This window comes from Citrus sinensis, chromosome 9 (assembly GCF_022201045.2).
Source record: "Citrus sinensis cultivar Valencia sweet orange chromosome 9, DVS_A1.0, whole genome shotgun sequence".
Lineage (NCBI taxonomy): Eukaryota > Viridiplantae > Streptophyta > Magnoliopsida > Sapindales > Rutaceae > Citrus > Citrus sinensis.
In genome coordinates, this window is record NC_068564.1 from 3,152,133 (window position 1) to 3,224,221 (window position 72,089).

General features: G+C 33.6%; 7 protein-coding genes across 9 annotated transcripts in view; all 7 read right to left on the reverse strand.

Annotated features, from left to right (window-relative positions):
* Positions 1-3,610, reverse strand: part of LOC102629528 (transcription factor bHLH120-like) — a 5,277-nt gene extending 1,667 nt beyond the window's left edge. The window contains exons 1-3 of one of the 2 annotated variants that reach the window (XR_003061987.2): positions 3,025-3,610; positions 2,570-2,908; positions 2,362-2,484 (exon numbers count right to left, since the gene is read on the reverse strand). Coding sequence is in view for 1 of the 2 variants with exons in the window: in XM_025092267.2 (XP_024948035.2) it covers positions 2,419-2,484; positions 2,570-2,908; positions 3,025-3,153 (534 nt within the window). In the remaining variant the exon portion in view is untranslated. Of the gene's footprint in view, positions 1-2,127; positions 2,485-2,569; positions 2,909-3,024 lie in introns of those variants that run through there. The other variant, XM_025092267.2, reaches the window with a different exon arrangement.
* Positions 3,611-10,883: 7,273 nt separating this feature from the next.
* LOC102631004 (transcription factor bHLH36) lies at positions 10,884-12,257 on the reverse strand. Its single transcript, XM_006490216.4, has 3 exons — positions 11,816-12,257; positions 11,211-11,561; positions 10,884-11,100 (listed from the first exon to the last, which is right to left on the reverse strand). The coding sequence occupies exons 1-3, from the start codon at positions 12,137-12,139 to the stop codon at positions 11,038-11,040; spliced, it is 738 nt and encodes a 245-aa protein (XP_006490279.2). The 5' UTR covers positions 12,140-12,257; the 3' UTR covers positions 10,884-11,037.
* Positions 12,258-17,213: 4,956 nt separating this feature from the next.
* On the reverse strand, positions 17,214-19,648 carry LOC102630707 (receptor-like serine/threonine-protein kinase At4g25390). Its single transcript, XM_006490215.4, has one exon. It carries the CDS (start codon positions 19,393-19,395, stop codon positions 17,482-17,484), a length of 1,914 nt encoding a protein of 637 aa, XP_006490278.2. The 5' UTR covers positions 19,396-19,648; the 3' UTR covers positions 17,214-17,481.
* A 4,026-nt stretch (positions 19,649-23,674) lies between these two features.
* On the reverse strand, positions 23,675-26,030 carry LOC102629241 (probable protein phosphatase 2C 75). 2 transcript variants are annotated; one of them, XM_052433195.1, is made up of 4 exons: positions 25,275-26,030; positions 24,713-25,096; positions 24,517-24,622; positions 23,675-24,171 (listed from the first exon to the last, which is right to left on the reverse strand). In XM_052433195.1, exons 1-4 carry the CDS (start codon positions 25,629-25,631, stop codon positions 23,819-23,821), a joined length of 1,200 nt encoding a protein of 399 aa, XP_052289155.1. In that variant the 5' UTR covers positions 25,632-26,030; the 3' UTR covers positions 23,675-23,818. The 2 variants fall into 2 exon arrangements, with proteins under 2 accessions (XP_052289155.1, XP_024958350.2); XM_025102582.2 differs by having other exon boundaries at positions 24,713-25,105; positions 25,275-26,027.
* A 374-nt stretch (positions 26,031-26,404) lies between these two features.
* LOC102630401 (probable protein phosphatase 2C 75) lies at positions 26,405-31,202 on the reverse strand. Its single transcript, XM_006490214.4, has 4 exons — positions 30,572-31,202; positions 30,038-30,436; positions 28,350-28,455; positions 26,405-27,124 (listed from the first exon to the last, which is right to left on the reverse strand). Exons 1-4 carry the CDS (start codon positions 31,040-31,042, stop codon positions 26,778-26,780), a joined length of 1,323 nt encoding a protein of 440 aa, XP_006490277.1. The 5' UTR covers positions 31,043-31,202; the 3' UTR covers positions 26,405-26,777.
* Positions 31,203-41,431: 10,229 nt separating this feature from the next.
* On the reverse strand, positions 41,432-44,092 carry LOC102630100 (subtilisin-like protease SBT1.3). Its single transcript, XM_006490213.4, has one exon. The coding sequence runs from the start codon at positions 43,900-43,902 to the stop codon at positions 41,593-41,595; it is 2,310 nt and encodes a 769-aa protein (XP_006490276.2). The 5' UTR covers positions 43,903-44,092; the 3' UTR covers positions 41,432-41,592.
* A 1,663-nt stretch (positions 44,093-45,755) lies between these two features.
* LOC127899671 (coumaroyl-CoA:anthocyanidin 3-O-glucoside-6''-O-coumaroyltransferase 1-like) lies at positions 45,756-49,022 on the reverse strand. Its single transcript, XM_052433200.1, has 2 exons — positions 48,186-49,022; positions 45,756-46,482 (listed from the first exon to the last, which is right to left on the reverse strand). Exons 1-2 carry the CDS (start codon positions 48,808-48,810, stop codon positions 46,433-46,435), a joined length of 675 nt encoding a protein of 224 aa, XP_052289160.1. The 5' UTR covers positions 48,811-49,022; the 3' UTR covers positions 45,756-46,432.
* Positions 49,023-72,089: the final 23,067 nt, after the last annotated feature.

Here is a 72,089-nt window from a genome sequence, read left to right on the forward strand (position 1 = left end):
TAGTTTTTACGCGAGAGACTGACCAATGGCGACAAAAAATAATTTGTTGCCAAATCTATGTAGTTAAAATTCTGAATTTAAAGATTTAACTTCTTGACTTTTTGTGACAAAATTTGAGTTTTGTTGCTAAATGTGTATTTTTAGCAACAAATTCTAATTTTGTCACTAAAAGTCAAGATTAAAGATTTAAATCATTTTATTTCCGCCAAAATTTTTGATTTTTTGAGACAAAAGATAAAGTTTGTCACGAATGTATACTTTTAGCAACAAATGTAGAATTTTGTCACACAACAAATTGAAAAATTTTAAAGTAAAGGCGGGTGGTTTTCCACCAAAATAAGTTTTCCGACAAAATTTCACTCAATTTTGTCGCTAAAAACTCCATATCCCTATTTATATCTCACACTTTTCACTCTTTTATTCTTTCATTCTTTCATTCTCTAACTTTTATTCTAAATTCTCTCATCTGTAAGTTTCTTTAACTTTCATTCTCTCATCTCTAATGTATAATTCTTATTCTTTCATTCTCTAACTCAATCTCTATCTTCTTATCTCTTCTATTTTTCTTCAATATGGTGTAATTTTTTTATTTATCTTTTTTTATTACTATATTACATTATTATTGCATTTACAAGTTAACTAATTATTGTTTGTGTTTTTTGTAGGAAATATTGAAGTTCAATCACACCACGAGATGAAGAAAATCAGTAAAGTTATATTCATTTGTAATTTTAAAAAATAGATATTACATCTTGTAATAATATTTATGTATTTGTCATCAATAATAATAATTCTTTTGAATTAATTAATTTCTTTTTTCCTATAATGGTTTTAATCATCATTGTATTTAATTTAAAAAATTGATATAATAATTTTGTTGAAAAAATTTATTTCTGCACAATTGTTTTGTAGTAAAATTATTTATTCTATTTCTTAGCAACAAAATAATATTGTTGTAAAAAACCTTTAGTGCAAGGGCAACAAAAGAGTTTGTTGCAAAACAATTTCGTAAACTAGCTGGATACTACGAATCTATTTTGTTGCAAAAAGATGTTTAAGGCAACAAAACTTTTGTTTCGTTGCTGAATATATAGAGTGTGACAGTGCTAGGCCGACGACCTTAACGGCAAACGTATTTTTGTTGCAACAATCTAAGGCAACAAAATTTATACTTTGAGCAACAAACCCTTGTTGCAAAAGGTCATTATTGTTGTAGTGTGCATTCTCAAGTCTCGAACCGAGGATCTTACTTAAGTTTGAACAATCTCATGCCAATTGATCTACGCACTTGTTGGTATTACAATCAATCGTCATTTCTTAACCAAGGAAAAAAAGAAGAAGTAACTAGCTCTTGATTTCTTCAGATATTTGTGTAAAAATATCACTCATTAAAATGATATTTGGAACTGAAAGAGCCTAATGACGTTTATTCATGTGCATACATTCAATAAGAGAAACACATTCAATTAGATAATTATATGAACTAAGCAATCTGAATTTCTTTAGATTACACCTGGCGCACTCAAGGCACTCATCCTAAGTGAAATAGCCTTTGGTGGCCTATGGCCTTTTAACAAGGAAGAATTCAAGATCTAAGAATCAAATAAAGGTTTCGCTCATTATTATTATGAACTTCAAACACCCGTTAAAACTTGAACACAGGATTTGATCTTTAAGAAGGTAGCTCGTCACCATTGAAGTTATTGACTTTAAAAAATCAAATAAATATCTTAAATATCAATAAGAATTAGATAAAGATTCTTCTCAGTCAAACAGATTTGAATGAAATAAAGATCATTATGACATTCATACATGACAAGTATAGATGGCAAAAATTGTGATGATTATGAAATGAAAAATGTGGAAGAATCCCTAAATTATTGTGTACTCAAATATTTTCTTTTTAGGTTATTCAAATATTTGTATAAATAAGGATGGGACCAAAAATTCTACTTTTTTTTTATCTTCGTTCACCTTGATATTAACTTGTACAATATATCAAAATTCAAAGTTACATATGCATATATTCACCTACTAATTTGGTGATTTATGTGCCTTTGCACTTTCAACTATTTGGAACAGCACTTTGTGAAAAGAAACTCATAACTGAGGGGATAAGATATTCGTCATACAAAGGAAAGACCGCTTGTACATAAGAACCTCTAGCAAATGCATGCGATAAAACAAGGCACCATCTTGTGCTCAAGAAAATACTCGTCTGAAAATGGTTATCGAAGTATGTCTAAAGTCAATCCTTTCGGAAACACACAGATAGCAATTACACATTCTACTACCAAAGGTTCTCAAACAAACATGATGTACTAAATTTATCAATCATATCGGAATCAGAATGTAGCTTACCAAGGAAAATCGACATACAAGGTTGGCCACCCACTGGTACTTAGAAATTTTAGATGATCATGGAATAACTTCAGTGAGTTTCTGTTGCAGGCCAGGTAGGTCAATACACGTCGTGTCACTTACCTGTAAAGTTAAACATTGTTCTTTTTACTACACAAACAAGTACAAATTTAAGCATATATTGACAATACTGATCAACTAACCGTACCTCGGTATGGATAGTGAAAAGTAACACTTGATTTACTTTCGTGGACACACAGTTAACAACATCTAGTCCTTGTTCAATTAGTACTTCAAGAACTCTTGATACTGGAAAACCTTGCTCTCTACAGCCGCTGCTGATCATAACCACGAGGCCACCTAAACATGAATGGATCACAACACGGCTAGGCGTACAGTTATTACTTGAGCTTCCAGAATCAGAAACTCTCGAAGCCAACTCCTTTTGGAGCTCATCTCGCCTAGAACTAAGTTCATTGATCTTATTCTTGAGGTCTTTCACATAATTCACAGCTTCATTCATGTGATCCGACATCGAACGCTTTCCCTGAAACCGCAATTATCAGCACAACCCTTATGTTAATTAAAGGGGGAGATTTCTTTTTCATTCTTTTTTTTTTCATTTTTAATCTAATTTTTCAAAAAAAGATTACAGTTAAGTACCTTGATATATTCAAGAGGGAGTAGAGATCTAAGAGATGCGTGAAGAACAGACATTTCTTGCCTTCTTAGCTTTTCGATGTCTCTATGAGTCATCTTCTTCTTTTGACTATCATTTGTACTGCCATCCATGGAACAAATTGTTATGAGCAAAGATTCTGTTAATTCTGTGGGATTATATTTAGTTCGCTGGGATTAGAGGAAACATAAACTAAGGAGAAGTTCATTGCTTTGGTCGGAAGGCAATATGCAAGAAAAGTTTTGAATTGAAAAAAAGGTTTCTCTTCTCTATTCTTGGCCAGGGTCGACAAAGGTTATATTAGTCAAGATTCGTCTCAACGTGATAACGGAGGGAAAAAGAAGAAGATACGTTTGTTGGGGTGTGAGATCCTCGATGGGCCTAAGATGCCTCTCTTCCCTTCTCTTCCCATTATACAAGTACAAGTAGAGATGATGAGCTTTACCTCACCAGACATAGTCAAACTTGCTAGTTGGTAATGATTTCTTTTCTTCTTTTTTTTTAATTTTTTTTTGTTTTCTAATGTGATGGTTACGATTTTTTTTTTCCTTTTCTTCCCAAAATTTGAACTTGGATGACCATAAAATCGTAATATCTTTATAATCATATTTTATAGGAATTTTGAAGTTCATTACATTTTCATTAGGATTCTTTTCAATTTCTATAAATTTTAGTGTTATAAAAAAATAGCTGGAAAATGTAAGGATAATCTTAATTAATCTCCTTAATTTTAATTTATCAATAACATGTTTTATACTTTTGAAACTCACAATCATTCTCAATTGTTAGATTTACCAAAAGCCATTTTTCAAAAACACTTTATAAACGCAACAAGCCAAACTACCAAGTAAAATGCAGAAAACAAGCATCTGATACATTTAAAGTGAAAATTATTTGATCTTACAAGACTAATGGGAAGAGTTCCCCAGCATAATATCTACACAACCAAGGATAAGAAACTTGTGAATGAACTTCATATACTTGAAAGAATAAATACTATTCTTTTAGTACTTTTTTTTAAAAATTTTTTTTCAAAAAAGAAAAGGCGGGGGTGGAAAGGTTTTGTTAATAATCCAATTTTTTTTTTCCTTATGTTTGTAGATCTAATTATTTTTGCGTCGGAAAGAAAGTTTTAAAAAGCAATAATAAGGATATATATTACTCTACAGTGTAATATCAATACTATAATAATTTTTTAATAATCAATATGAACAAGTTGCATTAATTCAAGGCTTGTCACAGTAAGTTTGACCATGACTGATTATATTATTGGATCAATAAAATCTGAAAAGGACATTCTGGAGTACAAGAGCTCTTGTCATTATTATAATTAGCATGGATCGCATGGTGTTCTAAATAATTTTTTAATCACAGTATTCTACCTTATCATATTATATAAAAGCACTGTCTCATCAATTAATCAACACCCGCCTCCTTTAATAAATTAAAGAACAAACAAATGGTCTCCTTTGTCATATTTTTCTTAATTTGTTTCAGTTTTCTCAAACATAGTTTTAGCTTTATATGTTTTGCGAAATAAACGCCAAACAAGCATTTGATTAGTCTTTAATTGTGTGATTTGAAAGTTGTAGATGCAGTTATAATCAATCTATATGAAGCATCTTATCATGTCCATATAAAAGAAAAGGTCATTATTTCATAGTTTGTTTTTTTCCCAATTCACATATTTAGGGTACTAAAACTATTTGTAATATAATCTAAAACAGGACTTTCCGTTGCAATCTACTATATTACGATAAAAAAAATTTTCAGGACTGCTCTTAATGTGTACAACAGAAATTAATATAACCTAAAATCTTCCGATATTGCAACCAATTGTTACTGAATCCCCATCTCGTTATCACACTTAGCCTTTCTATTTCAACATACTTCTTCAGACTTGTTTCTTCCACATAACCTTTTTTTGAAACCATCAAATAGCGAGATTGTTGTTTTTCTTCTTATTATTTTTACTTTCACTATTTATCCTTAGTTTTCATAATACTTCATTACCACTTTGACATAAATTTTCTTGCAAAATCTCACTCCAGCCACAAAATAAAATTTTGACATCAATGGGTAACACCGTAACAATGTAATATGAAAACTATAAGTGAATAGGTAGAGATGGCCAATGGGCCGCACGGCATGGGCACGGTACGTGGCCGTATAGCATGGCACGACATGAGCACGTTTCGGTAAGGCACGCGGCACCTGTGGGCTGGGCCGAGCTTAGAATTTTATTCATGCGGGCCTTAAAACCACTGCACGATTAGAAATAGACTAGGCACGACACGATGAAAATGCCTGCAATAAGTAAGTTTTTTTTCTTTTTTAATGAAAGTAAATTAAAATTTTATTATTTTACAAATAACTTGAAATTAAATTTTTTAAATTCATTTAATTCTTAGTTTAAAAAAAATATTGTAATTAATTTATATTTTTAATTTATTAAATAAATAATTGATATCATGATTTTATAAATATGCATTAATATTATTGTGCATTATAATCTATGACTCTATGTAAGTCCAAGTTAACAATTAAATAAACCCTTAAAAAAAATTTATTATTACTATTATTGTTGTTGTTGTTGTTAAGTACTAAAAAAAATTCTAATACTATAGGGTCAAACTTTGTAAGTAATATTGCATTCTCTTACTATTATTAGTTTATTATTATTGAATATGGACTTGAGTTTTGAATTTTCGATTCCATTAAATTTGAATAAAAGCATAGACTTAAAAAAAGTACATAAAATTAAAAAAAGTACAAAAAGTACATAAAATTGAAAAAAGTACACCAATAGCTTGGCATGCGCTCTTAAAATTTTTTTTTAAAAAAAAACTTATTGGATTTTTTTTCTTAGACACGGCACGACACGACCCATGACATGGCACATGTGCCAGGCCAGGCCTAAGTTAAAAAAAAAAAAAAAAAGGCACGGCACGAGCACATATGGGCCTTGCTTTGATGGCCGGCCTAACCCATTGGTCATCTCTACGAATAAGGGCTAATATGGTAATATTGTAACTTTTAAAATAAGGGTAGGAGCTATTTGAGCCACTAAATTCATCTTTACACTTATTTTAAAAATAAATTCACTGTTAAAAATTTAAAAAAAATTCAAAATTACCCATCATTAATCTCTCAAATTTTGTAAATTAAACTCTCAGTTTCACTCTTTTGGATTCATTCTTTATTCATACTTTCTATATAGAATAAATTTTTTCTTGATATTTACTAGTTTTTATGATTGGTAAAGCTTAATAGTTTTTATAATTGGTAAAGCTTAATAGTTTTTATGATTGGTAAAGCTTAATTTCTTAGCATTCATTAATTTTCATGGATGATAAAAATTTATTGATGTCCATTCTTGAATGATGGGTTTTGTTCTTCTTAATTTATGATAGTCTATAATGAAACTAATTATTTGTAATTAAAAGGAATTTATGAGAATTTGAGAATAAAAAGAGAAGAAAGGGTTAATTAATCAAATTTATCAAAAATTATTTTGATAATAAAATTCTTAATTAAAAAGATGATGTGGAGAGCAAAACAGTGGATTCAAATAACCCCACCATAAAATACTTGTTAATTATGCTGTAAAAATAATCAAATGTGAAGAGGATCAGTTAGACATTCAATAAATTTGTTTTTAAAAGTGTTGTAGGCTGTAAAATGTTTGGTAAATTTTACTATTAAATTACTATAAGAATTTAAATAACTGAAATACACATCTATAAACATCTATATTGTTGTCTTTGAGACTTGTAGTCCTGATTTTAATGAAGTTTTTTCTTTCAAAAAATATTTTTATTGTGTATATCTAATTATAGATAATTAAAATAAATATTTATATATTATTAATTTTTCTTTTTATTTTTTGGATATCTCAATATAATTGGCAATAATAATAATTTCTTTACATTGAATGATTTTATTTCGAAAATAATATGGATAATTTTGAATTTTTTGTAGTATATTTAAGGATAGTCATATAATTGTATTAAGGAAAATTGATTCTCAAAATTAGATTTTAAAAAACTACTCATTCCCTACATTTTAAAATATATCGTAGGATGAAATAATTTTACTAAAAGTGATTTCTAAAAAAAATTACCAAATACAATTTTTAACTTTTCAAAAATACTTTTGAGCCTCCCAAAATCAATCCTAAACAAACCTTAAGTGTACAAAAGCTGAAGATTATTTTAAGGGGGATAGTGTCCTCCTTCAAATTTATTGTTGTTTTTCAATTCAAACTTGCAATGGATATAAAGGGATATTAACGAAGAAATAAATTTCTCAGTGATTAATACATTGGTGTTGGTATAAAGGTTTTCGTTGTTGGCACTAGCGGCTTGGTGGATTGGTTTTCAAACAATTTTTTTTCTTTTTTAAAAAATGGCTGTCTAAGTTTAAACTCTAGAGGAGTTTGGAAACTAAAAGATTGATTTGGGTTTTATCCGTGCTCCTATATATTTAAAAAATAAATAAATAGAATTTTTGTTGCAGACTTGTGGAGGATAGGAAGAGTTCATCTTGTATAGTTTATAATTACCAAACGTATATTTTGACGCGAAGAAGATAAGCTTGAGAACTAGCTTCAATGCTTTTAGTTTAATGAAGGTTGCATCAAGAATGAGCAATATTAGATCACGAGTTGTGAAGCTAGTTAATGTATATATAATTAATGCATGTAAAGCTCAAACCTGCTCCTTATGTAGGCCTAAAGCAAATAGTAGTCATGCATGTATATATCCTCAGCTCATCATGAATAATTTTGCCAGAAAATGGGAGTATGCGATTAGAGTTTTCTGATGTTATTTTTTTCAAGGGAAATGATATTACCAACTGAAACGATTGAGCTAGTGAAATGATCGTTTGAGCAGATACAAAGCCTTAATTTACAATGTGACAACTAGTTGTAGAACAAGGAGACTAATGATTTCTTTTTACATATGTATACTATGGTGTTGAAAAATTATGAAGTTGGTAAGCAGTAGCTCTTTAATTTATTGAGAATAAATGAACAATATAGAAATTGCATCACATGTTGAAATAGGACAAGTGCTTCCGGGATTGACATGGATTGGCATCAGTTCTGCTCGAGGAAAAAAAAGAAGCTTAATAGAAACATATTTACGCCATGCAGTAAGATGTCGTAACTTGTCAAAAATCTCCACCACATCAACATCAATCATAAAAAGAAAACACTTGAAGTGTCTTTGTTCCAACAAAATGTTTTTGTCATCTCAAAGTTATGTTTAGCCCATCATTCTCAACAACAGTGAATTATGAGAATCAAATGTAAATAATACGTACAAATCCGAACTTTTCTTCATACAGAAAAGAAGGAATTGCAATAATTGATAGTTACAGATTAACCAACTACAACGTGCAAGATGCTTTAAAAAAAAAAAAAAAATCAACAGCAACAACAACACGCATGATGGAACGATCTGTTTGTGCATGTGTACATACTTTTTTCCTTTCTAGGCTTTATGAAAGACACATAATAACTGCTGCATATACTCAACTGCACAACACAATTGCGACAATGACGGCAGGAGGATAGAACATGAGAAATGTTTAACTGTTTATTGCACATAGCTATTCAACTGTAATTCAAGTAAAATTCAACTGAAAGGATTTACTAAACAGGATCAACGGCAAGAGAAATATTTATTATCAAATTAAGTCAGCACATTCTATCCACAAACAATCATGAAAATTTATATTCAACATGCACATTCAACAATCCTTGCGAATATATAAATTCATCCCAAGATTTATTGAGCGACATAGAGGATTCTTTATGTGAACGAAATATTTGTCCGCTTAGCTAAACCTTTGACAAAACAAGAATAATTTCCTGATAGTCAAAAACGCAGAGTAATGGAAGAAGGATCCTTCATTGCAACCAGAAAATAGAAGTAAAGCATCAGAGGAAAAAATGAAGCTTCGAGCATATAAGCCACACGGCTCCCTCATGAAAAGAAAAAAAATAAAATAAAAGTTTAAAGAAACATGCAGCGACATTGATGCAGTTAATGAGACAGGTAAAACGAGTTTAATTTCTTTTAAATTACTCATCAATCTTCAGAATAACTAACCACTATCGTTGACCTGAAAAAGAATAATGAACAAGACTTGCAGTGTATTTCAACCCACCTACCCCAAGAGGTATTTTTAAAAAAAAAAAAAAGAAAAAGGAATTTGATGAACAATAATTGATGTCTGCAGCCATTGTATCATGCAAAAAAGCAAAATAGAACAAATTAAATGTGACAATAGAATTTCATAAAATTGTACGCTAGCAGCTGATCAAATATTCTTAGCCAATACATCAAATAAACAACTGTTGTTCTGACATGGTGGCATTGAACGGTACCACGCGATATGATCCCTTTAAGGGCGACATAGAAACAAACAAAGAGGCACATGTGTCAATATATTCATCAAATGTTAACCTATTTAGTTAAGAATAAACATGTATAGCAAATATCATGCTTTTGGTGCTTGTGAATATTTCATACAGTAATAATTCTCCAGTGTGAGTCCCCTAATTTTTTTAATGTGAACAAGTTTTTAAACCGTGGGGTTAATATGCTTATTTTGTAATGAATTATAAAGTCATGCGGTTTAAGAGCTAACTCTCGAAAACCGCACAGTTTAAAAGCACGTCTGCATGAAAAAAAATGAAGATCCCCACCCTAAAAAAAGACTCTTTCCTATAGTACATCAATGCATATCAATTTGTATAGATCTCTATAGATAGGCCTTACTCTCAAAGGTCGAAGATAGCAGATCTTATTCAATAATACACCATAGATTTATATCTTTATGAGCTGGCACTAGATCTCAATAGATGCAGATCAATTTATGAGTAGGCATCCAGCCAACACACCACATACCCTTTGCCACGATTTTTTAAGCTGATTTATTGCACAATAAATGGCCATTTAAACGGTTAAAGAAATCTATGAAAGCAATTGTTGTATTAAAAAAGAAAATTGAAGATAGTATTCAAGAAGATTTGTGCTTATGTATAGTAAGGACATGAAAACAAAATGCAACATGCGGATTCAGTTAATAGCATTTAGCCAAAAACAAACTTCATAGATCTAGCTATTATTTCAGTATAACAACATACTAAATATAACTCCATTATATGACACTAACACTCATGTACATTAGAATTCAAAGGAATCTTTTGAGATGTAATAATTCATGGACTATTAGAGGATAGCAATCACGTGAAAATCCTTCTCAATCAAGACCATTATAATATGCTAACGATCATGATTGTCTGACATATATGTATAACATAATAGTTGGTTCTTGTCATATGTGTTTCACATAATGATTTTGGTTCTTTCTATATATGCATCACATAATGGTGTTGATGGTGGCGTATGTGCACATCATATGGTCTTGATAAGAATCTTCATGTGATCCTATCATTAGAATCATAATTATAATGAGATTCATCATCAATGAGAGCATAAAGGTATTCAACTGTTTTTAAAATTTTATATAATCAGGAGAACTGTCACATTCTATCAAAAGTTGCTGAAAGGCTTTCCTTTGGATGATTGAATAGTGATATAGATAAAAGATAAAATGTTCATGAAGTTAAAATTTTTATCATATCCAAATGCTGATGAGATCATGAAAGTCAATTTACCATCCAAATTGTCGCATCAGCATCAAATTTTGGCACCACATTATTCAGCTAAACAGCAAGACCAAGGCCTGAAAACAAAGCTGAACACAACTCTTCTCTCACATGCATATGATAAGCACAACATATGCAGCACAAAATGCTCAAAGAGATATGTTAATAAGGATCTGAATTCCATGGATCATTTAATTCCAGAAAAGTTTCTCATACTGAAATCTAGAAAGCATGTTCAGTTTTAACGTTAGAAGTCAGATTAATTGCAACCGTGCAATAGAGGAAACTCCTCCAAACAATAGCAGATACAGTTTTACTTCACTTGAGTTAGTTTCTGTTGGAGATCGCTTAGGCTGAAACTTGACGGATCCTTAACCTGTAGAGTAGATATTACATATATATGAACCAAACATGTCCTAGAATAGATAACATAGAACATAAAACCCTAACAGATATGTAAAGCAACAAATGTTTATGAAAAGTTACCTCAGCCTGGATGGTGTGAAGTAACCTTTCGTCTACTCTGGTGGACACACAATTAACAACACAAAGTCCTTCATCAAGTAGCACTTCAAGTACTTTTGATAGGGGCAATTCTTGCTCCAAGTACCCGCAGCTATAGGCAATCTCGATCCCTACCAAAGACTGGTGGACGACGAAGCGATTAATCGGGGAAGTATCATTCTGATCTGATGTTTCAATTTGTGAAGCACTTATGCTCAAATTGGACAATCTCTTCAGCTCATCTCTCTTGACACCAAGTTCTTTTATCTTCTTCTCTAAGTACTTTACATAATTCACACCCTCGTTCATTTGATCCGATATCGACCGCTTTCCCTGAAACCCCGTCGACATAAATAACCCTAATTAATTAATGTCACAATCAAGCTATCCAAATAAGTAATATTCTCTATTCCCCAACACCAAGTATACTCATGAGAACGAGGAAGAATTGTGGACACTAGAATCATAGAGTCCTACAAAATTGTGAACAAGAACAAAGGAAAAAAAAAAATGTAATTTTTTTTTTTTTGGGTGTATGCTTTGGTTGGGGGGGTGTGGGGTGTGGTGGGGGGAATGGTGTTGGTTACCTTGATGAATTCGAGAGGGAGCAAAGCTCGCAGCGAGGCATAAAGGGTGGCCATTTCTTGCCTCCGTTGCCTTTCAACATCCCTGTGCATCAGCTTCTTATTGTTATTATAGTTGCTGTTGTTGCTGTTATAGTTATCACTAGGGATCTTGTCAGTCTCCATAGAGAACGATTGTCCCCTGTGGCTTTTGCCCATGTCGTTGGTTATAATACTGCTAGCCTCTGAAGCATGCCCCGAAATTAGATCTTGTGGGATTTTGTCCTGTTGGTGGGAATTAGAGGAGACCTTGATGAACAGCTCATCGCCTGAGTGTAAAGGAAACATTATGATTAAAAAATATTCGGACTCTGAAGCTTTTGTCTCTTAAGGTTGGTTGTGGAGGAGATACGTTTGTTAGGGGGGTGTGATCTTCCATGGCCCCAAAGATGCTCTTCAAATATGAGAAATGACCTCACCGGCCACGTAAAGCTGCCTTCCAAGCAATGGGCACTGTTCCTTTGTACAAATTGACTTGACCTGCTTCATTGCGTTCACACTTGTGGACTAAACACAGTTTGCTGAAAAATGAAAAATAACTACAATTTACCGAAATTATAATGAAGGTTGAAAATATTAACTTAAAATAAGCTATCTCCTATTGAATATCTAAATTTATGAAATATCAATTCACAACAATTATAACATGCCTTGACACTTACCAAATTGTCTAGTGAAGAATTTATCAAACTTAACTCAACAATTTGAGTCTAATACAACCATCAAGATCCATACAATTATAGCATAACTTACGTCAGTAAAACCATCTGATTCAAGGAATTAAACAAATAGGTAGGGTTTAAACAAATTTAACAGGTTCTTCTAGTGAAATGTGGACTAAAACAGTGATCTCATATAGGGTGAGAGACAAAAGAACCTTCAAGCGAGACAAGAAATAAAAATTAAATGAAATAAAATTTGTACATGTAGAGAATTGAACTTAAAATTTTCTATCCGATCACATGTTAGTGAAAACATGCATAAAAAACAAGTCTTAATAACTTGAATTTATCAAGTAGTAGTATACCCGAAAATTTGATGATTATAGCTCAAAAATTTGAGCTGAATATTAGATGATTTAATGTCGACAATAAAGGATTAAGTCACTTGTGAGAATATCCACTCATCGTTCCATTACACATGAGAAGAGTCAGCCTGAGTGAAATGGGCCAACAATACAAAAACGCAATAAACACGTTTGATTCTCTGTACTCTACTCAATGATATGATAGTCTCGTTTCGATCTTTAATTTTACCATCCAATTAAACGTGTGTGAATGCCAGGTTTTTTTTTTTTTTGTTATTATTTCTTGGGGTTTTTAGTTGACGAAGATGGAAACACCAATAAACATCGATCAGTACACGACACATGGGCCAACCTTCAGTTAATTGATTTTATTGTCAATTACATCGGTGTATATGTACCATTAAATTAAGCAGCGCCGTTTGAACACAGAATTCTCCACGTGTTTTTAAATCTTGACGGTAAAAGTATCCATCAATGGCTATAGTTTCTTACAAAAACAAGATGTGGGTCAAAAGAAAAGGAGAAAAGGAAAGAAAGCAAATAATGTAGTAATTTTTTTCTTTTAAAACTAACGATATTTTGACATTGTTAATCTTACAAACGAAATTATCAGAGATTAACTATACATTTGAAATTAAAAGTTTTGTGTGTGAACCAATGGCCATTGAGTAATAATGAAGGGTAAGTTTGATATATTGCAAGGGATGCAGAGAAATTGCCGAACAATATAATAGCTTCATTTTCTTTTTGACTTTTGGAGATTCTAATTGTTTTGTCTTTGAATGTAAAAGTTTTTACACCATTGAAAGTTGTGATAAAGAATTGTTAATTTCTAAGTAATCGTCTTTACTCAAACTTTCGGATCTCTAAATAATTTGGCCTTTTCACAGTGCATGCACCCTCCCAGTGGTCGGAAAATGGCTTGAAAAAAGCAGCAAACAGCAGCCACTCATGGTATCAAGGCAAGGTATCCAGAAGATATGGAGCAGAGCCATTATGTATTCTATTTTCAATATTCAATGCATAAGTTGGACGAAGGAATATTTAAATATGTGTTCTTCTAAATCAAATATTATAAAAGTGAACCAATAATGCACTAGTTGCTTCTTTTCTTTTTTCTTAACAAGTAATTAAAGTCTACACAACACATTATGTATTGATTATATAAATTTATACATATTAAACTAATGGTTAGTGGTTATGATTGTGATGCTGTTATGGAGATTTCGGTATAAAGCTCGCGGATCACGAAGTTACAGGACAAATTAAGAATTGGGACCAATACTTTAAGGCTCCAATTTTTTTTTTTTTTAATCTCTTAGCTAACTCTCGAAACAATGACAACTCATGATTATTGGTAGTCATTAGCCTTTAGTTGGAAGGCTGTGATCATTACGTGTTTCTTTAAACGTAGCAAATTTGAAGTTAAATAAAATATATTGCTGGGTATTTTTATTCAGGTTTTTGAGTTTGATTTATATAGCCTATGATTTATCGAGTATAATTGAAAAATTTGTAATCTGATCGATACAGGTGAGACCTATTCACATCTAAAATGAACATATACTAGAGGGATTGAATTTTTATATAAGAACTCAAAAAAAAACTCATATCCACTATTATAAGGTGAAGAGTTTTTATTCCTGGACAATGGTTTGAGTGGCTATCATCCGATTGTTTCCAGATAAATGGGCGTAAGAGCCAGCCACCTGCAATTAATTATGATTTTATCAATGTAATTTACAGATGGTGATTATGACTAAAATCCTTTGACAAATTAAAACCTATCTAACAACCACTCTATGAAGATTTTATTCCTCTACCATGTTTGAAAAAGGCGTAATTATTATTATTAACAAAGTGATTTGTTGTACCATGAACTAAATTATGGGAAAATACCATTTGCAAATTCATAATTCTCTTTGGTGCCATTGACAAATAAATTTGAGCAAATAAAGAGATTATAGATGAAGAAAGCAGTGGATGGCTTCAATACAAACAGCATTATGATATTCTGCTACTACATTTTCTATATTTGAAGATTGCATGATGTTGGACACCAACCGATTTTCTTTTTAAAATGAGATTTGTGTGATGATACTATCAACCGACCAATGGAATAATATTTTTTTTACATCATGCGTTTAAGATCCTCTGATCATGAAGTGGTATGGATCAAGGCACACTATGATATAAATATTCACGTCTAGGAGTCAAATTGTGTAGGAATCTTGATCGATCGAAAACTTCATATTTTATATTTTTGCTTTTATAGAAAAGACATTTGGTAGGTGTTATTCAGCCGGTCAGACCACATTAGAGAAGTAGACTTCATGACTCACACATGCCCTTGACTGATTAATCCATAAAATCAAATCAATTTTTTTTTTTTTTATAAATGACATAATTTTATTGTGTCTAGTTGCTTATTATATGATAAATAGTAACGATTAGGTGTAATTAAATTTTGTATGTATAAACTATTGATGGTGGGCCCATGAGAAATTACTGAACCAATAGTATATCCTTATTATTATTAATTGTGAATTAGTAACATAGAGATATTAACTTTTTTCAGTGCAGAATATAAACTTCTATACTGAATATAAATAAGAATATATTTTTATATTCATTTACTCATTTAAGTCGGGCATCGGTGGGGTGGCAGTGGAAAGATAGTTGATAGATGAGATGAAATGAATCACGGGCCTTACGACAAAGAGCTCAAAAGAAGACTGAAAGCATCTCATTGAGTGGTATAATTATTCTTCTATTGTGTGCGAAGTGGGTATATTTAAGAATTTGGGGAATAGATTTAGATCAATCTGGGTACCTCCTATTTAAACCCAGCTCGATCGAACACCATTCTGAGCCCAAGTTGAATCTCCCAATTGTAATGGGGTAAAGTTGTACACGATCCTAATTTGGTACGATATAGGATTGAATTTTGGGTGGGCCAAAAAAGTCGTGTAGGCCTAGGCCCACAGGCGGTAAAAATGTGCTATCATGCGACAAAAGAAGAGCTCAAAAGAAGACTGAAAGCTTCTCATTGAGTGGTATAATTATTCTTCTATTGTGTGCGAAATGGGTGTATTTAAGAATTTGGGCAATAGATTTAGATCAATCTTCGTAACTTCTATTTAAACCAGCTCGGACCCTATTATGAGCCCAAGTTGAATCTCCAATTTGTAATGAGGTAAAGTTGGACACAATTCCAGTTTTGTACGATATGGGATTGAATTTAGGGTGGGCAAAAAAGGTTATGTGGGCTTAGGCCTACGGGCTTTGGGAGGTAAACAAAGTTCGGGCAGGCCTGCTCTTTTATTTTTTAAAAAATAAATTTATAAAGTAAAATAATAAATTAAAATTTAAAAAATAATAAAAAATGAAAACTTAAATTCTTAATTGATAAATCAATATTGATTAAAAAAACTTAAAATTATAATATTAAACTCTTTCTTAAGTATTAATTTTGAAATATTTATTTTTAAAAAAATTATTATTGATTATAACAATTTATCGATTATTAACACGTTTCAAGTTTACAATAATTAAAAAAAAAAGGTGAAAGCTCTGGATCCAGCCCAACCGAACTTTTTTAGTTCTCAAAAAATAACTCCACATTTTGCCATTCTTAATTGCATCAATAACCTTTGCACAATCAACAATAAATCGGACAACTCGTAGCAAAATAAATTTATGAATTCACAGAGACCAACAAAGCTAAGGCATCGGTGGTTGTAAATAAGACATGATACACGCGCTATCAAAATTGAATTCTCCGCAAAATCTTGCGAAATTTTCCATTTTGTTGACTGTATTATATAAATTTGTGGAACCACTTGAATCACTTTATAAATGAGATGCATATAAATTTTGTTAGAAGACTAATCCAGTGCGCGCCATCGGATTCTTATTGGCGGAGTTGTAAGACCAGCAATACATCTCTGTGTCAATGAGAACTCGGCACGCATCCCATGCCGCGCACCTAATAAAAAATTTAAGTTTCAAAATTTGCATAAATTTATATGGTATATATTTTTTTAATTTCAATTGCATTCATTGTTAATTTCCCGAAGTACAATGTTACAGCAGTTTCAACAGAGGATCAAAATTCACAATGCCCCTGAAAGAGTGAAATAAGAGTTCAAATCATAGCCGGTGAGTGGTGAAATATGAGCTCTCCCGTCCACAGAATATATTTCTGCTGTGTTCACAAGGCTCTTCCACTCAACACACTCATGGTAATTCCGAAAATGCGATTCTTTTACTTGCACTCTTTGTATTATGAAAATGTGTGTGACTTACTATTGATTCGAGCAAGCAACAATGTAATGGATATTGAGGCAGGGCCAGAAGGACCCCTCAGAATTCATCACCATAAATTTAGTAGTTCAAAGTACCAACACCAGCAAGTAACAAAGAAATATCACAGATCCCTTTGCTGAAAAAGTATAATCTCTTTTCCTTCTCTTTGTTGTTGTTGTTGTTTTTTTTTTTTTTTTTTTTGATTTTACACAAAATATCCACAACGGTAATAATAACTCAATGCTCAAAAACAGTAAACTTCAATGTTAAAAAATTAATTTTCAACAATGAAACACTATGAACTCACGGGCCCCTTCTTCCGTGACTTGAAGGGGATGCGTGAAGGCGGTGAGGGTGAAAATTCAGCCGGTAGTTTGGGTGCTTCCAACTTGCCGGTAAGCATTCCAACAACCTCTTCCATGGAAGGCCGAAGAGCAGGAGACTTCTGCAAACAGAGTAATGCAACAGTAATACAAAGCAGAGCTTGTTCTCTGTCCAAGGACTTTACAACGGCCTGATCAACCAATTCAATAAGTTTCCCATTTCTCGCAAGATGCCGTGCCCATGACATAAGATTCGCACGCTGGAACTCAGACATTGGCGATCCCGTAACCTGAAGAGGACGCCGTCCGGCAATTAAAACTAGCAACAAAACTCCATAGCTATACACATCGCATTTCTCCGATATGTCCCCACCAGCACCGTACTCAGGGGCAACATAACAAACAGTGCCTCTCATACTCGGAGTGCTAGTGACACCACCACTCTTAGGAATCTCACCACTCGCAGCAGAATCATAGCTATTGTGGCGAGCTCTATACAGCTCACCACTGAATCCTTCTAACCACCAGTCCAAACTACCTATACTACTTCTACTCCTACTTCTGGTCTTACTCTTCTTCTTTCTCTCCACATACAACTCCTCGTCCCTCGGCCACCAATCGTCATCACTGTTAGTCCCCAGTGCTCTCTTCTTCTTCTTCTTCTTTTTAGCCAATTCCTCACAGTACTCCTCCTTCCACCACTCTCTTGCAGGCCTGCGCCGCCTCTCTCGTTTCAAATTCTTCACATTTTCTTCCTTATCCTCATCCAGCGAAACCCACCAATCCAATCTTTTCCTACTTTTCTTTCTGTCAACTTTACCACCAACACTCGAAGAAGAACCGGTATCCCTACCGATCCAATCACTCTTCGGCCTCTCATTTCCAATCGCCGTTCCAATCCATTCTATTACATATTCCTTCACTTTCACATCCTCCTTCACATTTTCATCAACACTGGCTTTCTTCTCCAGCGCCTCCGTAGATTGTGTTTGCTTTTGTGTCATTTTCAGAAAAGTCTCCGGAGACTGATCAATACCTACACTCAAATCCTCAAAAGCCGTAGCTGTAGTAGTCGTATTCACACTCTCAGTCTCCACCACAGATCCACAATCCTCTACAGCGGCCCCACAATTACTCTCCAACTCCGCCGCCTTGTTCTTGTTCTCACCATCAGCCTGATTTTGATTTTCACCAACCGATTTCAGCCTCGCAAGCCCAAAATCAGAAATTTTTGCGCAAAAATTATGATCCAACAGAATATTACTCGGCTTGATATCCCCATGAATGACAGGCGGATTCAAGCTGTGCAGGTAAGCAATCCCCTTGGCGATGTCAACAGCAATTGAGAATCTTTTACACCACTCCATCAATTCAGGGGGCTTCTTATGCAACAGAGCGTCCTGCAAATTCCCATTACTCATTAGTTCATAAACGAGCAGCATACGGTGTCGTTTCGGGTTGGACGAAAAGCCCAGAACCGAAACGACGTGGTCGTCTTGTTCGAGCAAAGAAGCGAAGTAGAGCTCGTTGTAGAACTCCCGCTCGCCCTGCAGCGATCCGGAGTCCATGACTTTAACGGCGACGCTCTGGTCGTGGAGGGTGGCGTGGAAGACGGAGCCGAAGCCGCCTTGGCCGAGGAGGCGGGAGGGGGAGAAGGAGTCGGCGGCGCGGCGGAGGACGGAGTAGGAGAAGCGGTGAGGGGGCCTGGAGTCGGAGGGGGCGGTGCGTTTCTGGGTGAGCTTCTTGCGGAAGCAGAAGGTGAGGAGGAGGAGGAGGGAGAAGGCGGCGGCGGTGGAGGAGGCGGGGATTACGGCGGAGCTGTGGTGGTGGGGGTGGTGGGAGGGAGAAATCAACGGCTGGGATTCCGGGATTTGACGCGACGGCATGGCGATGAATGATGAATGATGAACGACGAACGGACAAACTAAAAGTGATTGTAATAATTATGACTCATTGTTTCTGAGTTGGGACTTGAGTTTAGTTCGTGTGTGGATTGTACTCTACAGAGACACGAGACAAGAAGACAAGAAGAGGTGATCTGTTTTTCTTTTTTTCTTTTTTCTTTTTTCTTTTTTCTTTTTTTTTTCGTAAAGGAGTGTGAAATGAATTGTATAACTGGCCGTTTTGGTTGTTGTGACTTGCAATTTTCTTATTTATTAGCTCCAAACAGAAATCCCGAGCTAATTAGCATCGCTCATTTTTTTATTTATTTCGTTTACCTTGCGTCCAATAATGGGAATAAAAATTTATTTATTAAAGTAATTTTATAATTTTTAATAAAAAAATTTAATTAATAATTAAACAATTAAAAATTTTTAAGTAAAAATTCTACTAACAAAAGTTGAATTAAAATTTTTTTTTTTTACTTAAAATACCATGCCAAACGAAAGAAATTGTAATTTATGTTTTTATAATCTCACCGTATAAAGAACGAGTAGTAATTAAGATCAAAAGTTTTATTGGTCTAGTTTTCATTATCAAAATTCAAGATTTGGGTGTAATGAAACACTTTTTAAGTGGAAGAAAAAATTGGGTTTGGTAATTTTCAACTAAACTAAGTGGAAAAAAGTGGAGTAGGTATTTTTGCTTTGTTTGTTTCTTGAATTTCACACTGTCTGCCAATTTAGAAAATTATACTAAAAAGTTTCTTATTCCTCTATTAGGTTTGACCCCCTTTTTTTTTTTCGTATTCAACAATTAATTAATATCTAATAAGGTAGTCTTTAGGTGAAGTAGGTGCTTTGTTAAAATCGATTAATCAAAATTTAGTTGATTACTATATGCTGCTTGTAGCTTTATTTTTAATTACACAAAAGTCTACATTACTCCATTTGAATTTGTCAATCCAAAAATGTCGGCTGCCGATTATTTCTCAATTAAAAAAAAAACAGTAGAAATTTTTATGTACGGTATACTCCTAATGGAAGCTTTACAATTTCGTTAAGCAAATATCATTTTAAAAACAAACGCAAGAATCTGTGACTTGATTCTTCAAGTCATCACAAAACCATACAAAACGCTATCTCTCTCTTTTTTTTTTTTTTAATTCAAATTCAAATCACCATGACACCATCATTTTTCTTATAATTTTCAAAACTTCAACCACACCCCCCCCCCCCTCTCTCTCTCTCTCTCTCTCTCTCTCTCTCTCTTTCGCTTTCAGCCTTTCATTTTAGTTCAAAACTTCAAATCCAACCCATTCATTGGGAGTAAAATTTTGTTTGTAGTCTATTTGCTTTATGCAACAAGACAAACTCATAAATCCCACCAATTCTAGTTGGCGGTTGAGCTCTAGAGACTGCGCTTCTTTTGGTTTAATGATGCAAGAAAAAAGCGATTATAACTTTTGAAAGGATATGGTTGGGAAATGAGAAGGCTTATGATTGTAAAGCTTGGTAATAATTTGGGCAAGCTTGCATTAAGTTTGATAAAACTTTTGTTGTGGCTTTCTTTTTAATCTTTTTCGGCACTCAATTTGTTCTACTTTTTTAGTCAACAATCTTATGGTTCACGATTCATGAAAAAGTAATTAATGTTCATGATACATTTATAAAACGGGAATTGCCAAAAATTAAAGTAGTAGAGGCCACACAGGAGAACTTACAAATAATGCTTTCAAAGAGACACATGGCGGCATTGAAATTTAGAATCAAACGATGGGATGAAAATAAGCAGCTTTGATTGAAAGAAAAAGCTTCCGTGAATTTTTTTAATACGTTTCTCCAAGTCTTTCAATTCTTCATTGTCCTTATTTCTTAGCAAGGTTTTAATCGTCTAATACTGTTGTAATTTTGAAATCACATCACATTTACTGAGAACAAAAATATTAACCATCGTGAAATGGAAGGGAATGAATGTTTAATAAACACAACTTTTACAAGTTATGGAGTAAGATTAATTTATTTTTTAAATATTCTTATTTATAAATATTTATCAAACACTTTAATAACCTTATTTTAGAAGCATGATTATTAGACAACGATACCGAATTGATTTGGTTAAACATATTCAAATTTATCATTCTCTTGGTCCTCAAATTATTATATTTGTAATAACTTGTTTTGTTTAAAAATTCTAAAGATTTGATTCATTTAAAAGTGTATAAGAACTTAATAACAACAATTGAACAAAGTCACCAATTTCAGGGGTCAAGCTAAGAATCTTATGTACATTAGGGCTAATAATCTAAATTTTTTTCAAATATGAAATTTAATCTCAAAGACAAATAAATTTTGAAGAAAATTTCATTAATAAATAAATTAAAAAAGTAATTTAAGTACAATTTAGACGCTGTAGAAATTGTGCCTCAAGACGCTCCACAACGTTAAATATTTAAATTTTTTGTCTTTACAACTTTGTTAGAAAGAGAAAATAATTTTTCTAAAACAAGATGGGGTTGGGGAAGAAGAAATTAGAGAAAAATCATGATGGGGCTGTTTTTGAAAATTATAATGGTGTTGGAATTGGCAATTCAGTGAAATTACAAAGTGGCAATTTTGTTTAAGCTGCAGTGATAATTATGTAGATTGAAGCAGCGGTAATTTCGTAAATAGAAGTAAAAGTCTTTCTTCAAATTTGACTGGGTTAAAGCCTAGCTTAACCCATAAAAAACTCCATCGCTGACCAATTTATACAAAATGAAAAAAAAAAAAAATGAGGAAGAATTAAGTCTAGCTTGGTTAAATAAGAAACTCAATTTAAACAATACAAATTATAAAATTTTTTAACTCCATTCGTACGATTTTATTCTGTTATGAATTGACGTGTCTTAAAAAATCGTCTACAATAAATCATTCATAGTTGAAATCACTTTTTTTCCACAAAAGAAAATCTTTATGACTGTTCACACATTCACTTTGACACTTAAAACTTGATTATTTAAATCCGTTCAAAGTTTTATTTATTTATTTTTATTAAGAACTATCACCAATTCACCATGTCAGTTATGCTGGTACAAATTTTAAGGAAGGTTTTTAAAAATTACCCATTTAGTTTTAAAAATAAAATTTGAAGGAAAAAGAAAACGCAGTTATAAATTCTACTCAAAGAGAAAACTTCAGGTTTCAATTCACTGTAACTTATGGGCTGGCCACGTGCGTCATGTTGTTGGATCTTCTTCGTCGAGAATTTGGATTTGCTCAAAGCTGAAACATGCCCTTCCAGATGAATGCGACAGTCAAAACAAAAAGTTAAATCTCAGCCACCCACGTGGAGACCACTTTCCAGGTTTATTTCAACGCATGCGTCTCATGCTAATCAACTTTCGCATTTGTCTCCACGTGTCATGGCATGCTACGTGCAGGGCTTAGTTTTTTAATATGATGCTGCTGCTGCTTGCTTGTTAGTGATTGCTCCAGTTGATAATAATCAAACGATTTGTTTTAATTGTTGAATAATAATTGTAACTTGTGCTATTGTACACTTCAAAGAATATGATTGTAAGAGCCAAATCTTTAATTGAATATAATCATGCATGCATGAACATGAGACGGTCGGCTGAGGTAATTAGAACAAGCCAATATCTTTATATCAATTAAATACAAGAATCGCACCTATAGAAACTTGCAGAAAACACAAGTCGGAATGAGTTTATAACAGAGAGCAAATACAAATTAAGACTAATGATATAGTTATAAATAGTTCTGTAAAGTCATTTACATATTACGGCATCAATTTGTTGGTGATTTTATAATTATTTATCAATTAACTTGATTCAATTTTCAAAAGATAAAGACATTTAAATATTTGGAATTACAAATTAGCAGAATTCTATTGGAAAAAAAAAAAAAAAAACTGGTTACGCATTTCTCATAATTTCTTACTGTTTTCAGTGACCATTTTCTTTCGTTTAATGCAACATTCAAAATCAAATTCCTCCTCATAAGGATTAGAAAAGAAGTTCACGACCTGCTTAATTACTATGTTGTTACCAATATTGGCTTGCAAGAAATGTAAGTTGTACATTATAACGAAACTTTCCCAATTTGTTGTCTTTTTAGTAAAATTACGATAATATTAGAATATGGCAAGTCATCAATTTTTTATTTTTTTTACTTTAATGAAAATTTCTCATCACACAAGGATACTAAAATTCGAAGATAATAATTAAATTCATGCAGAAAATCTTCACTCAAAATAAAAGAACTGCTGTGTAGGAGAAGAGACTTAGCAAGAGTAATTAAAAACTTCACAAAAACATCCTTTTCTTAAGTCTTAACGACTCTATCCAATCCAACACGGAGAGCTAACACTTCCATTTCCATGCATGCAAAGGGGGAAAATAAAAAAAAAAAAAGGAAAAACGGAAAATTACCCTTTTGCTTTCCTTCTGAGATCAACAACAATGACACTGATATTGTCATGGCTGCCTCGTGCAAGAGCGAGGCGACAAAGTATAGCAGCAGCAGCATCATGGCTTTTAGAAGGAAACAACACTTGAGCTCTACCGTCTTTGGTGGCACGGTCACTATATCGACTTCTTGGAGCAGTGGCTGCACTTCCTTCGCGAAGACAAGCACTTGCTACTCGGCAAGCCAAATCATCGGATATCACATCCCAAATGCCATCACTGGCCAGGATCAGACACTCATCTCCGCCTTCTCTTTCAGTGATGGAGATTTCCGGCCGTGATGTTGTCACTCTCTTCAACAAGTTGTCTCCTCCTGCTTATCAACATAAAAACAAGCTAATACTTGAGAAACCAAGACCATATACGCACCTTTGACATAAAATTAAATCTAAACTTACAATTAGTAAGGCTCAATCAATTAATGACATTAATCTCACAACAATTATAAACCAAGACTGTCTACTAACCAAATGGATCTAGGCTTCTGTCTCATGTTAAAAAATACATGTTGATAAATAATAAATAAGAAAAAAATATACATAGCGATAGACGAATCCTCGTGAAGGAGATAAACAATTATAATTTATATTTTTTTTACAAATAATTTACACTAAAATTGAAGCACAATTTAAATTAAGAAAGGATCCTAATTATTTACCTAGGGAGCGGGACATGTTAAGAATGCCATAGACTCTGACTCCATTCTGATGAATAAGCTTCCCTCCTGCTGCCCTAATTCTTTCCAGCTCATCCGGTCTTTGTGGCTGCAAGCACGATTAATTAATTAAACAAGTTCTAAGGTTGAAGAAAACATTTACAATGATTAATTGTTGTTAAAATTAAAAATTATGGACCTTGTCATCAGGTAAAGGAGGAACCGGTCTCCCGTCTCGACACAGAACGGCGCGTGAGTCGCCACAATTGGCAACCACAACACGATCTCCGCTGACTAGTGCCACGAGGGCAGCGGACCCCAGAAACACAAGGTCCATTGACTCTGGCTGACACCCAAGCGCGCACGTGCTGAGGGCCGCCTGATCCATTCTCTTAAAGCTCTTCTGAATCGCCACGCGTACCAAATCCTCCCACTCAGCCCCCCCGACCTCTTCGTTTTCTTGTTTGGTTTTCGTATCAGTTAAACTGCAGTTACATCCACCACCATTGGCAGCCGTAGCTTTTGAAATTTGCACGCGCGTCAGCTCCTCCGCCATGAACTTGTGCATCAACTTCTTGCATAGCTTGGAGACCTCAATTTAATTAAAAAAAATGAAAAATAAATAGATTGAGTAACAAATAACGCACATTAATCAGATCATTCATACACATAATAAAAATAACATCATAGTATCACTACAAATAATGCATGTGTGTAGACGTATATATGTAATCTATTATCTGGAAATTGAGAGGAACTACATGAGACCCTCCATGGCCGTCGTAAACGGAAAAGAAATGAAGAGTCCTTCCACCGACAATATCTGGACGGAAAAATTCTTCCTTCACAGAAACGGCGTCGTCCATGCTTTCGGCTAGCCCCTGAATAGAAATGCAACCAAATTCCGGCATCGGATTCTCCGAAGACGGCGTCGGCAGCCAGTGTTGTGGGATTGGTGGATGAAAGTGAGGCGATGAATAAGGAAGCCGCGGGACGGAGGCGATCCTCATCCTCCTCATATGGATTCTGCGGCGACGACGGCTCCTGCATTTCTCAGGGGTGTCACTGTCAGAGCCATCGCTTGAGATTCTTGAGAGAAGATTAGTTGGTCGCTTCATTTTACAGAGTGGGGAATCAATATCTCGAGAGCATATATATATACAGACACACACACACACAGAGGAGGACGTTACAAAAGGAATAATAATGAGTTGAGAGAGGGAGAGATAAAAAGGAGTGAAGAGAAACGTGAAAGAGAGGATTATATGATGTGTTGTGAAGCGACTCGTGGAGGAAGAGGAGGGTTAGCAAAGCGCCACGGGAACGCTATGCATGAAGCCATACTGAATTGAACTATGCACTATACTATGTGTGGGGTTTCCTATTGATTCTTCTGCAAGCAGTTGGTTTTACGTTACGGTGTCGAGCTATGGACGCCATTTGGCCGATGGTTTCTGATCATCTAGTGACAGCCCATCTGGAAGTGGCGCTAACAGCCATGCCGAATCTACTTGGCAAGCACTTATATGGGGCAATGATGCCACTAGATGCGAAATGATAATCCAAACTTTTAATTATTCTTTTTTCTAATTCTAAAATATCTTCTATTTAAATATATGATACCATTATATGTACATAGAAAACTTATTTTTTTTCCTTTTTGGTCTAATATCTATTTTTCCTAATACGGAAATTTTTGAAAAGATAAATTTCTGTTCGGGACATTTACAGAAGTTACCTTACATAAAATTTGATTTTGAGATAATCAAGACTCTAAGGCTGCTTTTAGGAACAATATAAAATCTCCTTATTTGAGAATTAGTTTTAGAGTGAATTTACCAAACATTATTTACTAAATATCTTTTCCCGAACATGTGCTAACAAACATGTATCCATATCACCGCTGCAAAAAGATAACATACTTTCCACGAATTTGCACAACTCAGTACAGCACATACAAAGAATTGAAGTTAGTTTAATATACGAGCTAATGAACCACAAATCAGCAGGCAGCAACTGCAATACGGTACCCATCAGCTAAAATGTAAAATAAGTACCCGTCGTCCCGAGCCATGTGATTAATCATGTAGAACTAATGTCATATTGGCTTAAAGCGATCTTAGCAGATCATAGAATATCAGTCAATTCAATGTTTTCCATCTATGTAAAGAGATTATTTTTCCAATGAAGTTGCCACATGTTTCTCTCACTGTGAGACCTGAACAATGCTCATAACAACCACACATTCGGGTCTTCCTACCTACCTATCTGTTCCTCTTAAGATCAATAACTATGACACTGATGTTATCAGAGCTTCTTCGCCCCAAAGCAAGCCGGGTTAACAATGCAGCAGCCAGAACACTTCTTGATGGATACAATGGTTCAGCCCTTTCATCTTCTACCATCCGAGGCCCAGCATTGAGGTCTATATCTGCAGCAGCTTCAGGATTTTCTTCTCTAAGACACTCACTAGCAACCTCACAAGCCAAGTTGTTTGGCAGTACATCCCACATGCCATCGCTTGCAAGAATTAAGCACTCATCTTCAGCTTCCCTTTTGGTAAAAGTGATATCAGGCTCTGATGTTACAACTGGTTTAAGATACCCATCCCCTGTTTAGACAGAAACAACATACGCTCATAAACTGTACTGAAAATCAAACTAATGGCTTTTAATTATAGGAGTTGTAATAACTATACATGTTAGTGTTCTAAGTTTTAATGACATAAATGGTTATAAATATGAAATAATATCTACATTGCTTGATCCCTTAGGAATAAACCCCTACTTTTCCATTCATCTGCAGATTGTACCAACAGTAAACTACATGCTCAGTTGGTTGTAACATTATAGAAAACTCCAAGATTGGTAGGCAACAAACTAGAAGGAATTCAACATTATCTCAGAGAGAAAACACAATCTAAGATCTAGCACAAATGCAATGATTCAGGGTAATCAGTAACCATCTGACATCTGCTATAGCAAACTTCTGGAAGTCAAGAAGCAAAAACCTCATATAATCAAGTCAAATGGTGTACATTGTCCTACTGCAAGTTACCACTAGAATTCAGTGCTCTTCATGGCAGCCGCATGAAACAAAAACTTGACACAAAATTGGGCACAATTTCATAACATGAAGAAATAAAGGGGCACAAGTCATAAATCAAACAGAGTTATATACTAGCGTAAAGAATTTCATAAATATTTGACATCCAAACTTACCAAATATAGCATCACAATGTTTTAGTAAAATGTAAATCACTTGCATCATCAACTATGATTGCTTTTAGACCATAGGATCATCCATGACGTTCTCCACTGGCATCTTAAACCTTCAATCAACAACATGCATATAGCCAATGTCCAATGGCATAAAAATTATAACTAAGCCAAAAGTTTCAACTGCTTCGACTCCAAAGAGTGGAATAGAACATTATAGATAAAATCAATGATGTTAAAATATTATCAAAACCAATAATAAATATGAGAAGCCTCCAAACCTATTCACTTTCTTAGATGCTAGTTTCAAGGAATCAATGAACTGTCCACGGCTTTAATGTTATACCATTGCTTACATACTCTCCATAAAATTGTGGTTGTTCTAACTACGTTAAATATCAAGAATTAATCCTGGATTATATGGAAGCAACACCAAAATAAAACTTCTTTAGGATAATACCAAAATTTGATGGATCAAAATATGCAAAATACACTGCAGTGAAACGTCTGGGAATTGCACCAAACAGTCAGTTCTTTGCGTGTCATACATCAAACAAGTGATATCATATAAAATGCAAATGATTAAAACAGCTTGACGATTTCTTTGGAATAAAATACCTATAGCTCGGGACATGGCAAGAATGCCTTCAACTCGTGCTCCGTTCACAAAGATGACTCTTCCCCCAGAAGCTTCAATCCTTGCAAGTTCATCTGGTCTATCCGGCTGCCAAAATGATGAGTGTTGGTGTAATTAATATTTTATGAAGAGTAACTTAATGGGGGTAGATTCCATTTAGTAAAGTAGGAAAAATATTTATAGCCAATCTCTTTAAAGAATAATACTAAATGGAAATACAAATCTATGCGACAGAATTATTGAAGAAGTGACATGCCACCACAAGAGAAAAAGAAAATGACAGAAATGTTGAAGAACATATGTTATCATCACTAATACGTCAGCAAATTTAGTGTATAACTGCATAAATGCACAGATTTGTGCAAGAAAAACAAAATAACAATTTATCGCTGCATGCAAGTGTAATGTCATCATCTATGCAACGACAATAATCAAGTGCAAATGTGAAGTTTCCAGTGCATAAATAAAACAAATCTTACGTCACACTTGGCTATCCTCATGTTTACTAAATATATGCCTAACGGACAAGGATCCTCTCCTTGTTTAATGAGTGGCTAAGATTGAGGTCTGAAATTGTTTTTCAATTTATTTACAATGAAGCCAACATTTTTTCGCTAGATTATGAAGGCAAGGAGAGGCAAGGAGAGATCCTAATCCATGCCAAAGTGGGATAACTTTAAAATGGCAATTAAAATTTCAAAACATTGCGGAGCTAACCATCGAGGTTATATGAAAAATAAGTATTATTAGCTAGGCTGTTACCACTATTTTGTATCATGATATAACCATTCGCTATCGTCGAGTTCATTAGATGGGTTCCAATAATCGGATAACTTTAAAATGACAACTAAAGTTTCAAAATGTTGGGGTGCTAACCACCAAGGTTAAATAAAAATTAGTATCATTCGCTAGGCTGTGCTCGACCAATTTATGTCTAGATACAACTATTGCATCGCACCATTAAAACCATTGCCCTCTATATCACTTTGGCGATATATAAAACATCATTACCACCAGAAATTGTACTTGATTGGATTGAATTAAAAGATATTAACTAGTCTTATGTTTGATGTCCTGGCAGGATTAAATGGAACTGAAATGAATTGCTCAAATTTACTACTAATATAGTTAAAGCTAAATTACTGCTACCAGTTTTAACTTAGATTACATATCAAGATTTAGTTAATGATTCTCATTAACATGAGAATTTATCACTGGGCTAGATATCCTAGTACATGAACCATTCTTCTGTAAGCGTTTAATTGGCCCAAAGACAGGGTTGAGACTATAATCCCACATCAGCAATTCAATCTTATGTAAAGTTCTGCCGATCATTTAAAAGAAAATATATATTATAGACAATTGAACAAGAACAAATAAAGTGTTTTTTTTTAAGATTAAAATACAATTTACTGACCACAATTACAAACAATACTTGCACTATATTTTTAATAGTGAATATATTAGAAATAATTTTGAATTTTACAAAGAATACTTTGTAAGGCACCATTAAAATACAAATTCCAAAGGAGAGCAATTTGGCAATCCAACACGTGACAAAAAACCTGATGAATACAATTGTCAAAACAGACTAATGCAACAGAAAAATAAATAGAAAGGACAGCTGTCCAACATCAGAGGCAGAGCCATATCGACGTGAAGAAATTACCTTGTGATCACAGCTAAGAGGAATTGCTCTCCCAGCTCGGCAGAGGACGGCGCGTGAATCGCCGCAATTGGCAACAATGATGTGTTCGGAAGTTAAAAGTGCCACCACAGCAGTGGATCCACTGAGCGCCACCTCCATCGAGTGAGCAGCACAATCGCACCCAACGCTCCCACACGCGCACGTGCTAACTGCCACCTCGTCCATTCTTTCGCAGCACCTCCTTATCGCTCTCCTCCACCGGTCTTCCCACTCAGCAGTATTTTCTGTTTCCCGTTGAGGCTCTTCTCTGGTTGAGGTACTAGGTCCCGCTCCCGCATTCGCATTACCCGACGTGCACCTCACGCGCATTAGCTCTTCCTCCATGATCACGTGCATTTTCTCCTTGCACAATGATGACACCTGTATGTATAAGCAATTCCCTGATTAAAAGACTAAATTATCCCCAATCCTGCTTTATCATCTAACAGTTAAGCAAGGATTCGATAGACTTTTTATTTTATTTTTCCAAAAAATAAAGTTGATTTCGGAAATTACGTGACGTCCACCATGGCCGTCGTACACAGCGAAGAAATGCACCGGTCTTCGCCAATTTATATCCGGTGAGCAAAGACTCGTCCGCGTAGAAATTGCATCCTCCATCTCACGTGATCTCCCGGTGACGGACATCGTTCCGAAGATAGGTTCGACAGCTTGAACCTCCGTCGTTGCCGCCAGCGAAACAACCTTCTCCGTGCCCTCGCCCGAAGAAGGAGACGAATTCACGTCAGTCTCCGTCGCTGGCGTATCTTTCGTTTCAGCCTCCGTGCGCATTCTCTTGCCCTCCGCCACACGATCCGAGTCCTCCGTCCGCTTCTCCTTTCTAATATCACTAGCCGTAGGCTCAGAACTTGTGGCTACAATTGCGCCGAACCGCCTCATTTTTATTCTCCGGCGCCTGCGCTCCCTGCATTTCGCTGGCGAATCGTCATTTTGATCACTAGGCATTCTTTGATAAACCTCTGTCATTGGTAAAACTTGTTAGAAATTAAACTAAGCAAACCGTCAACACCGCCTCCGATCATTGTAAAAGACGTCATCATGCACAGTAACAAAGCGGAGAAATGAAATGAAAATAAAAATTTATTTTCTTTTTAATTTTTGAAACGTAAGAAACAAAGTGGCAACGTGTTGAGTTTCCTCTTTCTCCTCTACAGTGTAAGGCCAGCTCAACGGGGCAACTTTCCCTGCCTGCCCAAGCTGCCCGTCACCGACCAAACTTCACTCTTTAAACGACACGTATCCTCCTTGACACATCGGTTTTCCTTTGGGCTGTCTTCGCCCATTTCGCTAATCAATTTCGCAAGCCGGGACGTATCGAAGTTTGTAAAGCTGCCACGTGTCAAAAGAGTTCCATAAAGTGCAGGACCAGCACAAAGGAGCTAACATGTGGTCGAATAATTTGACTCCACGTATATACGCAAAAGAGACTGAATGGTCCCCGCGATAGTACGTTTCGATAGACTTTTCAACTATTTTTTTTTTTAAATTTTTCTCTTTAACAGTAATCTTAGTACCGTGCATACGTGGCAATCTGTGGAAGCACCAGCAATGCGCGAGTGACGTGTTCGGTCCAGAGCTGACACATGGGAGAACACGAGTTTAGAAGCAAAATAAGCGTCACAGGTGTCTGTTAAGAATACCAGTTCGCCAAAAATAGTACATTATCTTAGGGTGCCTCTAAGTTACGTTAAGCGTAACTTACGTTTTTTGTCTTTTTTCTTTTGGCAAATTTCACACGAGTCCTTGTATTCTTTATGTTTATGGATGTATTTGCCTTTTTTTATCAATTATACATCTATTTTTCATTCTTTTCAATGTTCTTTTTATTTTTTTAAATAATAACATACGATTATCAAATGGCCAAACCTAGGTTACGTGTAACGCAACATACATTCAAGAAGTGAAATATCTATTGGCACCCTTGAATTTTATGGAAACTACATTAATTGAATTAAAATGGTAAATTAAAATATCAAATGGTATCTATTAATCAGAATTAATCAGAGTATATGTTGATAATGCCCTTTAATCAGAATTAATTCTTAGGAATGATTTTAACGGTAATTCTGAAAGCTATTGCATGTTAATTTTGAAGTCTGTCATGTATATTTTTTATATAATTTCTCTTTAATTTAATTATATAATTAAATTACATGCAATAAACCTACAATTCAAGACTAGGATTAATAAATTTAGGACCAGAAGTTTATTCTGAATTTATAGATTTGTATGAATTTGATAATCATTTAATAATGTTTAAAGAAATAAATAAAACTTTAGAGAAAATAAAAAAATCGATAGGAGGGATGGAAGAATAATCAGAATTAATTCTTAGGAATGATTTTAACGGTAATTCTGAAAGCTATTGCATGTTAATTTTGAAGTCTGTCATGTATATTTTTTATATTTTTTATATAATTTCTCTTTAATTTAATTATATAATTAAATTACATGCAATAAACCTACAATTCAAGACTAGGATTAATAAATTTAGGACCAGAAGTTTATTCTGAATTTATAGATTTGTATGAATTTGATAATCATTTAATAATGTTTAAAGAAATAAATAAAACTTTAGAGAAAATAAAAAAATCGATAGGAGGGATGGAAGAAGACAAATACATCCACAGCTGTAAAAATTGAAAATAAAAAGAATTAGGAGGGCTCATATGATATTTGCCAAAAAGAAAAAGACAAAGAACGTAAGGTACATTGATTGTAACTTAGGCGTTCCCCATTATCTATTTATTAAAGCATTCTCCATTAACATTACTGTTTAGTGAGACAGGAAGGAAATCGTTACGTTAATTTCTTAAACTTTACTAATATATTCTGTTTTTTCATTGATCGATTAATAGTACATCAATTAATTATATTATGTTTTTTCATTTAATTTATATAATTTTTTAATTAATCATTTTTTCATTTAACTTACATATTTTTGGATTTAATTTTAATTTAATAAATAATTTAATTAAAAAAATATGGATCCAAATATTAGATTTTTCAGATGCATTTGCTTCTAGACCTAAATTCAAATCTATATGGATTTTGAAGTACAGATTTATATTTTTTGGATTTAAATATTTTAAATATTTGTAAAGATCTTTGTGGATACGAATCGGACCAAGATTTTTTCACAATCGCTTATCATAATGTATTATTTCCCTATATATATTAGTAAAGTTTAAGAAATTCATGTAACGTTTTCCTTCCTGTCTCACTAAACAATAATGTTAATGAAGTATGCTTAATAAATAAATCATGTACTATTTTTGGCGAATTGGTATTTTTATTTATGGATTGATCATGTTGTATGTTATTCTAGGTATTAAATTGTTGATTGTTGAATTATGATTGGATTTTATTTGATTTTATTAGGTAAATTTGTTGAATTTTAAATTATATTTAAAATTTTGAATTTAGCATTGTGCGGATCTGGATATTTAGAAAATATGTCCTCAATCCACATGAGTATTACCGATATCTAAATCCATATATTTTTTTGTGGATCTGAGTGTGGATCAAGATCCCAAAATATTAATGCGGATCCAAATCCAAATGTACCCACATTCAGATCTGGATTCGAATTTTTCTATCTTTAATTACAACAATCAAATACATTTATTAGATCCTTTACCTTTGTGGGAAGCAAAGCGACGTTGTTAAGGGTGGGTATTTGGTTCAGTTTGAACTTAACCGAATAGAATTCAGGTATATTATGGCAGTTTGGTTCAACTCAATTCGGGTAGCAAAAATCAAATGGTTCAAAAATCTCTGGACCAATTGATTCTTGAACCAAACAATACAAAGAAAAAGTTAAAAATAGAATTTACAAAAATAAAAATTTGAAAATTAAAAGCTTTAGCCTAAACCAGATCAACATAGAAGCTCTTTGACTCTTAACATAGTTGAAACATTGATATTAGCACAAAATTAGTTACAATCTTCTCTTTTTTTTGAGATGACAAGAAGTCTTAATCAATTAGTTCAAGAAAATGAGTTTATGGATAAACTTTCAAAAGGTAAGTTTTATAAAATTTAAATTTAAGTTTGTTTTAATTAGGTTGCACAATTTTGATTTATGTAGCTTTTGTTCACATGGTTCAACATAAAGAATATTTATGACAATTAAGCTGGTACTTTTATTTTTTTAGTTAATCAAGTAATTACCAATGTGATATTATACATTTTTTTTTAATTGTTAGTTTTTGGCTAGTAGGTCAGTTTGAGAGATAATAAAGTTAATGTGGATATGAAAGTTAAAGGATTCAGAAGTGGTGATTGAGAAAGCGGTCAATAGTGATGAAACTTTGTAGTGAAGTTTATTTTGTAATTTGTAGTGGATTTCTAGATTATTGTTGGATATTATTTTATTTTTTTATTGTTTGTGGATTATGAACTCAAGATTATTATTGTAGTAATAATATATTGCTATTATATCATTTTTTGTAAAATATACAGGGTGAAATTACTCGAACCAAATCAAACCAAATCAAACCAAACCACATAACCGAATCGAATCGAACCAAATCAAATTATTTTGGTTTAGTTCGATTGAATTCTAGTGTTTGGTTTGTATTTGGTTCACAAAATTATAAATCAATTGGTTTAAGTTTGATTCGGTTTTAAGCCTTAATTGAACCAAACCAAATAGTGCCTATCCCTAACCAAATAGAAATGTTTCAATTTGGAATTTTAAAGTACGAGAACGTCTGAGAAAACATATAAACCATGCGATTTAAGCGCTTCAAGTTGTAAGCCTTTAAAGCTACACAATTTTAAAGTTTTCTCAGAATTTTCTCGCACTTTAAAATCTCGAACCATAAATCTACTATATATATGTGTGTGTGTGTGTGTGTGTGTGTAAAGTTGCGTAGACCATTCTCACACTAACCGTTTACCACTACGTTTTCTACTATTGTCGCTATTCATTCAATCAAATCCAAATTATTCTGATCATTACCATAACCAGCTCTCTCTCTCTCTCTCTCTCTCTCTCTTTTTAATTTTTCCCCTTAAAGTTTAAATGATAAAATACTGATTTCAGTGTTGAGGCATCTTTTGTCTAACAAAAAGAAATCTATTTGAACAATGATTTATTGCTAAAAGGTGTAAATCTTAAACAAATAAATATAAAATAGTAACATTATTGTTATATTTATTCAATTAAGGTACTTTTGGACTAATGTGATTTTTTTTACTATTATTATGTGTATGATATTAATTAATTTTATTATTAAAATCTAACATATTACATAAGAGATTAAAGACATTTTAAATGGTTAATTTTTTTTTAAATATAGGTCAAATACGTGACACGATTTTGATAAATTTAATATTTGTATTAAGTTAGAATTCGAGACTTTTGACAGATTGAACTTTTTTCCATCAAAATTTGACTGGATATGCGAACCTTAAGATAAAGAATGTCAAAGTCATGGTTGGGCACCGCCCATGAACATTTTTCAAATTGGGCACCCAAATTGAAGTCCAAGGAGGTGTCGCCCAAGGAAAGAAAAAAAAAAGGAAACTTTGACAAAGAAGAAAGAAGAATATGCAAATGGTGGTTGGCACACCAAAATGGAAGAAAAAAAATTATTATTTTAATAGCCAATATTTGGCTATAAAAGGGAGCTCCTCATTTTGTTTCATTCATCCAAAATCTTAGAGCTCTCTAATTCATTTGTGAAAAGAATTGAGAGTTGAGAGTGTTAGAGTTTTAAACTATTGTTTTAGTGATTTGAGAGATTGGGTGTATTGAAGTTCTGGGTAGTGAGCTAAAATATTACAATACTTGTAATCCTCATTTTACTAGTGAAATATTTTCTTTCTGTCTTCGCCCGTGGACGTAGGCTAAAAGCATAATCACGTAATTTCCTGGTGTCATCTTTTGTGTTTATTCTTTATTTTCTTCCAATTTTATTTTAGCCGCGGCCCTACTTCACCCATCAATTTTCTAACAGTGGTATCAGGGCTATTTGTTGAATTTTTTGGAGTCGGGTACTGTTCACGTAAGGGATACTGTTCACACATAAAATACTATTCACGTATACGATACTATTCATATATACGGTACTGTTCACGAGAAACAGTGGGAACGATCCAAGAATTTTGTGGTGCAAAGTAAGGAATAGTGGTGTGAGTAAAGCAACTATGTGGTTTTATACATGTCTAGGAAAGTTTTGTCACAAAGGCGATAAGAACCTAATGAGTCTGAGTTTTAAGTGGGACCATTGTGACACCTCTAGTCTTTTCTGGGAACTTTCCTGGTGTGCATATTCACACATACTCACAACTATTCAAGGTGGTACACGAGCTTGTGTGCGGTATTTATCAACAAAATGGTGGTAAAGTATGAAATTGAGAAGTTCAACGGGAATAATTTTTCATTGTGAAAAATGAAAATGAAAACTATATTGAGGAAAAATAATTGCTTGGCAGCAATTAGAGAAAGGTCCATGGAGATAACTGATGACAAGTGGAACGAGATAAATGGAAATGCCATTTCTAATCTATACTTGGCATTTGCGGATGGAGTATTATCCAGTGTGACAGAGAAAAATACAGCGAAGGAAATATGAGATACTCTCACAAAATTGTACGAGGCCAAGTCACTACACAACAAAATCTTCTTGAAAATGAATCTCTATACTCTTCGAATGGCGGAATCTACAATGGTGACCGACCACATCAACACCTTGGTGACTATATTTTCACAACTCACCACGTTGGGTCATAATATAGAGGAAAATGAACGTACAGAGGTTCTACTTTAAAGTCTACCAGATTCGTATGATCAACTCATCATCAACTTAACAAACAACAATCTAGCGGACAGTCTGGTTTTCGACGATGTTGCAGCCTCCGTATTAAATGACGAGAGTATGTGGAAAAATAAGAAAAACAGACAAGCAAGTTCGCAGCAAGCGGAGGCGCTATCGATGACGAGAGAGAGATCAATAGAACGTGGCCCCAATGGGAGTCACAATCATGGTAGATCAAAATCTAGAAGTAAGAAAAATGTTAAATGCTACGACTGTGGCAAGAAAGGGCACGTCAAGAAAGAGTGTTGGAGTAACTAGAAGAGAAAAAAAGGCAAAGAACCTGAGTCATCAAATGCTCAAAGGTGTGTAGCAAGTACCTCAGATGATGGTGAAATTCTCTACAGCAATGCAACAACTATTTCAAAATGCAGAAAACGACTATCTGACGTTTGGCTCATAGATTTAGGAGTTACCTGACACATGACCTCTCAAAGAGAATGGTTCCACACATATGAATCTATCTCAAGAGGATGATATATATGAGAGATGATCATGCATTGGAGATCGCTGGTATTGGTACTATCAAAATCAAAATGTTTGATGGTACAATTCGCATAATTGGGGAAGTGCGACATGTCAAAAGTCTGAAGAAAAATTTATTCTCTTTGGGACAAATAGACAGCCATGGGTGCAAAACTCATATTGAAAATAGGATCATAAAGATTGTTAAAGCCGCGGTTGTATTGATGAAGGTAGAAAGGATCAGTGCTAATATATTCATGCTTAAAGGAGAAACACTACAGGAGGCTGATGCGTGTGTCGCATTAAATGGAGAAGAATTAATGATGATGTGGCACCTCAAACTCGGTCAAATGTCAGAGCAAGGTTTGAAGATTCTCTTTGAGCGAAAATTGTTTCCGGGGCTCAAATTGGTAAGTTTACCATTTTGCGAGCATTGTGTTACAAGTAAGCAGCTTAGATTAAAATTCAGTAGATCTGTTGCTAAAAGTAAATGCATTCTAGACTTGATTCATTCTGATGTTTGAGAATCGCCGGATATGTCCATTGGAGGTGCATAGTACATGGTGACTTCCATTGATGATTATTCCAGGAGATATTGGGTGTATCCAATTAAGAAAAAGTCAGATGTATTTCCAATGTTTAAAGAATACAAAGTGCGGGTGGAACTTGAATATGGTAAAAAGATCAAATGCTTAAGGACAGATAATGGTGGAGAGTATACAACGAGTTTTTTGCTTTCTGTAAGCAAGAGGTATTCAGAGGCAGTTCGCGGTGGTATACACTCCTAAATAAAATAGAGTGACAGAGCGGATGAACATGACTCTTACAGAACGAATAAGAGCTATGTTGAGGACTGCTGGTCTACCCAATTCATTTTGAGCAGAAGCAGCCAAAACTGTCTATTATATAGTAAATCGATTACCATTCACTACAATTGGGCTGAAGACAGAGATGAAGATGTGGACTGGAAAGCCAGCTGATTACTCCTACCTACATGCATTTAAATGTCTTGTGTACGTGATGTACAATGCTCAAAAAAGAGCAAAGTTGGATCTAAAATCTAGAAGATGTATCTTCTTGGGATATGCTAATAGAGTAAAATGGTATAATCTGTGGGACCCCACTCCCTACAAGATCGTCATCAGCAGAGATGTTATTTTTGTAGAATATCAACTGCAAAGGAAAGATGCAGATGATGGCACTATAAAAGAAAAGTCAGAGACTGTGCCGATATATGTGGAAAATAATCCAGAAGATTTAGATTCTTCTGAAGCAACACCAGAGCACGAGGAACAAGAACTAGTCGAGTTCGAGGCTCCAGAAGTTCATCAATCAACTCGTGAAAGACGACTGCCAGCGTGGCACTCGGAATATGTCACATATATCAATGTTGCATATTGTCTTCTAACAGAGGATGAAGAGCCATAAACTTTCATGAAGCTTTCAACAGCTCAGATGTTGCTTTGTGGATGACAGCAATGCAGGAAGAAATTGAAGTTCTACACAAGAATAAGACATGGGAACTTGTACCATTACTACATAGAAAAAAAGCTATTGGAAGCAAATGGGTCTACGAGATCAAACGTGATAGTGATAACCAAGTGGAGCAGTATCATGCAAGATTGGTGATGAAAGGATATGCTCAGAAAGAAGGTATTGACTTTAAAGAGATATTTTCTCTGGTGGTTCAACTTACAACAGTCAGAGTAGTCTTGGCGATGTCTGCTACATTTGACTTACATCTTGAACAGTTAAATGTGAAAACTGCATTTCTTCATGGAGAATTTGAAGAAGAAATATATATGCTCCAACTAGAAGGTTTTGCAGAAACAGGAAAGGAAAACTTGGTTTGCAGGTTGAACAAATCTATATACAGTCTCAAACAGGCGTCGAGGTGTTGGTATAAGAGATTTGATTCCTTCATTATGAGTCTTGGATACAACAGACTTAGTTCAGATCATTGTGCATATTACAAAAGGTTTGAAGATAATGATTTCATTATTTTGCTGTTGTATGTGGATGACATATTGGTAGCAGGCCCCAACACAGATCGAATCCAAGAATTGAAGGCACAGTTGGTGAGGGAGTTTGAAATGAAGGACTTGGGACCAACAAACAAGATTCTAGGGATGCAAATTCACTAAGATAGAAATAACAAAAAGATTTGGCTTTCTCAGAAGAACTACTTGAAGAAAATCTTACGACACTTCAACATGCACGATTATAAGCCAATTTTTACCCCACTTAATGTAATTTCAAATTATCCTCAAGTATGTGTCCTAGCAATGAAGTAAAGAGGAATGAGATGTCTCGAGTACCGTATGCATCAGCAGTGAAAAGTTTGATGTTTGCTATGATATATACTAGACCAGACATTGCACAAGCAGTGAGAGCAGTCAGTCGATATATGGCGAATCCTGGTGGAGAGCATTGGATAGCTGTGAATAGGATTCTGAGGTATATCAGAGGAACCTCATATATCGCATTATGTTATGGAGGATAAGAGTTTACTGTTAGGGGCTATGTGGATTCAGATTTTGCAGGGATGTTGATAAAAGAAAATCTAGTACTAGCTATGTGTTTACACTTGCGGGAGCAGTTGTAAGCTGGGTTTCAAAACTGCAAACCGTTGTGGCATTATCTACAACAGAAGCAGAATACATGGCAGCTACACAAGCTTGCAAGGAAGTTATTTGAATACAAAAGTTATTGAAGGAGTTTGGGCACAAACAAAAGAAAATTTCTGTGTTTTGTGACAGTCAGAGTGCTTTGCACATTGAAAGGAATCTAACTTTTCATTCTAGGACAAAGCACACAGGAGTTCTGTATCACTTCGTTTGAGAAGTAGTGGAAGATGAAAATGTTGATTTGCAGAAAATCCATACCAAAGAGAACCTAACAGATGTTTTGACCAAGCCAATCAATGCTGACAAGTTTGTCTGGAGTAGATCCTCTTATAGCCTAGTAGAAACGTAAGCAATATGATTATGGCGAAGCAGAAAGGATGGTGTGGAGATTGATTGATTCTCAATCAAACCTCCAAGTGGGAGAATGTCAAAGTCATGGTTGGGTGGTGCCAAACCATGAACATTTTTCAAATTGGGCACCCAAATTGAAGTCCAAGGAAGTGTCGCCCAAGGAAATAAAAAAAAGAAAAGGGAAACTTTGACAAGGAAGAAAGAAGAATCTATAAATGGTGGTTGGCACTCCAAAATGGAAGAAAAAGAATTATTATTTTAATAGTCAATATTTAGTTATAAAAGGGAGCTCCTCATTTCGTTTCATTCATCCAAAATCTTAGAGCTCTCTAATTCATTTGTGAAAAGAATTGAGAGTTGAGAGTGTTAGAGTTTTAAACTCTTGTTTTAGTGATTTGAGAGATTGGGTGTATTGGGGTTCTGGGTAGTGAGCCAAAATATTACAATACTTGTAATCCTCATTTTACTAGTGAAATATTTTCCTTTTGTCTTCGTCCGTAGACGTAGGCTAAAAGCTGAACCACGTAATTTCCTGATGTCCTCTTTTGTGTTTATTCTTTATTCTTTATTTTCTTCCAATTTTATTTTAGCTGCGGCCCTTCTTCACCCATTAATTTCCTAACAAAGAATTTACCCCTTGGCACTATAAGAGGGGCAATTCAAGAATTGTTCTCCACATAGTTGTGAAAATGCCCTGCTCAACGCATGCATGTTTAATGTTTTGCATCTGTTGAATTAGTTTAGTCTTTATCACTTCCAATAATGGAAATGTATAATGCCATGCATATTTTTTATTATGTTGCCTTGTTTGATAGTCTATTCTACGCTGATTAGGACAGGAGGAAATACATCAATAGGGACAGATACTGATGGAAATTGAATTGCCAATCTATCCTAGCTATGTGGGATGTTGTTAACTTATGTGTAGCCTAATTTTGCTTTGGCTACCTCAATGTGATGATTTGATAACTTACTATTGGTCTATGAAATTGAACTTATGCTCAGACTTGTGCATTGGTGCCATGAACGTTTTGGCATACGAGTTAAAATTTTCGAAATATTTGACGTAGTTACTGAAATTACGAATCTTATCAGAATGGTGCCGGGTAATTATTGAAGGGAAACAAAACGATAATCCATTGCAAACACTAAACCTTATGAGCCTTCTGGCTCTTAAACAACACACACTTTGATTCTAACAGAATCAAATAAAAATACTTATGGTGAAGTAAAAAATCAACCAGCAGAATTATATTGATGACAGCCTGGTTATAACAATTGGGCTTCTAACTTTGTGTACTCCATCTTTCCAAATCAAACCTCCAAATTCTGGAATCGTTTCTGGAGATTTTGTTGTGAAAGTAATCTTGTAAGAAAGTTTCTGGTATTTCTTAGTGAAATGTAATTTTTGGGGCTCCACTTTAATGGCTACACCTTTGAATGGTGAAACAACAACGTGGTAATTTGAAACAGGAGGCCCAACATTGGTGACAGTTCTGCGGAGAGTCAATGCAGAAACGTTTGCTGTCTCTGGGAACACAACTGAGATTGCTGGATAATTCAAATCCCCTGGCTTGGCAATAGAGTGTCGGCAAGTTCTATTTGCATACTTTCGGAAAACTTGTAGCTCCATCGGAGTTAGCTTCTGTGAGCAGAGGAAATCGAAGTAATCCTGTGCATTAATGTCATAAATCAAACCTGGGTCCAGTGCTTTCACTGGATTTATGTGTCCTGCACCGTGGTCATACGGACTTGAAGGTTCATATGATGAGGCATCTTTAAGAGGATTGTGTGTGTTATCATGAACATAAGCTGTTGTCATGAGGGCAGATTTGATTGCCGCTGGACTCCATTCCGGATGCCTTGCCTTGAGCAGAGCTGCAATTCCACTCACATGAGGGCAAGACATTGAAGTTCCAGACAATATGTTAAACTTCACTCTCCGGTGATCCGCCGGCAAGCTTGATGGCCCTGTCTCACCACTCCAAGCAGCAAGAATGTTCACTCCGGGTGCCACAATATCAGGTTTCAGAATTTCAAGTGTAAGGAAATTTGGCCCTCTGGAGGAAAATGCTGCCACTACTGGGGACGGCTTAATGCCCACTCTGGTGCCTAGCAATGCTAGAGATGCCGTTGCTTTTGGACTTGTCAATGCGTATTGCTTAATCTCTTTCCCTTCAATTTCTCCCACAGCAACTGCTGGCAGTAAGTGACAATCTGCAACTAGCTCCTCTCCGTTTGCTGCTGTATTTGCAAGAATCACGCCAATTCCTCCGGCATCTTTCACAACTTGACCCTTTTGCACTCGAGGACTAATACCGCGGTCACAAATCACAATTTTTCCGGCAACCGTGGTCGGATTCAAAGTTCCCTCCAAGCACAAAGAGCTTGAGTTGCTTGAGTTGCTTCCCATATAAACCACAGGATATTGCTTATTTGGCAACAAAGCCCTCCTGCCTTTATACAGTGAAACTCCAGTTATAGTCCTGCCAGTTCCAAGCTTAACAGTAGCAGGAAAATCTCTATCCAATGTGCTAGCACCAACTGTTGTAATCCATGGCGATACATTTGTGAGGCTAACAGGATCTGGACCTCCATTTCCTGCAGAACATGACACAAAAACACCCATTTCCATTGCTCCAAACGTAGCTATCGACAAACTGTCACGATGATAAGATGACACTCCACCACCCAACGAAATTGACAAAACATTCACTCCATCAGCAACTGCTCTATCAACCGCCGACAAAATATCTGAGCTGAAGCAACCTCCGGACCAGCAAACCTTGTAGGCCGCAATTCTCGCTCCGGTGGACATTCCCCTAGCCGTTCCATAAGCGTAACCAAGAAGATTTGCGCCATGTACAGGAGAGCCAGCAACAGTGGCTGCTGTGTGAGTCCCATGCCCGTCTTGATCTCTTGGTGATTTATACTCGTTTTGCTCGTTAATCTTTCCAGTAGCAGCTTCGTATCCACGGTAGAACACTCTTGCACCCACAATCTTTCTGTTACAATGATGCTTCTGGAAGCCACGGCCCGTTTCACAAGCGCCTTTCCAATGAGCAGGCACCGGCGTCATGCCCGTATCGTTAAAGCTTGCACTTTCAGGCCATATCCCAGTGTCAAGCACTCCAACAATAACGTCATAATCAGCTACTTTCTGAGACCAAATACTTGTGCTGTCTGCAGGTTCCAGCCCAAGAAACAGGGGACTCCTTGTCGTGTGGAGCTCGTACTTGGTCTCAGGAAATATGGCCATTACACCATCTTCTTGTTCTAGCCTCTCAGCTTCTTCTTCACTCAACCGTGCTGCTACTCCATGGAAAGCAGTCTGATAACTGTAAATTATCCTGTCTTCATCATTTTTATAAGCTACCGATTTCACAGTCGATGAGAACCATTCAGCGTGATCCGAAAAGGATTCCGGCATGGCAGACTTGTCCATTTGGACAATATAAGTCTTCTTCGTTGATTCAACATCGGCAGAGAAGCCAATGCTGAAGGCTAGGCAGTTTGCTAGAACGAAAAAAACCCATTTCACTACTGGATTTTCACCCATTTTTCCAGAAGAGCAAAGAGAGACCGACGGAGATAAAGATAAAAAGCAAAACGAGTGATTCTGTCGAGCTGATGCATTAAGACTTGAAATATCCAAGAGAGAGGGGGACCTTTGGCAGAATAATAAAGAAGGGTTGGTATGGTTTTTGAATGCCAACGAGATTTTGAAGAGCTGATTGGTGGTAGTAGTAAATACGGTCATGGTCCTTTGGGACACAAATTTTCCCTGTACCTCAGGCCCTTCTTGGTGATGTAGTGCCGTGACTTCTAATTTACAATTATTGTGGAAAGAAATAGCAAGTAAAAATTATTATTTTCGAAAAATGATATATGGACAAAACGCAAAAGGACGATAAAATAAGGTAAAAATAAAAAAGACGTCATTTTATTACCTTATAAATTTACCATTTAGATGAGAAGTAATAAAGTTCCACAACTAATTATTAAACGGACCCATCAGATACCTCATCTACCGTTCGAGTACAAAAGATACTATTTAACTATATATCTACGGTTTTAGTTATCGAGGAGATCAATGATTGTTCACATTGGAAAGTTGGTTGTCCAAGCGGTGAAATTAATTTTGAACGGCGCAGAAGGTAAGATTTATCAACTTATGAAGATTTCATTTAATGATGTTTGTGTTTTTATTGGCTAAAATCTGATCAACAAGGTCCCCCATACGCTTTTCACAGGATGTATGCATGCAGTTTCATCCTGACATGCATGTGCTCACCGTTGAATGGGAAAATTTTTAAGATGATTACTCCGTTTCCATTTTCGAGATTTGGAGACTTGCTTACGGCCTCTGTTCCCGTGGAAATTGATTTGGGTTGCGTTTTGTTTTAGGAGAATTAAGATATTTAATGAGCGTTGTGTGCATATGAAAATTATAATAATTGTGCTAAACTGCTAATGTTGATGGCTGATAAGGTGGAGCCTATTTTTGTTGGAAGTGAACTCTCGAAGATGATGCTGTAACCACTTCATCAATTTCCTCATTAAAGCCGTGCTCAATAACTCTTTAACAAATAGATGCTTTATTTTCTCGAAAAAGAAAATGATTACTTTCTTTTGTAGAATTTTTTTTTCCTGTATCAATTTTAAGAAAAATGAGAAACAGAAATAGGAAATGAAAATGGGAATTGTTGGCCTCCTCCTTCACTATTCTACACTAGGTGCCTTTTAATCTCTGTTGAATATTTTCTAGAGAACCGAGAACCACTGCATCACCATCCTTGGAAAAGTAAATTTTGGTTCTCCTTCAAGAAACGATTTTGAGAGTTGAGACTTGAGACTTGAGATGAGACTTGGAATTCTATCAGTAACCCGTTACACCAGAAACTGCAAAACGATTAAAAAACTCTTGAAAATCAAAGCCTTTTTCCTAGCAAGGATTCAAGCAAACTAAAAATTGATCAAGATAAAATGAGTAGTTGGTAATTCAAATCTCTTGATTAAATTCTATGATAACACAATCCGAACGTTTAGTATTCTTGATGGTTGTCAAAGCCAACAAAAATAAATTCCTACTCTAAATAAATTGTGTATAGTGATTGAGCAGGGTCGTGTCCACAGAGATCGGTAATTATTTAAATCCTTTTGAAACGTAAAACGTAAAATGGGAGAATTGTTGACAATAATAAAAATCAAATTGAAATAACAAGAATGCAAATTAAAGTTGTAATTCAAATTGGAGAAAGCTCTGGTTGAAGGAATTAACTCAACTTGATTCGACTACTGATCATTGATTCAAATATAGATTATTATTACTTATGAATAGACCGGTTATAGCTATCGAGACCCTCTAATAGCCAATCTCTCCTTAACTAGTTGATAACCAAGGTACGACCGTTGGTTATTTCCCTAATCAATGGACAACCCTAGATACGATCATAGGATTTAATCAATTGACAGCCTGAAAAACCAGAGAGACCCAAATCCTAATCAACACATATGATGATTCATTTAAATTAGATTGTTTATTCTCACAACACAACTCTCTGCTATGTTATTTGTCACAAACATTAAATTCTTCATACGATGAATCCTTTAATTGACAATAGATTAAGTTGATAATTAAATAGTGGCCAATTACCTAATTAACAAACATAATCATGAAAATAATTCAGAGAATAAACAAATACCCAAAAAGCAATAAAACAATTAAAGCACAAGAAAGATCTCACAGTAGTGATGAATCAAAGCTTCATTATCCTTCAACCAGAAAAATAGGTTTAGTTCTTCATAGAGAGAAGAGAAAAATTAAGATCTAGGGTTTATTTCTTTTCCTCCAATCCAAAATTTCCCCCTTTTTCACAATAGATTCCTCCCTTAAATACTCTCTCTCTCTTCTCTTTTAGAATTCTATTTAAAATAAAATACTAATATCTGAAATATTAAATTCGTAATTACAAAAATACAAAACACGTTAAACTAAAAACTGCAGGTCCGCAGTTGACAGCACGCGCCCACGCCTTATCAACAAAGTTCTTCTGACGCTCATAATTTCTCCAAGAGAACAATCCTCCTTAAACATCATCTTTTAGCTCAATTTTATCACCAATCAATAGAATTGCACCTACAAAAGTAAAACACAAGTAAATCATTATTATTAAGTGCAAAACATAGATATTAAGGGAAGTAAACAATGCAAAACTAGTGCATAAATTGCACTCTAACAATTCTTGATTTACTTTCAAATACTAGGAACAAGGAAAAAAAAAAAGTCTACAATAAAAACAAAAGTCTCAAATATTTTGCAATCTTACAACATACTTTATAAAATTATTTGATCCAAAAATTTATTCTAATGAGTAAAGATCCACAATAATATTAAACAGTTATCACTGTATTGCTCCATAAAACGTTCTCCTATAATCTTTGTTTCCTATATATATATGCATGGAATTTTATTGCAAAAAACGTGCATGCCATTGTTTTCATTTTCCCTACAGTAGTTGCTTCGACGAATGGGAAGCTTGTCAAGTCACTCTCGCAAGAGAATTTATTTATTTATTTTTTTCATCTGTTCCAAAAGAATGAAGTCTTTTTGCCTTAAAAATGAAATTGACGAGCTGGAATTTTCTCTTCTATTTATATACAATTGAATCAATTATTGTTTCAAGCGTCGGTGGTTTGGGGCGAGGGGGTTTTGTTTTTATGAAATAAAGTACGTACATAAATTTACAGCTAGATGACAAGTGAGAACAATTAAAGATAGACAATTAATTAATGGGTTCCTGTCAATCGAAAGTAGGTTGCCTTATGCTTAAACTGAAACAATATTGTAGTCTGCATTTATTTTCTAGCAACAAGTAGCTGGTTAATCAAGCTTGTAACTAATCTATATTTGATTTGTATTATGTAGGGGGCCTATTATTGCTAGCAATTATGCAAGTTATTATATATTTTTGAAGGAAATTATCACAAAATTAACGCGAGTAAGTAGTAAATGTTACAACTTAGAACTTTAATGCTGCGTTTACTCGTCAGTAATCGGAATGAGCTGGAACGAAAATAGGAAATGAAAATAAGAATAAGTTGTTTATTTGACCTACAGGAATCGGAATCGGAATGGGTTGAAATTCTATTGATGTGTTTATTTTATCTTGAAATCGGAATAAAAATGAATTAGATTATAATAAATTATTAAAAAATACTTAATGACTTATTAGCATAATTATTATTTTATATTTTAATTATAGTGATTATTTATTCAAAAACTAAAATTAATATATTAATTATTAGTAATATAGTAATTATTAATATATTAATTATTAGTAATAATTATATTAATAATTATTAAAATTGTAAATTAATTAATTATAATTATTAATATATTATTGTTAATAATATACTAATATATTAATTAATAGTAATTATTATATTAGTAATTATTATAATAGTATATTAAATAATTAATTATAATAAAAGTATATTAATTATTGAGATTATTTATCAAAAATTAGAATTATTTAATAATAATTATTAATGATATATTAATTTATTAATTAATTATAAATGAGGACAATATGAGCATTTTTTATTTTTTGGAAGGTAAAATAAACATTCCAAGAAATGGGAGACTCATTCCCACCTCTGTTTGAATGAGTCTTTCATTTCTCATTCTCAAATTGTGATAGGTCTCACTTTCGATTTCCCACTCTATTTTGTGAAGTAAACATTGTCAATGATTCTGATTCCCTAATCCGAGAAGTAAACACAACATAAATATAATCATCGACTACTTAACAGACTGGATAATTAAAAATGCAATCTTACAATTTAATTCCGATTTGCGGTAGTCTAAGAGAGTCGGATCGGATCGGAATCCGGTCATCAGCGCAGTACTGCTAACGGCTAATTGAATATTCAGCCCTTGCTCAATAATGGCATTGAAGAAGTCCAACTGGTGTCGACCAATTACGAAGCCAATTTCAACCCCACCTTGACCTTCTTCATCTCTGCATTCGTTAAGAGAAAAAGATCCATGCCCAATGTGACCCACCTCACTTTTCTTCGGTTTGCCCCACCCGAAATCTGTATCATACACGCGAAATTTTGGCGAGCCAGCAACCGTAACTAACAGACTCGGCATTTTAAGTTTTTCTATAAAATGGGACAACGAATTTTCAGCCCCTGTTAGCGGACCGTTCTCCAGTTTACAAATAGCTCGTCCAATGGCTTTGGCTGCAACAACAATCCCATTACTCCCTATTAGCTCACTTCGCTTAGCCGACGCAGATAATCGTGCTAGGCAGTTGCCAAAATATGTTAGTGGAAATGGAAGCTCAAATCGTCCTCTGCAGTCTGATGGTGCCATGAAGTGGTAAAGCGTGTCATCGTCCAATTGGCCACCAGTAGTACCTTCCTCGGCCTCTTGTATCTTCATCCAAGGAACCCACATGAAAGCGCACGTTACCACATACGTAGCTATGCGTGCTGCCGCCGGCTCGCTCTGATTTTGAGTAGCAGTGATCACCAATTGTTTCAGTTTCTCAATCTCCGCACGTCTGAGAACCAACGTGAGACGGACCCGTTAGATTTATTTCTCGGATTATGTGGACTGACATAAATTATTCTAATTGTTTTCTATATTTTACCGAATTAATACGTGATTATTGTTAAATATCATAGAGTAATTTTGACAGACTCATTTATTAAGTGATCAAATATTGTGTTAATGAGTTTGATTTTGACATACCCTATATAGTAGTATATTATGGACAAGTATAATCCTTAATTGTGTTATTTTAGCTTATAATGGGATGGACAATTTTGTCCTAACACATGAGGGTGCACTGCGCTCAACCACTATATTTAAGTAACTTCAGCCCATTGGAAGTTCATTGTTCAAGAAATCTGTGGTTAGAGCTGGCAAAACGGGTCATCGGGTCGTGTTCGTGTCGTGTCAAATTTAGGTCGACCCAAACCCGACCCATTTAATAATTGTGTCAAAATATTGAGACCCAAACCCGACAAGAAAAAATAATCGGGTTACCCAATAACCCGCTTAATATCTATATATTAAACAAAAGTTACATCAAATATTTACACTTTGTCATACATATGTATGCACATACATACATACATCTATACATACATACATAATTTATCAATATTATAAAATATACATATCTACTAAAATATTACACACACTATTGAGGTTTTAATTATCTATATGTAAATAATATTATATATCAATATTATAAAATGTCTACCAATAATTTATACATTTACACTATTAAAGCTCTAAATGTCTTTAAAATTTTATAAATAAAATATTGTGTCTATATTCATCATTTTAAAGAATAAAAAAAATCATCATAATATTTGAGTTTTGATGACAAGAATCTGTAAATTATTTTAAAATAGAAAATATAATCGGGTCATTGATCGGGTAAATGGGTCAAGAATTTTAACCCTAACCCGACACAGAAAAAAATCGTGTTGACCCGGACCCGACCCATTTAATAATCGTGTTAAATTCGACGACCCATACCCATTTATTGATGTCGTGTTCGTATCGGGTAATCGGATCGTGTCAAATTTTGCCAGCTCTATCTGTGGCATGAGTGCAGTGCACCTCTCTCTCTCCCGTTTCTCTCCCGTGTGTGTACAGTAATTTGTTGAGAAAAGCCGATTATGGAGCTGAAGCAAAGGAAGTGGAATTCTGAAGTTAGATCAGGCTTGTAGCAACTCGGTAAAGCTCCATAACAAGCTTCCAAAGTCGGATTCATGGGAGATCATGGTAAATTTCGAAATTACCTAAAATATGTGTTTATTTGGAAATGCACGATTAAGGGCATAAAGTTTGTTATTGTTTCATCAATTGGTATCAGAGCCCATGGTTATGTATTTTCTTGTAAACCATAGTCGATTTGTTGGTGAAATCTCACTCATGAAATTTTTTCTTTAATTTCGGATTTTTCGGATTGTTCGAATTTGGACATATTTGCTCAAATGGTTGTTAAATAATGCATGAGTGATGATTTTGGAGTAAAGATATAATTTTTCCGTAATATTTGGTGGCCAAAATTGGAATGGTATGAATGAGGTTACTGTAGCTTACTGTAGCTACACTGTTGAGACATCTCTGAAGATGACATTGTGGGATAATTTCGTTTGGATCCCTAAACTTTACAAAATGTCATTATGGCCCAATATTTTATTTTATTTTATTTACAGTTTGGGCCAATAGTTTTAATATTTAAAACAGTAATAATAATTCTGAAAATTCATCATTTTAGTCCAAAATCCTTATAATTTTGGCAATTTTTCAGAATTTTGAATTTAAAATATTCCATCATTATTGGATATTATGGGCATAACTTTCATATATTTTATTGAGGCATGTAGATATTTTATTTGATTTAATATCTTGGTAGAAACTTTAATTGCGTTTGACAAAGTTTATTTAGCCTCAATTTTGTTAATGTATGAAATATATATATGATGCAAAACTACAATTTAGAGTGATTGTGTATCTGCTTATTGTAGGGCCAATCATGATAAATTATTTGGTGTTTTGCAATTAGATGCCCATTTGTCATTATTGATTATGAATTTTGCGATGAATTGTTATTGTTATTACCAAGATCCATACGGGTGATGATACTGCCTTGTCGGCAAATCACTACTTGGTAGGATACTTGGGTAGATAAAGAGATTTGTTGAGTATTTTCTACTAAGTGGCTTCATTACCCTGTCAGTAATAGGTCAATGTTGGTATTATATTCAATTTGCCTGCTTTATCTTTAGGTTAGTGCACTCCTATATTGTTAAAGGATGCCTAACATATTGTGTTGCTATTGGAGAAACTTAGAATGAGGAGTAATTGATTATAGCATGATTTTACTTTTTGCATGCTTGATAATTCTTTTGTTATTGCTTCCTCAGCTCTAGATATTCTCTCCTTTCTCTAAGTAGCCTCCCTCAAGAAGTTAACTGGGACAAATTTTGAGGACTGGTGTGAGTCCATTTTGTTTTATCTGTCTACATTGAATAGAGACTTGGCATTAAGAGTTGATGAACCAGCCAAGCCAACAGATAAGAGCACTGCTGCTGAAAAAGCAGAGTGGGCAGCTTGGGCTGAATCCAATAGACACTATCTGGATACAATGAAATACACTATTGATAGAACAACTCGAGATAGCATCCCAGCATGTGATAAGGTCAAAGATTACTTGGTAGCTGTTGGAAGAACTTTTAAGAAGGTAGATAAGGCAGAAAAGGGTAACTATCTGAGGCTGCTTGCTAATACTCAGTATGATGGTGTTTCTGGGGTGAGAGAGCACATCCTTAAGATGACCAGTTACCATAAGAAGTTAAAGGACATGGATGTCAATCTGCCTGATGACTACCTGGTTTTCCAAATCCTTGAATCCATTCCACAATAATTTAGCAATTTGAGAATTCAATACAATACTCAGAGAGACACTTAGAATATCATTGAGTTGACTGCTTATGTGGTTCAAGAAGAGGAATCATTGAAGAAGGGGAAATCTCACACTGTCATGATGACAACTACTCAAGAGAGTGGGAGTGTGAAGAAAGGCTCTTCAAAGGGCAGCAATAAGTTTTTCAAGAAGAAAAAAGTTTGGAAAGAAAACTTCACGTGGTAATTCTTCTACCACTTCTGGTTCCACTTCTGAGAGCTTTAAGGGAAAATGCCACTTTTTTAAGAAACCTGGGCACAAGAGAGCTGAATGCAGGGGATTCAAAGCATGGTTGGAAAAGAAAGGTATTCCTGTAGCTTTTGTAGGCTTTGAATCTAATCTAGTTGATATTCCCTCTGATACTTGGTGGTTGGATACTGGTGCAACCATTAATATAACGAATTCCTTACAGGAATTCAGAAACAAGAGGGAGCCCAATGAAGGGGAGTTGATAGTTCACATGGGCAATGGAGTGACAACCAAAGTTGAAAGCATAGGAGTTGTCAGACTACATCTAGCCATAGGCTATTTTTTGGATCTGTTAGATACGACTTATATTCCTTTTATTAGGAGAAACTTGATATCTGTATCTATTTTGGATAGATGTGGCTATACTTTTCATTTTGGTGATAGAAAAGTTTACTTATTCCGTAATTCCGAGTTAATTGGTTCTGGCACTCTATATGATGGCTTATATATGATTGGTTTATTTTCTCGTGCTGTTGAATCATCATCCAATGCTCATGTTGTGCATGTTGTTAGCTCTAATCGTGCCAGGGTTGATGAAAATTCATCTATGTTGTGGCATAAACGGTTAGGTCACATTTCTAAACAGAGGATGGGGAGGCTCATTAAAGATGACATTTTTCATAATTTAGATTTCTCTGATTTTGGCACTTGTGTTGATTGTATCAAAGGCAAACTTACTGTCAAAACCAGAAAAGAGAGAACTCAGAGGAGTCAATAGGTGCTGGAGTTGGTACATACAGACATCTGTGGGCCATTTACCCCTATTGCTATTGGAGGTTATAAGTACTTCATCACGTTCATCGATAACTTTTCTCGTTATGGTCATGTTGAACTTCTTACTGAAAAGTCTGAATCTTTATCTGTGTTTCAAGTCTTTAAGGCTAATGTTGAGCTCCAAAAGGGCAAGAAAATTAAAGCAGTAAGATCAGACAGAAGTGGTGAGTACTATGGGCGATATGATGAAACTGGGCGTAATCCTGGACCTTTTGCTAAATTTCTTCAGGAATGTGGAATAGAAGCCCAGTATACAATGCCCGGGACTCCTGAACAGAATGGAATTACAGAAAGGAGAAATCGTACCCTTCTTGACATGGTGCGGTATATGCTGAGTAACTCCACCTTACCAGATTTTCTGTGGGGTGAAGCCTTAAAAACTGCAGCTTACATTTTGAATCAGGTACCTAGTAAGTCGGCGCCCAAAACTCTTTATGAGTTGTGGTTAGGGAAAAGACCGAATCTTCGTCATTTTCATGTCTGGGGATGCAGAGCAGAAGTGAGGCCCTATAATCCACAATCAAGGAAACTTGATCTGAAAACCATTAGTGGTCATTTTATTGGCTATTGTATAGGCTCAAAGGGTTCTAGATTTTATTGTCGTTCCCACACTACTAGAATCATTGAGTCTGATTGTGCCATTTATTTTGAGGATGATCACAATGGTGGGAGTTCTGAGCCTCACAGTCTTACATTAAGAGAAGAACGTGTGGTCTTGCCTATTCCATCTTTTCCGACTTCTGCGATGGGATTATCACATATTGATGTTTCTTCTGTTAATCCTGAACTTCATCATGATATTGAGCCTATGACTGTAGTGGATGATGTTACTGATGTGCAATTGAGGAGATCAGAGAGGATCAGGAGACCTGTAATTCCTGATGATTATGTTGTTTACTTGCAGGAACATGATTTTGATGCTGACTCATCATCTTATCCTATTACCTTTCAAGAGGCCATCAGTTGTTCATAATCATCATCTTGGATACATGCGATGCATGATGAGATGGCATCTATGTATCATAATGGGGTTTGGGATTTAGTTGAGTTGCCAAATGGATGCAGGCCAATTGGTCGCAAATAGGTTTTCAAAACTAAGAGAGATGCCAGAGGTTAGGTAGAAAAGTATAAGGCCAGGCTTGTGGTTAAGGGTTTCAGTCAAAGAGAAGGCATTGATTACACTGAAACTTACTCTCCTGTTTCTACCAAAGACTCTTTTCGTATTATCATGGCATTGGTAGCTCATTTCAATTTAGAATTGCATCAGATGGATGTGAAGACAACTTTTCTTAATGGGAGCTTGTCTGAGGATGTGTACATGATGCAACCTGATGGTTTTGTTGAGACTGATAGAGAAAACATGGTGTGTAAGCTTAAAAGGTCTATTTATGGACTTAAACAGGCATCCAGACAGTGGTATTTGAAATTTCACGATATTGTCACCTCTTATGGGTTCCAGGAGAATGTTGTTGATCAGTGTATATACTTGAGAGTCAGTGGGAGCAAGTATATCATTTTGGTGCTTTATGTGGATGATATCTTGCTCGCTACTAATGACACTAATTTTTTACTTGTGACAAAACAAATGTTGTCATACAGCTTTGATATGAAGGATCTTGGTGAAGCCCATTATGTATTGAGGATAGAGATTCTTCGTGACAGATCTAGAGGAATTCTAGGATTGTCTCAAAAGACTTACATTGATCGTATTTTGAAAAGGTTCAATTTGCAGTCTTGTGCTCCTAGGAAAGCTCCAATTTCAAAAGGTGACAAAATCTCTAAGTCTTAGTGTCCCGATAATGATGTAGACAAAGTTAGAATGCAAACAGTCCCGTATGCATCCGTTGTGGGTAGCTTGATGTATGCTCAAGTCTGTACTCGCCCTGATATTGCTTTTTCAGTGGAAGTACTTGGAAGATACCTTAGCAATCCTGGATATGAACACTGGAAGGCTGCAAAGAAAGTACTCAGATATTTGCAAGCCACTAAAGATTTTGTATTGACATATCAGCAATCGACTATTTGAATATAGTTGGATATTCTGATGCTGATTTCGCAGAGTGCTTGGAAGACAAGAAATCCACATCTGATTACATCTTTATGATGACAGGAGGAGCTATATCATGGAAAAGTGCCAAGCAGATACTCATAGCTTTTTCAACAATGGAAGCAGAATATGTAGCATGTTTTGAGGCTACACCTCAAGCTTTATGGATGCAGAATTTCATCACAGGGCTAGATTGTATATTGGCCGTACCGAGGCCATTAAAAATATACTGTGATAATTCTGCGGCTGTTTCCTTTTCTCACAATACAGGGAGTTCCTCACGTTCCAAGCATGTTGATATTAAATACTTATTTGTGAGAGAGAAAATTGCTCTATCTTGTGTATCAGTAGAGTATATCCCTACAGAACTCATGTTAGCCGATCCACTTACTAAAGCTTTAGCTCCAAAAGTATTTAGGGAGCATGTGCAGCATATGGGATTATTAGAACCCACTTATATATGCTGAGTCAGTGGGAGTTCTGGTTTGTATTTTGAGTTGCAACTTAAATGAGATTATGTATTACTCATTTTGTTATCATGCATGCATGTTTTTATGTGATATTGATATGCCATATATTGTGTACACATTTGGCTGCGTATGGCATTATGTATAGAATGAGGATATTATGGTCCGAGACATTTTGCTCAGTCTCAATATGGACATTAAACACTAAAGCATTATGACTTAGCTTCAGTGTGCTTTCTTGAGACATTTTGATTTAGTCTCATTATAATTATAAGAAAGCGCGACTTCCTTGAGACATTTTGATTTAGTCTCATTATAATTAACAGGGAAGCTCGCTTCTCGAGACATTTTGCTAGAGTCTTATTATGGTTATAAAAAAGTGATGGTCTAGGAGACATATTGTTTTCCTCTCATTTTGCTAGACATGTGGACTTTGTGGAAATGAGTGTGTTGATCACATTGTCATGTTATTTCCATAATTATACTTGTATACTATTGCATAGTTACGTGTTTATAAGTGTCTTGTTATGTGGAGCATCCTGTTGGTGCACATATGACTTGATATTTATGGCACATTTTGGACTTATTTATGTTTTGGGTGATTGCTTGCATTTGACTTTTTGCTATAGTCACATATTGATTAATTCGGTTATTTTTCAAAATCTTATTTTATTTTTAAATTTATCCTTAGAGTGATTTCTACCGTCCAAGTGGGAGATTGTTAGATTTATTTCTCACATTATGTGGACTGACATAAATCATTCTAATTGTTTTCTATATTTTACCGAATTAATATGTGACTATTGTCAAATATCATGAAGTAATTTTGACAGACTCATTTATTAAGTGATCAAATATTGTGTTAATGAGTTTGATTTTGACATACCCTATACAGTAGTATATTATGGACAAGTATAATCCTTAATTGTGTTATTTTAGCTCATAATGGGATGAGCAATTTTGTACTAACACATGAGAGTGCACTGCGCTTAACCACTGTATTTAAGTAACTTCAGCCCATTGGAGGTTCATTGTTCAAGAAATCTGTGGCATGAGTGCAATGCACCTCTCTCTCTCCCGTTTCTCTCCTGTGTGTGTACAGTAACTTGTTGAGAAAAGCCGATTCTGGAGCTGAAGCAAAGGAAGCGGAATTCTGAAGTTGGATCAGGCTTGTAGCAACTCGGTAAAGCTCCATAACAAGCTTTCAAGGTCGGATTCATGGGAGATCATGGTAAATTTCGAAATTACCTAAAATATGTGTTTATTTAGAAATGCACGATTAAGGGCATAAAGTTTGTTATTGTTTCATCAGCACCTGTCTTGAGGAACAACTGCAGGAGGAGTAACTCCACCACCACTATTGGCAGAGGAAGGAGCCGAACAATTCTTCAAAAAATTACGCCAATCATTCAAGTAGATGGAAGCGAGTCCATCTGGGTCCTCGACCAAAACCTTTTCGTGGCAAGGCAAGTCTTCTAACCGATGGGTAACGGACATGGACGCCCAAAATTTCACAAAATGATTAAAACTTCTTCCATCGGCTGCCACGTCGTTGACGGCGATCCCGATTGAAATGCCTGAATTTGGAAAGACGGTGACTTGTACGGCCATAGAAGGCACCGCGTGCGTTTCCTCGGACAGCAAACTTTGGGTAGGCAGTTTCGGAACAAGTTACTGATGAAACACAGTATTATCTCGGGCTTGGTTAGCTGTAAGATGGTTAAAATCGGAGTCGGATTCAGCAACGGAGACCAGAACGGAGTCGCCTTTCTTGTACGAGATATAAGAGTGATTCGGCGGCGGTGGACAAATAAGATTGGCAGCAAAGGGGAAGAAATGTCGGAGAGTGAGGGAAAGTGAGTGCTTGAGATTGGGGTATATTTTGTGTGAAATGAGGAGTGTTGATATCGGGGAATTCATAGAAGAAGATACGTTGCATGGGACATATAGAAATCCATATCATGTCCAGAAAAGTGAGAGGAATAGTTTTTGGGGACACAGAGCTCCACGGGGGGCCAACGTGGCTTTCATCAACAACTTTCACCCTGTATGATGATTCAGCCGCCATGGCCATCTAAGAATAAACTAAGTAATTCACTTGAAGATGTTTCTGCTGCCTGCGTATAAATCGATTGAGAAGAAAAGATTGCAAATATAAAAACAAATATGCAATTAATTAATTGTACATACATTTGTGGCGTCTCGCGGGAAGCCGTTTGTGTGGTCGAAATAGGCCCACGTACTAGCAAGATTGAAATTAAAATTATTTGTTAAAATAAAGAAAAGGAAATTCATAATGGAATAGTTTCATGGTCTCCGCAGTCAATAAAGCCGCATTTGGTATTGAAATATTTTATTAAAAAAATTATAATTATAAAATAGAAGTTGATAATACGTAGTAAATATAATTTTTAAATAATAATTTTGATAAAATTAGTAAAAATATAATAAATTTTTTATCATATAAGTATAAAATTAAGTTAATTTAGTTTTCAAGCAGCAGCAACTAGTGTTAATGTTTTACTTTTTGTCCAATCCCAATTCCAAACAAGGGGTAAGATCATAATTTTGCAACCATTATATTCATAAGGTGAGAGTTATTAAAACTTAAATTTTTTAATTAAATTTTGACACAATTTTATTTTGAACTAGTGATATTATACAATTCGATGATAGATATTGAAAGTTAAAGTAGAGCATGTAACGATGTCATTTCGACCACCATTGGATTTCATTAAAACAATTACTCGAAATTTGTGTAAAAAATTTAACTTGAAATAACCTAACCTAGTCAATATATATTTAATATTTTTACTTATTTATTTATTTTGATCTAGCAACCCGTGACAACTTCAAATAGGGTTGGCAAAATATGGGCTTAGGCCTGGAATAAGATTGATAATACGCTCACACTTTTCAAAAACCCGTCCAGGCTTGAGTCGGACTTGAATTTTTTTATTAAATATAAAATAATTTTTTAATAAAGTAAACAAAATTCAAATTAAAGATAATTGTCCAATACATAATAGAATAGTAGTCTAATGCATAAAATATTAGTAATAAAATATAATAAATTAGAAATACTAATATAGAAAAACATATTAATTTAATATTTTGAGTTTTTTATTTAAATTTAATTTATTTTTTATTTATAAATTAAAAAGCTCATGCTTTTTTTCTAAGCCCTTATCTATGCCCAATCTGTACAAAATTTGTATTTTTCAACTCATATCTAATCTCAACCCAGGCGGGCCGAGCTTCAAGCCCATGGGCCTAGACCTGGCCAGCCAAGCCTTTTTTTGCCAACTCTAACTTTAAAACTCATTTGACAACAAAACGAAAATCCTAAGATTATTTTCGTCTATATAAAAAATTAAAATCCTCTTTTCACCGGACTTTATTTTATCTGAGATAGAATTTTTACATTATTAATTAATTATGTATAGTTAAAATTTGAGTCATGTTGAAGTACAAATGTATGTTTTATAAGTGTTATATAATATTTTACCGATAACTTTTAAGTTAAAATATCATCATCCTCTCTGTTACTATTATATAAAAATATACACAAATGAGTATATAAGTCCAGAAAGAATTACAATTAAAGCCAATAAGAATAAGCCCAAACAAATACATAATTAAAACCTAATGCAAGAGCTCAATATAAAAAATCAAAATAAATAAGGGTATGTATGATATTATTTTTTTAAATAATTTTTTTAAATTTTGTGACATAAGAATAATCATTTTTGGTAAATTAAAAAACGCATTTGAAATTTAAAAATAAAATATATTTAAAAATATTTGATTATTTGTCTAAAATATAACACATTAAAGGCAGGATGAAAAAGTTTATATTTTATAATTGTTGTAGAGTCCATGGCCATTAATAGTTACTCTGCAATTTTTTTTTTGATTGGTTACTCTACAATTATTTACGCATAAAATAGAGAAATAAGTAGAAGTGAAAGCAAGAGTTCATTGATCCCACTGACTTCAAAGTAATTATGTTGTAAATGGAGGGTCCAACTTTCTTGCGTCATGGGTTTGGTACCCCAGTCATTTGTCTCTTAGCGGATGACTCTTTAGATTGTAAACAAAGGTAGTTAACAACTGAGATTTAAAAGTTAGAAAATGGATAACTGGCTGAAGCTGTAATACCAGTAAAACGAAAACAAAAAAGATATTCCAGATCTAAATTCACAACTCTCTCTTTTCTCCCGTGAATACTCTTCTTCTTCATCCACAATTGATCATCACAACTTTCTCTCTCTCTCTCTCTCTCTCTCTCTCTCTCTCTCTCTCTCTTCGTGAATACTCTTATTCTTCATCCAAAATTGACGGTCACAACTCTCTCTCCATCACAATTCTTCAAGCAAAGTGGGTTGCTGCGTTGAAGAGAAAGTTGCTACTGCTGCTATATTGAGAGAGAAAGTTGTTGCTGCATCTTGGCTCTATGTGCTGTTGTTTCTGCATCTCTGCTCTGTTGCTGCTATAATTGAGGATCGATGGTGGTTGCTGTATTGAGAGAGAAAGGTGCCGCTGGGGTCTCAGCTCTGAGTGGTGGTGGTGGTGCGTCTCTGCTCTGATCGACTGGTGATGATGCTGCTGCTACATCTATTTGGGTAAATTTTGCTGCGTCTATTTTGTTCAGATGATTGTTAATTGATTTTTTGTTTATGTGTTTTGTTCATATGATTGTTAATCGATTTTTTTTTTGTTCTATTCTTTATTTGTTGTGATTTCATTTCTCGTTGGGATAAATTCAGGAAGTATGAGTCCAAATTATTTTGAATGTATGATATGTGAAGGCCCTGCCTACAATTACTTTGGGCAAGTGTGTCAGTTGCAGGCTCTGTGGAGGGTAAGGTAGATTGATTTATGAATAAATTGAGGGGATGGTCGTATAGGTGGTTACGACCGAAATTGCAGAAGAGTTTTCTTCAATTTCTACCCGGCAAGTAAATGTGATATTTCTGAAGCCGATGTTGAATTCCAGAGTTAGGATTATAGTATTGCATTCGCAGCATGAAACTTCAATTGCTATCTCTATTATGATTCTCTTACATCTGTTTGTTTACATAAAAAAAAAAAAAAGATGGGTTATGGAATAGGGACTTTCAGGTTTTTGTGCAAACTTCCCCTGTGTTCACTTGTTTATGCTTCACTCCATGCTTTCATTATTTCCTCATTTTATTTTTCCACTTTAAATATTGTTGGTTCATCATAGTTCGAGGGATTTTGTAATTAGATTATCTTATTGATGCATTCGCAGCATTTTCTTTTTATTTATTTCTTATTGCGAACTTATATGCTCTCATTCTATATAATGATGTTGACTGCAGAGAAATAAACAGCTGAAGAAAATATTTGTTGTGCTACATGAGGAGTTGAAGGTGATTCATTGAAATACTCTTAACCTTGAACTTCACATTCAATTTCTATTTTCTAGTCTGATTTATATGTGAATATTCCTATATGGTAGCACCTTAGGCGGAGGACAAAAGACTTTGCATATACATACTGTTGGTTAAAAATCAATTTTTTAAAATTTTTATAAAAACTTTTAGGACCGATCTCATATAATAGATAATAATTCGTAATCTAGAAAATCATACCTTGACAATCCAATTTGGCTTTTTCGCTAAATTAATTTAGGCTCCCAGATCACGATCCGTCACTACCACTACTATTAAATCACGATCCGTCACCACCAATCTAGTTAGATCACGATCCGTTACCAATGATCTTCCAGGTTACGACTCATGTTTGATCTGCACTTGACGTGTGAGTGCCTTTATCACCACTAAAAGCAACTACTAAGAGAAAATATTCATCTCAAGATTAGAGAGAGAAAAAATATTTTTCTCTGATCTGTATAATGTGACTCTCTCGTTTCTTTTTTAGAAAACAAACCCTTTTATATCTCTATTTGGTGCAAACCATAGGCTACATATTTATTTATTTTTTAATTCTATTAAATCACATTTGATTTAAATTAAAAACAATAAAACCAAAAGTGGCTTTACTTGTTCTTGTGTTATAGGGGCCCACCTTGTAAAATAACGCAAGGCCTCTTACACACAAGTATATTAAATGAAGTCTCCCACTAAATAATATATTTATGCTTTTAACACAAATAACTAGTTATCTTACTTATTAATCTAGTAATGACACAGTCAATTAAATGAGCTAACCTGGGGATCATATTGGTACATACAATAGTGGCTACAATAATTAGACCTGTAATTAAACTAACCTAATTATTTAATTCCAAATCTATTCCACTAAAAGATTGGAATTGACCTCCATAATTGTAGGCTATTTAGGATAGTGTTTTCGAATAATAATTTGACCCATGCCATATTGATTTCTTTACTGCATAATCATTTGTACCACATCGTTAATTAAATTGATATCTCAATTGTCCAATCAATTTAATTACATCTTGTTCTTTGATACTTACTGATTTTCTCTAATGATCATATTCAACATACTAAATATGTTGACACACTATGGCTAGAGAATTCTATGATCAAGTGTTGAAAACTCATCAAGAGATGTGTTGTACAAATTCTATATTATTAATCTATAACTCCAATATTCATAATTGCTCCCACCAAGATACCGGGTAATCTTGACTACAAGTATGTGTCATGCCCATTGGTAACTCAAATGGAATAACAACTACAATAGTAAAATCATAACTAACTCAAGATTAAGATTACAGTAAAATCAATGCCTATGAGATTTAATAAGCCTGACAGTTATTATAAAGTTAATTAAATATCATATGTGATCTTGTTCAATGTAGTCGTACTACATCAACAAAATCATACATGATTAAGACAAATCATTCATGATTAAGACAAATCATTCAATGAATTTATTACAATCTAAACCTAAATAAAGTGTCCAATTTTATTTATCAACCGCGAACATAATTTATTTAATCGTAAGATAACTTATATTTATGTCTTCTATGAATCCATATGGTGATCACATAAATACATATAATATAATTAAATGAACTTTACTCAAAATATTAATGCAATTAAAATACTTGAATAAAATATCTCATTTATTTTATTAATAAGAAAAATTATTTATTACAATTAAATAAACACATAAGCTTTAAAAAGCATATTTTCCCAACAAATACATGAAGGATTGAAGATTAATAACTATACTACTTTTCTTGCGATGGGCTTGTTGTATAGCAGGGGTCAAAAGGTCTTAAAGCAAACAGCAAGGGGCAAAAGGATTAAGTGGCTTTGCTCTTGCTCCTGTAAAACTGTGAAAGTATTTCAGATATTTTCAATGCATCAAAAGGTAAATGTTAAAAGATTTGGGAATTAAATAAAAAGCTAAGAATGTAACACTAGTGCAGATTATTGAGAAATGATTCAATTTTTGGGGGTTTAATTGAATAATTAATCTTCTTATATAGAGTTTGATATAGTTACTGGAATCACCCTTGTAAGATATGTTGGGCCAACTGTGATAATACTGGTTGTAATTTTTATATTCTCTATATAATTATTTTTTGGTCAAAGCAAATGAAAATCAATATCAAAACAATATTCATGACATTCCTTAGTTAAGCATGATATAGGTAGTCAGTGTTACAATACAGACAAACTTAAAAATTGGTTAACTAGATATGAACTTCCTTGTCAGTAGTGAATTCTACTCATGAAAGAGTGAAAAAGTCTCAAAAGTACGCAGCCATACAGGGGCGAGGATTTGATGGTTTAAGAGCTATTGAAGTGTCTTCTCCCTCTTAGCAAGCTCTGAAAGTAATTTTTGATAATTATTTTATTTAAATTATGTGATGTAATATATATTTTAATTATAGTGTAAAAATAATGATAATGTGATTTTTTTAAAATTTATGTTGATACTAAATTATTTATCGTTTGTTTGTATATGTATTATTTAATAAAATTACCTTGTAGTTATAAGTATGACTTAAATATTTATGCATAAGTTAGATATTATTTTATTGTTCTTTAAATTTTCATTTTAAATTATTTGCATTTATTTAAGTGATAATCTTATTTTGCACAAAGCGAATAATATAGTCAACTAACTGTAAATTTGTGGAAAGATTTTTTAGATTATTGTTTAAAAATAAGAATAAAATAAGTTATTGTTTAAAATAAAACGATGAAATGAGTTATTGTACCGAGCCTCATCGGTGAAAACAAAAATTTCCCGAAATTTTCCAGCATTTATTGAGGGAATGCGTTACCTGATCATTTGCAAAAATTTCGTACACTACTTCGGAAAATTTCATGTCAATCTTAGCCCAACCCATACTTAGCACGTTTCCAACAAGTTGTATTCAACCATTAGTTGCATGGGTCTGCTAATGCAACGCCGTATCTGATCCGGCCGCCTGTTATTATTTTTTTATTCTGCACACGTGACCGGTCGGCGAAAGCAATTGTAAAACAGGTAATTATTAAGAGTAATGATACAGCCACAAACTCTTGTACAAACGTATTTTGTACAAACTGACGTGGCATTAATTCATTGGTTGAATAAAAATATAAATTAATAAAAACAAATCATGTGGGCCAAGTGATATTTAATTCAACTAATCTTATCATGCCACATCAGTTTGTACAAAATAAGTTTGTACAAGAGTTTGTGGCTGTATCATTACTCAATTATTAAAGGTAATTATCATTCAGCTGCCCTTATTTTAAGTAAATATCAAACTAATAAATTCAGACTAGAACACTACCAAAAGACCCCCTTAATTTAAACTGAAAATATAATTTTTTTTTGAAGAACATGAAAATGTACGTAAAATAAACGAGAATTCTATACTACTGCAAATAATATTTAAATATAAGCTAATAAAATTGATCATAAATTATCTTTTAATTACATTATACTATTAATGATATTTTGTATAAAAAATTATCTTAATATTTTTATTAATAGTTTAGTGCAGTCTAAATATTAGACCAATAATATTTGTATATTATATAAATATAAAGTATCTATTGTTTGAGATTTTTAAATAATACTCATGAACAATTTCTTATACAAATTAATTCTTACAAACTTTTGTGAAATTAATTACATTATTTATCCTTTTTTGCAGTATTATTTCTATAGTTATATTTATTCATTATTTTAAAGTCACAACAATTGCTATAAAAACTTATAATTGATATTTATTTATGTAATACAAATTTTGATGTATTGCTATTAGTGGTATCGTGATTAATGATATTATAACATTAAACTTTATTTTTTATTTTGTTAATAACCATAATTGTTAGCCAATATTAATTTGATTAATCTGAACTCAATTATAATACTTATTATTAGTGTTAGGCATTTTATTATTAGAATGTATATATGCTCTATGTATGACATTATTTTTTTAAATCATAATAGCAATAATAGCAATAATAGCAATAAAGGTAGGGTGTGCGAGAGCCAAATATAATTTTTAACTCTTATCTCTCACATGAGTTTGACTCGGCTAGTTAGTTAAACAAATAGCCTACAAGTAAAACCAATGTCCTATTATTAGTTATAATTACATTTCTTATTCCCATTTAAATAACGGGAGAAATGAGAAGAAAAACACATTTAGTTTGGCAAAATGATAACAGTACCTTTCATTATTTTCATAAATGATCACATACACCTCTTTTTGAATAATAATGTCACTTAACTATGGTGAGCTAAATGTTTTTCATCCTCATATAATTTTCCGAAGAAAAGATGTATGTTGTAAAAACTATATAAGTGGCATCCTCTATATATATACACATATATATTAGGTTTCAAATATTAGGATCCTATGTTACCATAAAAAGTCTTGTTTTTATTTATGATCTGTTTAAAATTAAAAATTTTCATTTTTTTTACTCAAAAGTATAAATTCTTCATATCCTTACTTTTTCTTTAGAAACCCTAGCGGTTTTTAACAATTGCTCAGCCCTCTCTCTCACGCTCTCAAATCCTCATCGGCCACTAGCCAAGCATATGTACCAGGTCACCTGAAGCCCACGCACACTAAACCTTCACTAGCCACAAGCCGAGCAACCGCCTTTTGTCTCCGTTCCATCCCTCACCAACTTGTTTATGCCAAATTGAGCTGTCTATTACTAGAGGGATTTATATTCACTTACTTTCTTTCTTTTTTTTCTTCAATGGCAAGTAATATATATTTTTATCTATTCAACAACTATGCGTATGAAATTTCATTTGTAAGATTTTTTTTTAAAATTGAAATCTCGAATATTTTCTATTTGATCAAGTGTTTATATCAAATCTTATGTTTCTATTTTATAATAGTTCAAAATTGAATGTGTTCTGTAAAATGTTAGAATCGTAAGTCTTGCTTTGTTTATTTCATTTGTATTAATTCCAGTAATTTCACAACCACCAAAATGTTGTTTCCTTAATTAGAGGTATGTATTTTAGCCGGTGAGAGGATAATTGGTGTGTTGAAAAAGCTTGACTTCAATGGACAAAGGAACAAATGCTTTGTATATGAAGTTTTCTTTTTAAATCTTAAAAGGCATTCAGCTAGCAGAATGGCAAATGGGGGATGACCTAAGATTTTTGTCCTTTCAATTGTAGTTGCACATGTTCTATGATTGTGGTCCAATATATTTCTGTTTTTTTCTACTGTATCTATAGGTGATTGACAACATCTAGCATGTTTGCCTTGAATCTCTATGGAGTTGCGTACCTATGGTACCGTTATTAATGGCTTGGTGAATGCAATATAATGGTTTTTTTTTGTATTTAAATGGAAAAATATAAATGTTGTGCTTTACGGCCTTTAAGATTAAATCTCACTACTATAAAAATGATTTTCACTGACACTTAGTTACTGACACTTTGTAAAAAGTGTCAGTAATTATGTATGTATGCACCATTTTTTGCTTTTGACAAATAGGTATCAAAGGTTATTGATACTAGTGTGTCAGTAAATTAAACATAAAAAATTACTGATACTAAAGTATTAGAGATAAAAAAAAACATTAAAACTTGTTTTAGTTTCGACTCGAACCTAAGACCTCTAAGGTTTAAAACTTTAACATTTAGAGCACAAACCATCGAACCCTGTTGAATCAAGCCCAAAACAACATTTGATAATATTTACAAACAAAAATTATAAATAGCTACAGCACAAAACCTACACTTAAGCAATTTTCCCCATCTAGCTATCGTTCCTAAACTCCATCGCTATCTTGTCTTTATCTTCCTTTTTCTCTTTCATTTTCCTCTTCTCGATCTATTCTGTTTTTTGTTGTCTAGTTACAAATTAAGTTCAAGTAATCCAAATAGATAATGAAAAATTAAAACTTTGTTTCCTTTTTTCCATTTTCCCAAATTGACAAAACGAACCAAAACCCTAATTGCTTGTTATAGAAGGGGCTTTTTCTCCAACTAAACATCTAGTGCCTCTATTGGGCAAGCAAGTAAAAACCATCAACAAGGGATGAAGTGGCTACCATAAGTTGCATATTCAAGTAATCTCGTTCTCCATCACAAACTAAGTTTGGAGAAAGAACTAAGGGGGTTGTCAGCTGGTATTGACTTAATATTTTATTTTTCGTCTATTTAATTGATGGATTTGTTTTAATTTAGCTTATGATTAATTTTTTTATTTAATTTTTTGGGTTGTTTCAGATGTTGAGAAATTCTACCAATAGTGTGATGCTAATGGGTTTTGTCTTCCATATCTTTTTTTCTTTTATTTAATTGTAATTTGAATTTGTTTTTTTTCTTATTTTTCCATATTTTCATTCACTGGTAGTCCAAAGTACAAGCATTTCTCTCTCTCTCTCTGTGACAGACCTAGCTCATTGGCGCTGGCTCGCCGTTGAGTCGTAGTCGTCTCTCTTTACTGCACCAGAGTTGAAGTCAGTCATAAATCGAAACTCCTGCTTACCTGTCAACACAATCCAAACCGTAGTTGCTGAAAATATCCAAAACCCACCCACAAATTGAGACCCAAATCTTCACTCACTCACCGTCGACGCTCTCTGCCACCAATAAACCCTTCATAACCCAGGAAAGCCAAACCCTTGTCGTGAGATAATACCCAAACCCTAGCTGCTTGAAATTAAGACATCCACTATAGCTTATTGTCGTGCCAAACAAACCCTAGCCACGCTATAATTCTCCATTTCACACACTGAAGAAAACACTTGCTATTGTTCGAAGATCACAGTTGATGAAACCATGTGTGTCACTATTTTGGGCGGCAATATATTTGGGATTAGATTTCATGGGCAATGATTCTGCCAAGAGAGGCAGTTCATCTATTATATATGGTGCTTGAATCGCGCTTGATTCGCTATAAGAAGTTGATGAGGTGAAGGACTTGTTACTTCTAGATTTTGCTGGATTCCTATAATCAGGAAAAAAAATAAAGAGAATTTTATTACAGTTTTTCAAGTTATGTAGTTTTCAATGCTAGAAAATTTGAGTTGTTTATATAGTGAAATTGTCATTGAAATTTAGTTCTTAATTTGAATCATGGGCTTGAACATAGCATTATATGTTAAAATATACATCTTTTGTAAAGATTATCCCCAAGTCCTTGCTAACAGGAACCCTTATGCCTATATAATTCTCTTATGCTTTTCATGTTTTTTTTTAATGACTCTAACATCTTTAATTTCTCTAATTCCAAGTTTATGATGCTTACAGAATAAAGCCAATTTTGTTATTGTTGCTCCCGTAAGTTCATTTCTTCATGACCTACCATGCCTTTTTACCCCTGTTTTTGATTGGAAGTATTGAATTAATATATATTTGAACTGGTTTAGTAAAAATCTACTCTTAACCTTGTTACTAAATAAAGAACTGATTTGTCTTATTATTTGCAGTTAAGCAGTGAATTGTTCACAAGTTAAAAGCAAGCCGCAAATGATTTTCTTGTCCATTCATTATTCATTTATAAGATATGCTTGCTGCTGGTGAAGGAAGGCCATATGCTAGTTGCTGCAAAATGGAGTTTGTAGGTGAATGTTTATGGACTAAAATATATAAGTGCTTGACAGTGTTTTGATTTTCAAATTTTATAGGTACATGAATTGAATTGCTCTTTTGATTTGTGTAATGCAAAATCTGTTATCTTTTTTCCTCAACATGTGAAGAGTAGGTAGATTGGTAGTTGGTTCATGCATGGGTTATTTAAGTCTCTTGAAGATGTTCTGCGTAATGTGAAGCAAATGAGTACTTGGTTATGTTCATATGTTAGACACTAACAGTATGGCTTACAAATGAGTGACAATGCGTAACTGACTTAGCAATGAGATGACTTGTAATGTGTACATGTTATATAGGACATGAGTGATAATTAGACCAATCTTCTATCTTTATCTTTATTCCTCTTCTTTTTGTTTTGTTCTTGAATGTAGGTAATCACATGCATGTTGCCATATTGTTCATTGTCTTCAAATTTTTTATGCCCTCCAATTGTTTGATAAAAACCCTGAATGAATCTTGGCACTTCATTTCTGGCAGCCCATTTATACCTATGAGGAGCTAAGGAATATAGAGTTAAAGAGCTTGAGGAAAGGCTTATGGTTTCTACTTGAATCTATATCTATATTGTTTTATATGAATTTGGCTTATTGAAATTACATTCCAGTAGAATAATAAATGGATAATGAAATTTATTTTTGTGATTTTAAAAATGGATGGAGTAAAATAATGAATAGCTATCCTTTCCGTAAATAATTTTAATTTACAAAGGCAATACTAATTTATATATATATATATATATATAAGGAGTTGTATAGTAGGCATAGGGATTGAGGCTTCGTATCTACATCCATATTTGCATTAAACTGGTTAGTTTTGGTGTTCACAAGTTGCTTCGGCTTCAAAGATTATTATATAAGTTGAGTAAACAATAGTAATTCATATAATAATGTAGATCAACACTTGTTGAAATATCTTTTTTTTTATTAGCATGGCCTTCAAGATATTGAGTGTCTTCCTATATAATTTTGGATAAAAGAGTAATATTGTTGGAGCTCATTTAAAGTTCATAAAGTGTTTTGAATTGCTATCACATGGATATATTAAATGAATGATAATTAAGTAGTTTACAATTTGATTTTTGGTAAATAACTTGCTGTTTTAAAATTAAAGTTCAAGGGAATTGATGAATACGCCATGAAAGAGCTCTCACGACTTCGTGATCAATGGGCTACGTATGTTGTCAAGTTAATTACAACCTGTAATTGTGAGGTAACGTATGACTAATTTATGATTATTTTTGCTTTTAAATTTCAAGACTTATTTTTTTGTGGTGTACTAATTGATTTAATGTACTTTTAGGTGGGAAAAAAAAATGAAGCCACGTACGGATATTCAATGAAATTATTGAGCATATTCTTGTTGGTTAATGTTTTTGAAACTTGATTTTGTACTTTGTTATTTAAAACATGTCCAAAACTTAATTTGGTACTTATTTTTTTCTTTACCAAACAGTGGTGTAGTTGAATTATGTTAATTTAAGTGATGTATTTGCGATGTTTATTATGTGAATTGTGTTGCAAGATTCAGTATATTTAATATATTTTTAGTTTTTTTAATTGTAAAACAAAGAGGAAAAATATAATAAAAATAAAAATATACTATTAACCAAATGCAGCATAACATCACTAAATATTAATATATAAATCACTTACATGTAAATAGTATTATTAAATATTAAAATCATTGTGTTATTATTTTAATGATACTGTAGTAATACAAATTACTGACATATAAATAGTATTATTAAATATTAACACCATGGTGTCATTATTTTGGTGAACTATAGTGACAGGACTTACTGACACAAAAGTCACTGATACTAAAAATTAGTGTCAGTGTGTTCTGGCTTGAGCATTACTAACACAATTAATAAGTGTCAGCAAAAGTAATTACCAACACTAAATTGATGTCAGTAAAAGTCATTTTTCTAGTAGTGTCTTAACCAAATGATCTTGGCTAATGATTCTATATAAATGCTTGTGCCAAAATTACAGTATTATTGCGCTCCTTTCTTCACAAGCATGTAATGGAATGTCCGCCGCCATTGGCAATGTTTTTGAGCTAATACTAAGGTTTCTTTCTCTGGCATCTGCCCTCATAATTCTAAAATTTTAGTGGATTTTATGCATGATTTTAGTGGCAGTTGTTATTTTATTATCTGATATGATTACATTTTATTTCAGAGTCACTCAGCATCCTGCAAGGGGATAACAATCTTATTACTCCATTTCTTGTTTTTCTCCTCTTTATTTTACAAAGATCAATTTATCGTTAAATGAAAGTTGACATAAAGAATAGATCAAGTATGCTAGTATGAAAAAACAAAGTATATTTTGAATATTGTTGTTAATAAATTTCTTTTAAAAAATATGTTGTTAAAAATTAGTATGTAGTTTTGTTTTTATTTCGAATTGAAGTCTTGTTTTTTTCTATTCAAAACAAAATTTATTTAATCCTACCCAAGAATTTAGAACATGCATTTGAAATTCTGAATATTGTTTATTTATTTATTTATTCTTTGCAGCCTTGTTTTCTAATATCATTTGCTTTTTCTTTTTTTGTATATAGACCCTTGAAATCTAGCAGCATCTGAAGTCTAGCTTTTGAAGGCAGTAAATTGATTTAGTTTTGTATTAGTTTTATTTGATGTTAAAAGTTTTTAAAATTATTTCCCACAAGCTTGCAAAAAAAAAAATTTAAACATGTTCAAATGAATGGAAATTTTGATTTGATTAATTTTTTTTGGTGCTATATATGGATAAATTAACAAGGCATTATAATTTCATTTGCAAACAATTGCCTACAAACCATTTAAAACAATAAATTAATTAAACACACCAAAATCATAATCAGAAGTGTTGTTGCTATACTGTGAGAATTTTTTTTAATACCATCTTAGCAATAATAAACATTGAAAAGCTATTTTAGTTGAGTTTAGAAAAATTGAAGAACTTATTTTGTAAATTGAAAATTATACAAGAGAGTGATACTGATTATTAAATTTTTTTTTTAAGAAATTATAATTTTCTAAGTAATAAATGAGCATAAATGTGTAGAAATGTCTAAATTTCAAGTATAGATGATCAAATTCATGATCAAATCTCTTAAAGTAATTGATAATGGTTTCAATTAAGAAAAGATATTTCAATACCTTATTTTTTAAATTATAAAAATCAATTGTATAATTAAAATATTATTAATATCTTAGCAATATATCTAAAAATATTACAAATATATTATGACATATACACATTACTTTTAACAAAAAATCTCATGAGGCATGATAGTAATAATAATAGTATAATAACAACTTTAGTAACATAAAAAATAAATAATAATATTAGTAATAATACAAATAAAATAATAATACTACTTATAATTACATGACTTTTTGGTTGAAGTGATGAGAAACTAAAGAAGCTATCCTGTAAAGAAAATAGAGTGGTAAAAACTTTATACAAATTAAGTTTTATGATAAAATTTATTTTAAAGATGAATAATTAGAATTAATTGAAATGATAAAATGGGCTATCTAAAAAAAAAAAAGATGCTTCAACAAAAATAGATTAAGCAAGCTTCACTTTTGTAAGTTCAAATATTTATGTAACTTAAATTACACTATCATAACTTAAGAAGCATAACAATCGCATTCATTCTTACTTCTTATTTA

What these genes read in the sequence shown, in the direction of transcription:
- LOC102630401 (XM_006490214.4), bottom strand. Translation starts at nt 31,042, where the DNA reads ATGACAGAGGTTTATCAAAGAATGCCTAGTGATCAAAATGACGATTCG. An exon ending in ACGGCCATGGTGGACGTCAC is followed by an intron (nt 30,437 to 30,571) that starts GTAATTTCCGAA and finishes TTATACATACAG; the next exon opens with GTGTCATCATTGTGCAAGGA. An exon ending in CTCTTAGCTGTGATCACAAG is followed by an intron (nt 28,456 to 30,037) that starts GTAATTTCTTCA and finishes TCATTTTGGCAG; the next exon opens with CCGGATAGACCAGATGAACT.
- LOC102631004 (XM_006490216.4), bottom strand. Translation starts at nt 12,139, where the DNA reads ATGTTTCCTTTACACTCAGGCGATGAGCTGTTCATCAAGGTCTCCTCT. An exon ending in TCCCTCTCGAATTCATCAAG is followed by an intron (nt 11,562 to 11,815) that starts GTAACCAACACC and finishes ACGGGGTTTCAG; the next exon opens with GGAAAGCGGTCGATATCGGA. An exon ending in TTCACACCATCCAGGCTGAG is followed by an intron (nt 11,101 to 11,210) that starts GTAACTTTTCAT and finishes TCTACTCTACAG; the next exon opens with GTTAAGGATCCGTCAAGTTT.
- LOC102629241 (XM_025102582.2), bottom strand. Translation starts at nt 25,631, where the DNA reads ATGAAGCGACCAACTAATCTTCTCTCAAGAATCTCAAGCGATGGCTCT. An exon ending in ACGGCCATGGAGGGTCTCAT is followed by an intron (nt 25,106 to 25,274) that starts GTAGTTCCTCTC and finishes AATTAAATTGAG; the next exon opens with GTCTCCAAGCTATGCAAGAA. An exon ending in TAACATGTCCCGCTCCCTAG is followed by an intron (nt 24,172 to 24,516) that starts GTAAATAATTAG and finishes GTTGATAAGCAG; the next exon opens with GAGGAGACAACTTGTTGAAG.
- LOC127899671 (XM_052433200.1), bottom strand. Translation starts at nt 48,810, where the DNA reads ATGTGGGTTCCTTGGATGAAGATACAAGAGGCCGAGGAAGGTACTACT. An exon ending in CCGCAAATCGGAATTAAATT is followed by an intron (nt 46,483 to 48,185) that starts GTAAGATTGCAT and finishes TTACTTTTGTAG; the next exon opens with GTGCAATTCTATTGATTGGT.
- LOC102630100 (XM_006490213.4), bottom strand. Translation starts at nt 43,902, where the DNA reads ATGGGTGAAAATCCAGTAGTGAAATGGGTTTTTTTCGTTCTAGCAAAC.
- LOC102630707 (XM_006490215.4), bottom strand. Translation starts at nt 19,395, where the DNA reads ATGCCGTCGCGTCAAATCCCGGAATCCCAGCCGTTGATTTCTCCCTCC.